The sequence below is a fragment of the Heteronotia binoei genome, chromosome 1 (genome assembly GCF_032191835.1).
Source record: "Heteronotia binoei isolate CCM8104 ecotype False Entrance Well chromosome 1, APGP_CSIRO_Hbin_v1, whole genome shotgun sequence".
Taxonomy (NCBI): domain Eukaryota; kingdom Metazoa; phylum Chordata; class Lepidosauria; order Squamata; family Gekkonidae; genus Heteronotia; species Heteronotia binoei.
In genome coordinates this window covers 212,618,865-212,690,377 of record NC_083223.1, presented here as the reverse complement: position 1 = coordinate 212,690,377, position 71,513 = coordinate 212,618,865, and the positions used below count along the sequence as shown (strand labels likewise).

The window sequence follows — 71,513 nt, the reverse complement described above, 5'->3', positions numbered from 1 at the left end:
CATTTTCTGATTAAAACCCCCAAATGAACTGAGAATATAAGCAGTTTTCCCCTATGTCAGTACAATGTCACAATATCTGATATGTTCTCATTACACCATTACAATAGTACTTTGGCCTGAAGCACTATTAATCAGTTAATCTCTCTCCGCTAATTGCAGTTCAGGACTACACCTTACAAATACCTTCCTTTTTATTGCTTTTTTAAAAAAAACTATTACTAATTTCAGAATCCTTTCTACTATTTGAAACACCAACTGTGTCAAATTTTATCAACATTTTACTTCTGTTCCCTCCACCCCGTCATGGTCATTTACAGTGCTAACTTTCTTGAACCATCTATGGGCTAATGCAAGGCTTTAAAAAAAAAACAGGAACACACAGGAATGCAGTTCTGGCTGCCAGGAGGCGTGGCCTAATATGCAAATGAGTTCCTGCTGGGCTTTTTCTACAAAAAAAAGTCTGGGTTAATGCATTCATCAATACAAGTGCTTCTACCAAATATTGTACCCTTTTGAAAATGATTAGGGGGAAAGATAGTGTTAAGGTCATCTGTTCGGAAAATGTTTACACAATTTTTAAACCAACATTTATAAAGCAGTTTACAATCTAGGGCCAAAACATAAGAACAGCACTAAAACTACTTGCCTGGCAAGGGAGACACCATGATCGGAGAGATGGTTTTCCCAGGGTGAGGCTCATCCCTTGCACTCCAGGTGGGCTGACCCCTGTGATTTCCCCAAATGCAGGAAACTCAACTGCATAATTTCTGCTCTGCACTAGAATAATAACATCTAGTCAACTATATCAACAAGCACAATGCAACAACAAATCAGCACAGGCTCCACAATCAAAGGCCAGACAGGAGTATTTTTACTGTCCTAATAGGCAAATGATGTGGCCACAAAAGGCCTCAGCGGGAGGTCATTCCAAAGTATGAGAGACAGAAAGGCCTGAGGTGGAGGGAGCAGAATAATTTTTTGGGGGGAGAAATCCTCATATGTTTATGAAGGGTTGCCCCTCCCAATTATTCCAATAGGAAAAAAATGGAAATATGGGGAGCACTAGGGAAAAAAATAAAACTCCAATGAAATACGTTCTCCTTTATAACAAGGTGTTACTTACTCAATGTGTAATATGAAGGCTTAGAACAACAATTCCTGTGCGGACTACTGACCTATGGAACACATTTTCAAGGATATGCACACTATTTAAATGTAACCAATCTTGCCCACACTTGGTATGTTATATAGGGGTTTCAAATCCATTTGTTATGAGGATAGGGTTGCCAAGTCCAATTCAAGAAATATCTGGGGACTTTGGGAGTGGAGTCAGGAGACTTTGAAGTGGAGCCAGATGATATTGGGGGGTGCAGCCAGCAACAAGGTTGGGACAAGCATAATTGCACTCCAAAGGGAGTTCTGGCCATCACATTTAAATGCACACCTTTTTGCAGCACAATCCAGAGAGGGGGAGCACAAAGTCTTTTGGGAGCAGAAGAGTTGCTATGTGGGCACAGGAAGAGTGTATGACCAGCGCCGCCACAGTGGAGGGGAGTTATGTGGGTGGGGGACCGCCCAAGCACCGCTCCGCCCGAGGGCACCAGAGCCTAAGGGCTGCACCAGATCACGAGCAGAAGTGAGGCGGAGCGTGGCATTCAGGCAGAGGAGGGGGTAGAGTTGGGGGGCGTGGCTAGGCATAGGTCGCTTCCAGAGCAGTTTGGCCCATGACACGCCCCCCCCAAGAGGCGCAATGTCACACCGGCAAAAATAGTAGCATGTCCCATAGGCACTCGTTGAAACCAAAAATAAAGGTCACCTCCGCCACTGCGGAAGTTCGCAAACCCCTTAGGGCATGATTGCTTCAACAATCCCCTTACGCCTTGGCCTGGCAAGCCCCCTCCCTGGCGCCCAATCGTGGCCCCCCCTCCTAAAAATACTTCTGCTCTGCCTCGCACAATTCAGTTGTTAGGGACAGGTTTGCGTGGAGGGAAGTTCTGCCGGCGAGCTCCCGGCCATACAGACTTAGAGTGAGGGACAGGCAGGCACGTTGGTGACGGGTTTTGCACCACACGATTGTTTGACAGTATTTTTGACTTTGGGGCTAACTGCTTTTGTTTCCAGGTCTCCACAGGTTCTGGGTTCCCGGAGGCTCTGCATGCGAGGGCTGTCACCCACTGCCCCCCCCGGCCTCCCCCTCCCCTTGCTCTCGACCACTTGGTGTGTGAGCGTCTCTGACACTTGAACCAGACAGTGGGCTCTGGCAGGGGGCATTTGCTGACCCTGCTTCCCTGTGCTGCTGCCTGCTTCCTTCCCTTGGTCTGCTCTCTGCCGCGTTCCCAACCCCTGGAAGGGCAGGGTGTGTGTGTGTGTGGCAGCTGCCCCAATGAGGGGAGGTGGGTCAAAGACTGTCCCTTTAAGAGAGCCCTGCCCATGGCAAGACTGCCCAGCGTGCGTCAGGGAGACTGTTGCACTCTGTTCCAGAAAAGTAAAGTCTGAGCTGTGCCCTCTGTTGTCTTTCCTGCTTGGTATCTGCTGCACATTCCCTGGGCAACCCCTTCCCCCCCGTCAGTGGCCTCTCTAAGGGAATGCCTGGGAGGATGGGCAGACCTGGTTTTTTGGGGGGAAATGGTCTATGAGCCGCCATGCTGTGCACATAAATTCCACGAAGCACATTCCAAGCCTCTCTCGCCGGCGGCTTCCCTCTCACATATATCAATTGATCATCCCCCAAACAGAGGATGATGTTTGCGAGAGCCTTCTGCTCCTGGACTATCTCGTTAGCCGTCGGATCAGCGGGGTGGTGGTGGTCAAATATAAACATCCACAGCCCTTCTCTCTTCAGGAAAAATTCCATATGCAGAGACCAAACAGCATAATTCACCAAAGAGAGCTTCTCAACCAAAACAGCCAGTGGTTGAGCCATCTCTCTGCCATCCATAGACACCCGGAATTCCTCCTCCTCCTCGTCACTCACTGACAAGGACAACGACATGGCATCAGCACACTCCTCGGACTCACACTTCACCTCCTGCGCCAGCATGGCTCTTCTCCAAACTCCAACGAACCTCCACAGCCAGGCATAATCTCCAGATCATAATAGCACAGCACACGGTCTGGGCCCATAATCCTGGCGGCAAGAGCGTGTGCAGAGTGTAGGTAGACCAAAATAGGAACTTGCCTTAGCCATAGGAATGTCGATATGAAGAGTCAACACACCAGTTTGGTTTTATAACAAACGGTGTGTTATACAAATATTTACAGTAGTGAAGTTATATACATATGCAGTCCAAAGTAACAAAGTGCTTCGCCAGTAATCCATACACATAGAGAGAGAGAACATTCTGGCACTCTGCTGATTATATAGTACAGCCCACCAATCAGCTAATCTGCTGACTCATAGTGACTCCTCTGGACAGATCCAGATATTACCAGTTATTGCATCAGCCAGGTTGAGTAGTCCTATGACTCTTGTCATGTGACACCTGTCACTTTGACAGTTCTTGATCTACCATGCTTCACAGCAGGCTACATACTACTAACACCCACAGGGCTGTTGTGCGCAGGGCACTAAGGGGGGGGGGGGGCTGATTAAGTGGACTCAGAGTTCTGCGGCTGATGCACTCGCACTCTGAGTTCTGCGGCCCGCAGGGAGGTGTTTCATGCATATGGCAGGGGGCGTCAGGGCAACCCAGGGGGTCTCTGGGTGTGGGGGGGTGTCTGCTGCAGGGCTGCTCACTCCCAGACACACATTCCAGTCACTGTCTATGACAGTGAACTCCTGCACATGGTACTTCCTGCTTGTCTGCCTGCCATTGCCAGAGTCTCTGACAGTGGGAGGGTGTGAGGGGACTGACGGCTTCTCCGTGGTCCCGTGTGGGCCTGTCTCACCCCATCCCCACCCCTGCCTTGCCACCAAGCCAGGCTTCTTGTGTGCATATGCTCAGCCTCACTCCTGTTCCCTCCCCATGTTGGTGGGACGTCTCTCCTTTGCCTTTGATGGTCTGCCCATCATTGTCTCCGTTCTCTGTTTGGGGGTGGGTTGGGGATGGCTCTTTCCTTCCTTCCCCAGGGAACTTGTTGTTCTTGTTAACTTGTCCATTTCACTCCATGTCATAACTTTTACAATTCAATCCCATTTCTCTGGTATTTTTTCTTGCTTTCACAACTGCGCATACAATGTCCTAGCAGCTGAGAGCAAGTACCAGATTAAAGTTCTATCTTCTTTTGGAAATTTTTTCCATTTGTAATCCCAACAGAAAAGTCTCTGTAACTTTGTTAAATTCGTATCCTAAGGTCTTAGAAATCTCTTGTTGAATCATCTGCCAATAATTTTTCGCTCTTTCACAAGTCCATCACATATGGTAGAAAGAACCTTCATGTTTTTTACATTTCCAACATCTGTCTGGCATCTTATTGTACATCTTTGCCAACTTTTTAGGAGTCATATACCATCTGTACATCATCTTAAAACAATTTTCTTTGATACTCTGACATGTTGAGAGTTTCATAGAGTTCTTCCACAAATATTCCCATGTATCCATCTGTATTTCTTTATTTACATTAATTGCCCACTTAATCATTTGAGATTTCACTACTTCATCTTTCGTAGACCATTTTAAAAGTAGCTTATAGATTTTCGAAATTGATTTTTCATTATCTCCAAGCAGAACTTTTTCCATTTCTGTTTGTTCTCGTCTTATTCCTTCAGTTTTAAGATCACTCTCCACCAAACTCTTTATTTGTTGCATTTGAAACCAATCATACTTATAATTCAGCTCCTCAGCAGTTTTCAACTCTATTTTACCGCTTTGTATTTTTAATAGTTGATTGTATGACATCCATTTTTCCTCTCCTGACTCAGCTGTTATTTTTATTACTTCTGCTGGCACTATCCATAGTGGTTTTCTCTCATCACCATATTTCTTATACTTCATCCAAATATTTAACAAATTATTGCTTATATAATGGTGTGAGAGAAAAAACATCTGTCTTTTTCTTCCCATAGTACATGTAAGCGTGCCAGCCGAATTTATTTCCATGACCTTCCAATGTTAGAAGTTTTTTATTCAATAGCATCACCCAGTCTTTTATCCACACTAGACAAACTGCTTCATGATATAGTCTTAAATCTGGTAATTGGAATCCTCCTCTTTCTTTAGCATCTATTAAAACTTTCATTTTAATCCTTGGTTTCCTTCCAGTCCATATAAATTCTGAAATCTTTCTTTGCCATTTATTAAACTGTTTACTGTCTTTCACAATCGGAATAGTTTGGAATAAGTACATCATTCTCGGCAAAATGTTCAACTTAATTGCAGCTATTCTCCCAAGCAATGACAAATTAAGCTTGTTCCACTTTATCATATCTTCATCCATTTTACGCCATAAATTTTCATAATTGTTTTTAAACAAATCAATGTTCTTCATTGTTATTTCCACACCCAAATAAAATATTTTACTTTAGATGTAACTTCACATCCCGTTAGCCTCTGCAATTCCTTTTGTTTATTTACTTGCATGTTTTTGCATAAAAGTTTTGATTTTTCTTTATTAACATAAAGTCCTGCCAATTCTCCAAAATCTTGTATTTTAGCTAACAACAAAGGTGTTACTTGTGTAGGATTTTCATTTATAAACATATCATCTGCAAATGCTCTATATGTAAATCCTTTAATTCTCATTCCTTCTATTTCTTCATCGTCTTGTATTTGCATCAATAAAATTTCAAGAGTCATTATAAACAACAATTGTGAAAGCGGACAACCTTGTCTTGTACCTTTGCTGATTATCATTTCATCTGTAAGATCTGCATTTATACATAACCTTGCACGTTGTTCAGTATAAATTGCCTTTATCATTCTTATAAAATATCCCCCCAACTTTATTTTTCCCATTACTGCAAACATAAAGTCCCAGTTCAAATTATCAAAAGCCTTCTCTGCATCCACAAAAAATAATGCAACTGCCTTCTCTGGATGTCTTTCATAATATTCTACAATATTTACAAGAGTTCTAATATTATCTCTTATTTGCCTTTTAGGGAGAAAACCCGCTTGATCTTCCTTTATAAAGTTTATTAAATATTGTTTAAGCCGTTCTGCCAGGATTCTTGTGTATATCTTATAATCATTATTTAATAATGAAATTCGTCTATAGTTCTTTACATTCGTGACATCTCTTTCTTCATTAGGGTTTGTAGAATCTTTCGGGATCAAGTGCTGTGTTCTACTGGAGAAAGTTTTCCTTCCAGACGTTTCGTTCTCAGCTGCGGAGAACATCCTCAGAGGCGTTGCAGCTGGAGCAGGCGCTCAGACCTTCTTGGCTGCTGTGCATTGAGTGGAGCCAGGGCTGCTGGAGAGCTGCTATTTCTAGGCTGGAGGGGGTGTGATGAAAGGGCAATTGGTTTGTGGATGTGCCCATTGTTTGGTGGGGCTTCCTGGAAGGGTAGTGATAAGGAAACTGGCTGTTGAATGTGACCATTGTTCTGTGTTAATTGCTGGGAAGGTTGGAAGGGGTTTGAAGATAAGGAAGATGGTTGTTGACTGTGCTGATTGTTCTGTGGAATTTGCTGGTTGTTCTGAGACTTCCTGCAATTTATAGTCTGTAGGGTGTTTTGCAGAGCTGGGTACCAAGATTGGTGGATGAAAATGCCTTCTTCCTTTCTGTTAAAATTGTGCTGGTGTTTGTAAATCTCAATAGCTTCTCTGTTCAGGCGGGTATGATAATGTGAGACCGTAGAAAGGACTTCAGTTCTTTCAAAGTGGATGACGTGGTTTCCTTTTCGAAGTGCATGTTCAGCTACAGCTGATTTTTCTGGCTGAAACAAGCGACAGTGTCTCTTGTGTTCGGTGAGACGGGTGTTGATACTGCGTTGGGTAGTGCCAATGTAGACTGCACCACAGGACCAGGGTATTTTGTAGACTCCAGGGGTTGAAAATGGATCTCTCATATCTTTGGCCGAGTGCAGCATGTGGCGGATCTGTTGTGTGGGCTTGAAGACTGTGTCAACATTATGGCGTTTGAGAATTTTGCCAATGCGGTCGGTGACAGATTTTATGTAGGGCAGGAAGGCTGTACCCACATTTGTGTGTGGCTCGGGATTTGGTGTGGATGGTCTCCTGGGATGGAGGGCTCTTCTAATTTCTTGTTGGGAGTATCCATTGGCCTACAGTGACTGTTTGAGGTGGTGTAGTTCCTGTTGGAGTTGGCTTGGTTCACAGATGCGTGATGCACGGTGAATGAGGGTTTTTACAACTGTACGTTTTTGGCGAGGATGATGATTGGAATACTTATTTAGATAGCGATCAGTGTGTGTGGGTTTCCTGAATACAGTGTGGCCGAGTTTTCCGTCATCTTTCCTGGTAATGAGAACGTCAAGAAAGGCAAGTTGACCATTGTTTTCTTTCTCCACGGTGAACTGGATATGAGGATGGACTGAATTCAGATGAAGGAGAAAGTTATTCAAAGCAGCCTCTCCATGACTTCAAACCCCTTCCAACCCTCCCAGCAATTAACACAGAACAATAGTCACATTCAACAGCCAGTTTCCTTATCACTACCCTTCCAGGAAGCCCCACCACACAATGGGCACATCTTTCATCACACCCCCTTTCATCACACCCCCTCCAGCCTAGAAATAGCAGCTCTCCAGCAGCCCTGGTTCCACTCAATACACAGCAGCCAAGAAGGTCTGAGCGCCTGCTCCGGCTGCAACGCCACTGAGGATATTCTCCGCAGCTGAGAACGAAACGTCTGGAAGGAAAACTTTCTCCAGTAGAACACGGCACTTGATCCCGAAAGATTCTACAAACCCTAATGATGTCACCAGCCATGAAAACCTGAAATCTTTGATCTCTTTCTTCCTTTGGAATTAACGAAATTACAGCTTCTTTCCATGTATTTGGTATTTTCCCATTTAATTTTATCGCACTCATCAATTTTTGAAGTTTCGGTACTAATTCTTCTGTAAGCTTTTAAATTTTTTTTGCCGTATATCCATCTGGTCCAGGTGCCTTTCCAATTTTCATTACATTAATCGCTGTTTCAATTTCTATTTTTTCAATTGGATCATTCAAAATTGTTTCCATATATTCAGTTAAGGGTGCTATTTTGATCTTTTGCAAATACGTTTCCATCCTTTCTTTCTTTACTTTAAAACACTTAAATAATTTAGCATAATATTAAAAAAATTCTCTCTTTATTCCTTCTTGATCTACTGTCTCTTTTCCATCAGCCACAATTTTATTAATAATTTTACTTTCTCTCTTTTTCTTTAATTGCTAGGCCAAGTACTTTCCAGGTTTGTTTGATCCCTCAAAAGATTTCTGCTGTAGTTTTTTCAAATTCCATTCAATTTCCTTATTTAACAAATGTCTCATTTGTGTTTGTAGTATTGTAATCTCTCTTATAATTTTCTTTTTCCCTGGTCTTTTTCTTAATTCACCTTCTTTTTTCTTAATTTCATTTTGAATGTCCAATATCTGTTTATCTTTTGCTCTCTTATCTTTATTATTCAATGTTATTAATATTCCTCTCATAACTGCCTTGTAGGCATCCCATACCGTCTGAAATTCTATATCTTCTCTATCATTAACTTTGAAATAAGCTTTTCTTTCATTTTCTAAAGATGTCACTATTTCTTTATTTTGTAGTAAATCTTCATTTAATTTCCATCTTCTCGACTTCTTAGACAATTTTGTAATCCACATTATTGGGTTATGGTCATCTCCTATTTTGGGTAAAATCTCTATCTTCTTTATTATAAGTCCCAAATCTTTGGTACCCCACAACATGTCAATTCTAGAAAAAGAATTATGTCTGGCTGAAAAAAAAGTATAGCCCCGTACTTCAGGATTGAACTTCCTCCATATATCCTCCAAATTCTCTTGTTTAACCAGCTCAAAAAAAGATTTTGGCAATTTCCTTTCTTTATCAATTTTTTTCTTCCCAGTTCTATCTATTGTGTTCTGAATTGTTCCATTAAAATCCCCCATCAACAAAATTTGCTCATAAGTCACTTCATCAAGGTGTTGCATAATATTTTTAAAGAAAATGTCCTTTGCACCATTTGGAGCATAAAGTCCCAACAATAAAGGTTTTTTAGCATTCAATGTAATTTCCACCGCTATATATCTCCCATCTTTATCTTTAAAAAACAATTTCGGGTTTAATTCTTTTTTAATATAAAAAAAAATCACTCCTCTCTTCTTCTGTTCAGCCAATGTATAAAATTCTAGTCCCAATTGCTTATTCTATAAAAATTTATAATCTTTTTGTCTAATGTGCACTTCTTGTAAACAAACTATGTTACAATTTTGTTTTTTTATCCAATGAAATGTTGCCCTTTTTTGTGGTGAATTTAGTCCATTTACATTCCAAGATATCAATTTATAATCCATCATGGTGCAAATTCTTTATTTTCTCCATAGAATCTACGCAGTTCTTGTGTGTTTGTAATTGCAATCCTCTTCCCTTGAAGTTCAAAGCTCAAACCTTCAGGTATTATCCATCTGTATCTTGTTCCATTGTCACGTAATTTTTCTGTTAGTTTTTTATATGCATTCCTGTCAGTTAACACTTGTCTTGGCAACTCTTTCATAATTCTTATTCTACTACCTCCCACTATCAATGTCTTTTCAAAATTTTTATTCATGATTTTCCCCACCATTTCCTTTGTCATAAATCTTATAACCACATCTCTTGGCAGATTATTCTTTTTTGCATAGAGTGAATTCACTCTGTACATATAGTCATACATATTTCTATTCCCTTCAGGATCTTCCTCCAAAAATTCTGCAATTATTTTTATTTTATATTCTTTCAAATCAGATTCTTCATCTTCTGGTACACCTCTCAGATGGATCTGTGTCTCCATCAGCTTGCAGTCATGTATTATCACCTTTTCTTGTAATTTTAACAAGGTGGAATCATGTGTTTTCACTCTCTCTTCCACCTCTTGTACTTTTTTTGTTATTACTACAGTCTCATTTTTGAGATTCTCTATTTCTTTTTTTAATTCTTTTTTTGAGTCCTCAATATCCTTTCTTATTTCTTTTTTAGAGGCAGTTAGCATTTCTTTCACCCCCTTCATTATCCTGGCTTCCATTGCATCTAATTGGCCTTGCATTTTCTCCATTGAAGCAGACCTAGCACGAGTTAGCTTCGGGTCTGACATATAAAAAAGATCGAAAATTTTTCTCTCCCCAAATTAAATTCGGACCATCAGGTTTAATAGAGTGAAGGTTGCCCTTTCCAATACACCCAATTTCACCATCCTCTGAGCCTCCCAGGCTCAGATATTAATGTTTAAAGTTTTTATTTCCCCAAAAATGGCATTCGCAACTTTTGCTTCACTTAAAAAAAAATTCTTCTTTTCCCTTTAACCAATTCAATTTTTTTCACCACTGTCCAATAATCCTTATTTTATAATTGCCAACTCAATTAACTCCACCAATTTTTATTGTCCCAGTCACTTTAAAAACATTGTTAAAATTTTGTCCTCCCAGCAATGGCCGCCGATGTTTCTTGATGATATTGTAATCCTAGAGTAGGCTGTTTACTTCTCTAACTTCCTTCTTCTTCCTCTGGTATTTCCTGCTTTTCCTGCCACCAAGTCTCGTTTCACTGGTAGAGAAATCTCACGATGTCTGACGTACTTCCTGTGTTGACTATGAGTGCTGCAGATCTATGACGATGGGGCTGCCTCCTCAACTGCAGATACACTAAACAATAAATTCCTTTCTCCTTTTAGCACTGTCTTTTAGATTTACAAAGTTCAAATTTAGCCCCTTTTCTTCTCCTCCTTTCAGGTTTCCATTATATCCAACTCCCACCTTTTAATTTTGTTTTGTTTACCTTTAGTTAGTCCTGGAGTGAAAAGATAGCAATCAATACCTTTTCTTTGTAGTTTATCCAGCTCAACACCAGTTTTTTGTAGATTAGATGTTTAAAGTTGTAAAAGAAGATTCAGATCCTGTCGAGCTTATGTCAAATAAATGACTCTGGAAACTTCTGCAGTTGATGAATATGCAACTTCTCTCCGGAGATCCCTCAAAGCCTCAAAGGAGCCCCCTCTGGGACTCCCTTTAAGCCAAGGTAAGTCTCCTCAAAGTATCTGTGCATATCTTGGATGATTCTCTAGCTGAGAAAAGTAGGCAATAGGCATTAATTTGCCTTTTACTACCCCGAACAGAAGTGCCAGCCTGGCCCCGTTAAGGATAGCAGCTCAGCTCGCCATTTTCCGATCCCGGAAGTCTGAGCGGAGTACATCAATATAGGTAGCAATAAAATCACAATAGACTCACAACAAAATCACAATAAAAACCAGTTATAATATTTAGTTAATAGTACAGCAACAATCATGACTTTTTTTGTAGAAAAAGCCCAACAGGAACTCATTTGCATATTAAGCCACACCCTGCCATCACCATTGTTTCACACAAGGCTTTTTTGTAGAACAAGCCCAGCCAGAACTCATTTAGATATTAGGCCACATGTCCTGACACCAAGCCACCTGGAACTGCATTCCCATGCATTCCTGCTTAAAAAAAAAAAAGCCATAGAAACAACCCTGCAATTGGCCCAAGGCATCCAGCAAGTTTTCATGGATGAATGGTGTTTTGAACTCTGGTCTCCAAGATCCTAGTACCACACTATAAACCTCTATACCATGGATGTCAAACATGCAGTCTGGGGGGCTGAATCAAGCCCCCAGAAGGCTCCTATTAGACCCCCAAGCAACTGGCTGTCATCTGCTTCCTTCTCCCTATATCAGTGATGGCAAACCTTTTAGAGACCGAGTGCCCAAACTGCAACCCAAAACCCACTTATTTATCATGAAGTGCCAACACGGCAATTTAACCTGAATACTGAGGTTTTAGTTTAGAAAAAACAACTCATAGTGAAATTAACAAACTGAAAGAACATTTGGTCTGGATAGCATTTGCTTAGGAAACCAAAAAAATAGCAATATGTCAGAATGGGAGAATGATGGTGAGAGTGTCATAAGACAATAAATGGAGGCTGTTCATTGCTCTGTTGCTTGCAGGTCTAGGTTAAACTGAGAACATGCCTTTCCCAGAAGTGTTCTTGTCCACCTAATTTACTTTTGAATATGTAACATACATTATAAACATCATTCTAGTTTGTCATTAGGATAAAAGAATACATTAAAATATAGTGTGTTTAGTAGGAGCTGGTGGTTAGGGTGTCCAAATAAGATCTGGGAGGTCCTGATTCATATGCCCACTCTGCCCTGGCAGCTTGCTGGGAAACCTTGGACCAGTAATATACTCTGAGTTAACCCGCCTTATAGGTTCGTTGTGAGGATAAAAGAGAAGGGGAGAGTGTGTCAAACCGCTTCAGTGTCCTTTTGGGGGAGGAAGGCAGGGGATACATGATGTTAGTTAATAAATTAAGTTGATGAAAGGAGTCTACTTATTTATATGGCTAAATCTGAGTCCAGCAGCACCTTAGAGAACAAGATTTTTGAGAGACAAAGCTAATCGAGAGAGCTCTAATGCTCTCCTAAATTTTGTTGGTCTCTAAGGTGCTCCTGGGAAACTTCAGGGATAGTCTGAATTGTATTAACTAGAAAGTCTGATATGAGAAAGGAGGGCCAGTTTGGTGTAGAGGTTAAGTGCGTGGACTCTTATCAGGGAGAACAGGGTTTGATTCTTCCACTTTCAGCTGCTGGAATGGCCTTGGGTCAGCCATAGCTATCACGGAGCTGTCCTTGAAAGGGCAGCTTCTGGGAGAGCTTCTCTCAGCTCCACCTAGTTCACACGGTGTCTGTTGTGGGGGAGCAGATTGTGAGCTGCTCTGAGATCCTGAGATTCAGAGTGAAGGGCAGGATATTAATCCAATATCATCTTCTTTCTTTAAACTAAAATTGCAATCCTGTGCATGTGTAAAGAGTAGGTGCCATAGTGCTCACTGTAGATTACTTTTGAGTAACCACAGAGAGCAAGTCCAATGAAAAAAGGCTAAGGGACTTGAGGATATTCAGTCTGGAGAAGAGGAGGTTGAGGGAGGGAGACATGATTACTCTTTAAGTAGCGGCTGGACAAACGCTTGTCAGGGATGCTCTGAGAAACCAGAACAGCAGTGCAACAGTTCAAAAACAGCTTATCAACAATTTGCACTATGGTCCCTGTAGCCTAAAAGAGCTCTGTTCAGATAGTGCTATCAGAAGCATCGTATTTGAAAGCAAGGAAGCCTGCAGTTCCTCCCTTTCCACTCCTAAAGCAGAGGTGATTCTGGCCACTGTTTCTGCCAGATTAGTGGGATCCAACATTTCCTGTAATAATCCCACATCCCTTCCAAAAAACATGCTTGATTCAAGGTCCTGATATCTCCTCCTCCCCCCATCCCAACACACCCATGCTCTTCTTCCCTTTTGCTTGGACCGTGCCAGAGCAGATTTGAAATATGAAACACAACCAGATCTTGGCCACATGAAAACGTGAAGCTGCCTTATGCCCATTCTCTAGTGCAGGGGTGGCCAAACTGTGGCTCTTTCACACACATTGTGTGGCTCTTGAAGACCCCACCAGAGAAGGCATTTGTCTCTTTAAACCACTTCTTCAAGCCAAGCCAGCCAGTGGCTTGGATAATGCATTTAAAGTTCAAGTTGCTTTCTTTCCACCTCTATCCCTCCCCACCTATTTTCTTTCTTTCTTTCTTTCCTTCCTTCCTTCCTTCCTTCCTCCCTTCCTTCCTTCTCTCAAACATCTGACATTCGTATCTGGTGGCTCTCACACATCTGACATTTATTCTATGTGGCTCTTGTGTTAAGCAAGTTTGGCCACCCCTGTCCTAATGGTCCCATCCAACCCCCTCCCTAAAACTGTAGGAACACCTTCAAGAATTTGTGTGTTTTGCTTGGGGGCTGCATTGTGGTTGCACCCCGCCCCCTCCACGTCAGAATTCCAAAGGTGCCCATGAGCTCAAAAAAGTTGGAGTGCCCTGTTTCTCTCTGAAGCAGGCCCAGTTAGGGTGGCCAGGTATGGTTTGGGAAATACCTGGAGATTTGGGGGAAGGAACCTGAGTTTGGGGAGAGGAGGAGCTTCAATGAGATATGACTCCAGAGTCTCGTGCGAGGGGTGGGGGGTCAGGTGGAGCGCGGGTGCCCACAGAGAGGGCTCCAAGTGCCACCTCTGGCACCCGTGCCATAGGTTTGCCACCACTGCCCTATATCTTGCTTCCTTCTGCATAACATTTTGCTTTGCAAGGCTTTCTCAATTGCACAGGAGCTACAGAGCAAAACCTCTATTTTCTCCATTGGCTGAGGCTCCTCCCTTGGGGAGGAAGAGCTTATTTTTCCAGGCTCTCTTAATTACACAGCGAAGCTACTGAGCCAAGCTTCTCTTCCTTCTATTGGCTGAGACTCTTCCCCCCCAGTTCCCTGGGGATGGAAGGAAAGAGCCACAGCTTACTTTGCCCAGTTCCCTGGATCCAATGAGAAAAATACAAAGAAAGCACCTTTAAGACCAATGAATGCTAACGTTTTAAGTATGTTTTAAGTTTTTAAATATATATATACACACATGGCCCAGCCTGACATGGCCTAACCCAACAAGGTCTCAATTATGTCAGATCCAGCCCTCAAAACAAATGAGTTTGACACCCCTGCTCTATACTATACAAGCTCACCACACTACATTCTGTGACACCCATTTAAGTACATTCTAGACAGTGCTGTAAAACCTCAATAATCCCACACCTGGGAAAAGAAACGCATTTTCTCTGTAATATTATAGTGTAGCTTGAGAGTTAGGAAAACATATTATTTCCAAAATGGAAGTACTTCCTTGAGGCAAAATATCCTCTGTGAGAAAATAACAATAACTGGTCTTTGTAGTGTTATAAAATGAATTACCTAGAGGACTTCAATGTTCTAAGGGATATAAGCCATCTCTTGTATAGTCCATTTTGCTGTCTACTATTCCAAAGGTTCAAGAAATGGAATTTTACAACTTCTAGATCCCTGAAGTCCTTAAACATGAGTCAGGTTTCTTGATCCTGCATCACAGAACCACAAATAGTTTATTAGCAGCCAAAAGAGAGATTTGATGGATTTGTCTCATGGTAAAATTCAAAGCTAGGACACAGAGGCAACTAGTCCACAATGTTTAAATTGGTTCAAGCAGCAGGATACACTGCTGCACTAAGGTCACGCATTTCTCATTCTGCAGTGGACAACACTTCCATTTTCATTCATATTGTTTGTTCGTTCAATTTTAATATGGTCAACAACCAGCACAAATCAGAAAAAAATTATAAAAGCTAAAAAATAAAGCTAAAATACTTACAAAATATTCAAATATTGCATAAGATAACAGCAGGAAATAGGGTATATAAAAAGCAATTAAAACTTGGCTTCAGAACATAATATAGCATTCATATTTTTTTTTCTCTTCTCCACCCCCCAGCTTTCATCTTGATACTGGGACCAGTTCTCTCTGCATGTCACATATGGACAATAAGAGTTTACAACCACTACCAAGACAAGATATAACATAATACCTAATGCAATCATATTACCTGTAATTGACATGGCTTTTTTAGCTGGACATGAATTGACATGGCTGGGCCTCCCATGCCCAGTGTCTGGTCATAAGATCATTAATAAAGGCTGCTTAGCAATATATGTACCTTTAGCCACATAAAGTACCTGTTGCATTACCATTTCTGAAAAGATCTCTCACCTCAGTTTATACTATTTGTGTGTGTTTGTGTGTGTTAAATTATGTGAAGTCATAATTTTTTTAATACACAAATTTTTGTGAAGTTGCTTCCAACCTATGGCACTCCTATGAATTAATGTCCTCCAAACCCTCCTATCATTAACAAATCTTCCTATTGCTCAGGTCTTGCAAATCGAGGGCTGTGGTTTCCTTTATGGCATCAGTACATCTCATGTTGGATTTTTCGCTTTTCCTGCTGCCTTCAACTTTTCCTTGCATTACTGCCTTTTTTGGTGACTCATATCTTCTCATGTGACCAAAGTACAATAGCCTCAGTTTAGTTAGTTATTTTAGCTTCTAGGGACAGTTCAGGCTTGATTTGATCTAGAACCCACTTATTTTTGGTGATCCACAATATCTGTAAAACTCTCCTCCAACATCACATTTCAGATGAATTCCCCTTCCTCCTGGCCACTTTCTTCACTGTCCAACTTTCAAATGCATATACAGTAATAGGGAATACTATTGCATGAATTAACTTGATCTTGGTTGCCAGCAACACAACTTTACAGTTCAGAATCTTTTTTAGCTTTTTTATGGCTGCCCTTCCCAGTCTCAACCTCCTTCTGATTTCTTGGTTGCAGTCTTCCTTTTAGTTAATGATGGAGCAAAGGAATGGAAAATCTTGAACGATTTCTTCATTCTCAGTCTTAATATTCAGCCTTTCTAGTTTACTGCTAAACACACTTTACCAGTTAGCTCCAGAGACTCCAAAACCTCACTCAGCCAAATACACATAACCGCTGTTTGGAAATATTCCCAGGATTGTGAGCCATTACCTTTAACCAGGCAGGTAGCAAACCTGGACAACTTGCCTCTATGCTTCTTTCCAGTTGTTTGACTGTCCTGTAACTGGGGCCAGAACCTATCCCTTTTTGTCCAGCTACAAATCACCCAGTGATGGTAATACCTGTGGACACATGAAACATGTTCCTGCTTCTTTCCTTCTTTGAGCTCTTTTAGATTATCTATGAATTTCTGGTAGTCATTTGAAGGCTTGCTAGTCATTTGCCTGATCAGCATGATCATCCAGCTACATGAAGACCAGCGAGGCCAAGTCAGACACTGCAACAATCTCTCTGAGCCCTTCCCAATAGGCACAGATGTAAAGCAAGGCTGTGTTCTCGCGCCAACTCTCTTTACGATCTTCTTTAGTATGATGCTTCAAAGAGCCACAGTAGATTTAGATGATGACGATGGTGTCTACATCCACTATCGTACTGATGGCAGCCTGTTCAACCTGAGGCAACTAAAGGCCCACTCCAAGACAATGGAAAAACTTATCCGAGAGCTACTGTTTGCTGATGATGCTGCACTCGTCTCCCACTCGGTATCAGTTCTGCAGCATACGACGTCCTGCTTTGCAGAGGCTGCCAAGCTATTTGGCCTAGAAGTTAGTCTGAAGAAGACAGAAGTTCTCCACCAGCCTGCACCCCAGGAAGATTATCACCCTCCTTGCATCACTGTGGGTGAATCAGTTTTGAAGACAGTCCAGCAGTTCAGCTACCTGGGGTGCATCATCTCCTCAGACGCCAAGATCGACAAGGAGATTGACAATAGGCTGGCAAAGGCAAACCGTGCATTTGGCCGACTGCATAAAAGAGTGTGGAGCAACAAGCATCTGAAAAAAGGCACAAAGATCAATGTTTACAAAGCGGTTGTGATGACAACCCTCATCTACGGCTCCGAATCGTGGGTTTTATACCGTCATCACCTGCGACTCCTTGAGCGCTTTCATCAGCGCTGCCTTCGCACCATCCTCAACATCCACTGGAGTGACTTTGTGACCAACACTGAAGTCCTCAAGTGGGCGGAGGTTACAAGCATCGAGGCACTGCTGTTGAAGACGCAGCTGCGCTGGGCAGGGCATATTTCTAGGATGGAAAACCACCGCCTTCCCAAGTTTGCCCTGTATGGCGAACTTTCCACCGGCCATCGAAATAGAGGGGCACCAAAGAAGAGGTACAAGGACTCCTTGAAGAAATCCCTTGGTACCTGTCACATCAACCATCACCAGTGGTCTGACCTAGCCTCAGATTGCAAAGCATGGAGGCACACCATCCACCAGGCTGTCTCTTCCTTTGACAACGCACGCATAGCTGGTCTTGAGGACAAAAGGAGATTGAGGAAGAATCGCACTGCTACAGCACCAACCCCAAATCAGACTTTTCCCTGCAGCCACTGTGGCTGGACCTGCCTGTCCCGCATTGGTCTTGTCAGCTACCAGCGAGCCTGCAGCAGACGTGGACTACTGCACCTTTCTTAAAACTTCGTTCGCGAAGTCAAGCCGAGAGAGAGAGTCATTTGCCTGCTTGACTTTGCTAATTCCTCAACTCAGATATTTGTATTATTCCCCTAAATGAACTTTATTTCTGTTTTCACTCTATTTGTATGCTCAGTATTTCTCCAAAGATTGTTGAGCTGTCTCAGCACATTATCAAAGGACCTCTACAGCAAATGTCTGGTCTGCAGTTCAGATTGGGGTGTTTTGTAAAGGGTACAGAACATAAGCCAGCAGGTCCTCAGGAGCAAGGTGCCAGAATGAGGATTTCTTTCTAATACTTAAGGTATTCTGCATGAATTTGGTTTCAGTGGACAACATTTACAGTGACCTATTTTTAATCCACACACTTCAGAGAGGCTGAGAGAGAGCAGAGCAACTCTGAGGTAAGCTGAGACAGCTGGGGAAGTTGCTGAGAATTCCTGAATTTGGTGACTGCTGAAAATTCTTAAGTTGTGGTTGCTGGGGAACTGCTGTGTGTGTGGTTGAGTGGGCTGAAGGTGAAGGTGAAGGTGATTGGTGCTGATTGATTAGGAGTGGCTGTGTTCCCCACCCTCTTTGTATTGTTAAGCTGCGCCTTGCCAGAGAGCTGAAAGGCTCTTGGCCTGTGGCTCTTAGCCTGGGGGCTCTGTAAGGACCAAGAACCCAGATCCCTAATTTCCTTGTGCTCCCAATAAGTTAAGTTGACCCTCCAGAAGGGGAGCCACTTAAACAAACAGGATTTAATAGGGACTGTATATTTTTGAAAAAAAGCTATCATGAAGGTAGAATGCCAGCAGGGGGATGGGGGCTTTCCAGTGTTTTGCACTGAGTGTCACATGTATGACTATCTGCTCACAGGATAGAAGTCTTGGGTGTGTGCTCAATGCAAGAAGCTCCTGGTCCGCAGGGAACGAGTTCGTACCCTTGAGGCCAAGGTGAGTGACCTGAAGAAGCAGAGGCAGTCAGTTAGGCACTCGGGGAAGACTCTCAGAGACGTACTAGATGAGCCATGCTCTGAACGTGGCAGCCCCATTGCTGCCAGGGAGCATGAAGGTCGAGAGGAAACAGGGCACCGTGCTGCGGATAAGGGGAATGCGCCCTCAGAAGGGACCTCTTCTTCAGTTGGTGAGCGGGTATCCTTTCGCACCAAGGAACCATCCCTTGGCGGGGAGAGAGGAGGGGTCTTGGTAGTTGGTGAGGCAAGTAGACAGCTGGGTGCCAAAACCGCGTATTGAACGTATGGTGACTTGCCTGCCTGGTGCGAAGGTAGCGGATATTACGCTTGTAGTAGATAGGCTGATAACAACAACAACAACACATTTTATTTGTATCCCGCCCTCCCCGCCGGAGCAGGCTCAGGGCGGCTAACAACATGGTTCAGAGTTAAATTATACAAGTAAATAAAACTACATTAAACATTATCAGCATTTAGTTAAAATCTGGTTAAGCTTTAAAATTAAATTAGTTAATTTTTAAAAGTGCTAGTGCTATGTTTACTTTTTCTGATGGCGGTTTCCTTCGCAATTTCCATTTTCATCAGGGAAGGCCAGTCTGAAGAGGAAGGTCTTGCAGGCCCTGCGGAACTGTTCTAGGTCCCGCAGGGCCCGCATTTCCTCTAGAAGTTGGTTCCATAGGCTCGGGGCTATAGAGGAGAAGGCCCGGTTATGGGTGCTTTGCAGCTTCACCTCTCTCGGTCCGGGGATAGTCAGCAGGTTTTTCCCGGCTGACCTCAGTGCTCTCTGGGGTTCATATGAGGAGAGACGGTCCCTAAGGTAGACAGGTCCTCGACCATATAGGGCTTTAAAGGTAATGACCAGCACTTTGTAACGAACCCGGTATGTAACTGGCAGCCAGTGCAGTTCGCGCAGCCCAGGCTGTATGTGCTCCCATTTAGGGAGTCCCAGCAACAGTCTAGCCGCTGCGTTCTGCACCAGCTGCAGCTTCCGGGTTCGGCACAGAGGCAGCCCCATGTAGAGGGCATTACAGTAATCCAGTCTCGAGGTGACCGTTGCATGAAGCACCATTGCCAGATCTTGGCACTCTAGGAAGGGAGCCAACTGCTTTGCCCGCCTTAGATGGAAAAAGGCTGACTTGGCAGTGGCTGCAATCTGGGCCTCCATTGATAATGCAGGCTCCAGTAAAACTCCCAGGCTCTTAACTCGGTGCGCCGCTTTCAACGGCGCCCCGTCGAAGACCGGGAGAGGTATTTCCCCTCCCCGAGCGCCCCGACCCAGACAAAGGACTTCTGTCTTCGCTGGATTCAGTTTCAGCCCGCTCTTCCTCAACCAGGTTGCCAAATCCTGCAGGGCCCGGTCTAAATTCTCTGGGACGCAGTCAGGCCGGCCGTCCATTAGCAGATAGAGTTGGGTGTCATCTGCATATTGATGGCACCCAAGTCCATGTCTCCTGGCAATCTGGGCAAGGGGGCGCATGTAGATATTAAATAGCATTGGTGAGAGAACTGCCCCCTGAGGCACTCCACAATCCAGTGTGCGCCTCTGGGACAGCTCGCCCCCAATTGCCACCCTTTGTCCCCGATCCTCGAGGAAGGAGGCAAGCCATTGTAAGGCAGACCCCCTCACCCCTACATCGGCGAGGCGGCGGGTCAGTAGCCGATGGTCGACCGTGTCGAACGCAGCCGACAGGTCCAACAACATCAGCACCGCCACACCGCCCCGATCCAGGTACCATTGGAGATCATCTACCAGGGCGACCAGTACTGTCTCCGTCCTGTAACCCGGGCGAAAGCCGGACTGGCAAGGGTCTAGGATGGAAGCTGTTGGTGTAATGAATCTATCTGCACCCAGTCTGACAGCTATGTTTTGACAGCTGGTGATCTAGCAGGCATGCTAGGTCACAATGACCTTATCAGCAGGCCGGTTTGAGCCGGCAGAAGCCAAGAGAAGAAACCTGCTGAGTCAGCATGACGGTGCACAGCCTTGATTGGCTAGTAGGACTATAAGTAGACTGTGTGTGGACCACACAGGTCTCTCTCCGAGAGTTGGTGTGTAGGCGGAGCATTTTGTCTGTTGAAGTAAGGTATTGGACTGCACTAGTGAGCACTTATTGTATGTATCTGTAAATACACTATTTTGGCACTAGTTGCAGGTGTCTGGCTGATTTCTTTCCTGGAGCCCTGTGTTGGGCAGGTCACCAAGCTCACTCTGCTCACTCCCGCTCCGACATTGTAAGGCAGACCCCCTCACCCCTACATCGGCGAGGTGGCGGGTCAGTAGCCGATGGTCGACCGTGTCGAACGCAGCCGACAGGTCCAACAACATCAGCACCGCCACACCGCCCCAATCCAGGTACCATTGGAGATCATCTACCAGGGCGACCAGTACTGTCTCCGTCCTGTAACCCGGGCGAAAGCCGGACTGGCAAGGGTCTAGGATGGAAGCGTCATCCAGAAAGCTCTGCAACTGTGACGCCACTGCCCTCTCTATAATTTTACCTAAAAATGGTAAATTAGAGACCGGTCGGTAGTTTGCCAATTCGGCCGGATCCGCTGTACTTTTTTTCAAGAGGGGACGGACCAAAGCCTCTTTTAGAGATTATGGAAAGCACCCCTCCGAGAGGGATCTATTTATGATGTCCCGTAAAGGACATTCAAGCTCCCTCAGGCAGGATTTAATTAGCCAGGAGGGGCATGGGTCCAAATCGCAAGTTGTAGGGCGTGCAGAGGAGAGAATTCCGTCAACTTCCTCCAGGCTGAGCGGGCTGAAGTGATCCAGGATTAAATCCGAAGACAGGCACGGGGCCTCGGGCTCACATACTGTATCCAAGGTGATGGGCAGGTCCTGGCAGAGCGACGTGATTTTGTCTGCAAAAAATTTCGCAAAAGCCTCACAGCCTATTTCCAATTCTCTAACGTTTGGTCTGCCTTGGGGCAGTGTGGTTAACTATACAATTATTTTAAACAATTGTGCTGGGCGCGAATTTGCAGATGCAATCTTGGCCGCGAAGTACTTCTTCTTCGCGGCCTTGACTGCCACCTCATAAGACCTCATAAACGTTCTATAGGATGTTCTCGCCGCTTCGTCACGAGTGCGCCGCCACTGCCTCTCTAGTCGTCGGAGTCCTTGTTTCAACCGGCGTAGCTCCAAGGTATACCAAGGAGCCAGCCTTGAACGAGGGCGCAGAGGACGTCGAGGTGCGATCTCGTTGATTGCCCCGGATAGCCGATCTTGCCAGGCATCAACCAGGGCATCAAGGGAATCGCCAGGGGGCCAAGGATCCCGAAGAGCCATTTGGAACCGTTCCGGGTCCATCAGGCTCTGCGGGCGAGCCAAAATAGGCTCTCCGCCCTTACAGGGTTGTGGTAGCGTCTCCATACGAGCCTTGAGGGCTAAGTGATCCGACCATGGTATCGTCTCCGTTGCGATTTCGTTCACTTGAATCCCGGTCGCAAAGATCAGATCTAATGTGTGCCCAGCCTGATGCGTGGGAGTCGTAACAAATTGGGAGAGTCCCAGTGTCGCCATGGAAGACACTAGGTCCATCGCCTGAGTAGAGGCCGCGTCATCGGCATGGACATTGAAGTCGCCCAGGACCAGAAGCCCTGGGTACTCCAGCGCCCAGCCGGACACCGCCTCCATCAGGGATGGTAAGGCGCTGGCCGGTGCGTTAGGCGGACGGTACACCAGCCAGATCGCCAACCTCTCCCCGACATCCCACGCAAGGCCAACACACTCAATACCGTCGATCTTTGGGGCCGGGAGAGCCCGGAAGGAGTAACCCTCCTGTATGAGTACCGCCACCCCGCCCCCCCCGCCCGCTAATCCGGGACTGGTGAAAGACCGAGTAACCTGGGGGGGTCATCTGGGAGAGTGCCGTCGTCTCCCCCTCTTGTACCCAGGTCTCGGTCACGCAAGCCAGGTCTGCGTCCTGTCGAAGCAGGAAGTCCCTAATGGTTTCGGTCTTATTATTTATAGACCTGGCGTTGCATAACACCAGTGTCGGACGCGGGCAATTTCTCTTGGTCCCACTACTTGTCACCGTCGGGATGGGAAGTAGACTAGAAGGGGGCCGAGCACTGTTTTGTCTCAGCCTCCTTCTCTCACATCTCCGTCTATTCCCACCGTCATATCTTCCCCTCCTCAGGAGCACTGGGATCCCCTGACCGGACATCCCGACCTATTCTCCCAATGATAGTATTCCACTGACTAGTTGGTATTGATACACAGCATAGATCTCCTGCCCACCTTCGTCCTCTGTTCCCAGTTATCTAGTTCACCATAATCTTCCAATTTGATTAGTAAATAATAATTCCTACTTAGCACTATAATAAAGTCCAATTCCTAACTAATCTAAAGTGCTAACGTGAATAAATAATCAATTGAATTAATTAATTCTATATGCATTTAAAAACATAAATACATAATAAATCCAGTTTCTAATCAATTTAATAAATCCAGTTTCTAATCAATTTAAATCTAATTCATTCTTAATAATAATTCTAGTGGTGATCTATAGTCCGTGGGCAGTGGGGATAAAAGTTGGAGGTGAGGTAGGGTTTAGTTCTTAAAGTGCTGGTGGTTGGTATAAGTATTCAAAATCGAATGTCCAGGTTTTAGGCATCTTTGGTGCTTCGTGGCGGCTCTTAAAGTGCAGGTGCTGTTTTCTAGTATAGGGACCGTTTTAAGCACAGTTCTTAATATAGTTCTCAGAGGCATGGGTGAGAGAGCTTCTCGGTTGATGACCTTGTCGCGGGTGGGGGGGCGGGGGGGGTGTGGGAGCGTGAAGGAGGCGAGGGGGGAAAGCCAGAAGAAAAAGGGGAGAAGGGGGGGGCGAAGGCAGAGACCAGGGTGTCCACCGGGACCTACGTCCCGGGGCCAGTCCACTCCTCCGCTCACTCGCACCCCTCAACTTCGTCTCCCTCCGCAGCTGCCCCTCTCCCTCCTCGTTGTATCAGTCCACGCCCCAGTCCTTTGCAAAAGACCTGCTCCTGCCGTTTGCCTATGGCCGCGCCCGATCCTTCTTAGTCTCAGCGTCGGCTGGCGATGTTTCTCGGCAGCAGCGCTCCCCCGCGGCTTGAATTCAGCCGAAGCCCCGCTGCGGCCCCAGTTGGCTCCACGCTCCGTTCTCCCCGCACCTCTGCGACCTCTTCCCCGGCACCGGCTCGATTTCTCCCGGCCTCTGCCTGACGCCAGCCCGCGGCTGCGTCTCGGCCCTGTTTCGAATGCTCGATGGACCCCTGCCGCCCAACGCTCGCACCTCAGCTTTGCCGGCAGCCGCCGCCTCGTTCTCAGTTTTGTTGATGGTTTGTTATTATCTCCGATTGTTCTTCCAGTTCGCTCGCTGATGCTACTGATTGCTGTAGTATCGTAGTTGTTATTGCTATTAATTGTTATCAGCCAGCGGGAGCCCTAGCACTGGGCTTCTACCGCCGCCGCCATCTTCGATTCATGATAGACAGTGCTGGGGAGGAGCCAGTGGTCATGGTACATGTTGGCACCAACGATGTAAGGAAATGCAATCGTGAGGTCCTGGAGGAAAAATTTAGGCTGCTAGGTGGGAGACTTAAGGCCAGGACCTCCAAGGTAGCCTTCTCAGAAGTGCTACCTGTTCCACATGCAGGGCTGGAGAGAAAAGCACAAATTAGAAGTCTCAATGTATGGATGAGACGATGGTGCAAGGAAGAAGGGTTTAAGTTTGTTAGGCACTGGGATGCTTTCTGGAACAAGCCGGAGCTGTACAAAAGAGACAGTCTCCACTTGTCCCCGGATGGAAACAGGCTACTGGCGCTTAAAATCAAAAAGGTGGCAGAGCAGTTTTTAAAGTATATCTTGGGGGGAAAGCCGACAGGAGATGAAATGTCTCTGATTTGGGAGGACTCATCTCAAAGAGATGAAGGGTTAGCTGTTACTTTTCTACCGCGTAATGGAACAAAGTTGTCCACTGAGATGGTGACAAACGGTATGGACTGTATACCAAAGTCTCGAGGTGGCAGGAGGAAGGTTGCGGGCCTAGCTTGCCTGGAAAATTATAGATGTTTGTATGCAAATGCAAGAAGTGTTCGAAGTAAAATTGGTGAGTTGGAATGTTTAGTGTTGGGAGAAAACATAGACATTGTGGGAATTACAGAAACTTGGTGGAATGAGGAGAATCAATGGGACACGGTGATACCTGGATATATCGGAAGGATAGGGAGGGAAGGGTTGGAGGTGGGGTGGCTCTGTATGTCAGAGAGGGTATACAGTCCAGCAAGACTGAGGTAAGAGAATTAGAATCCCTTTTAGAAATGCTTTGGGTTGAAATAGAGGGCCCAAAAAGAAATTTGACTATGGGAGTTTGTTATCGCCCACCAAATCAAAAGAGAGAGGACGATTATAATATGATGGAAGGCTTAAAGATAGCGGCTAAACGTAAAAACTGTGTTGTAATAGGTGATTTTAACTACCCGCAAATTGATTGGGTCAATATGTGTTCTGGTCGAGAGAAAGAGATTGAGTTTCTTGATGCTCTCAATGACTGTGCTATGGAGCAGATGGTCTCAGAACCTACAAGGGGTGGGGCGATCCTGGATTTGGTCCTAAGTAATGCCCAAGACTTGGTGAGAGATGTAAAAGTGATTGCGCTGCTTGGGAGCAGTGACCATAATGTTATTGATTTCACCATTTGTATAAATAGGGAGTTGCCCAAAAAGACCACCACAACCACGTTTAACTTTAAAACGGGTAAATTCTCTGAGATGAGGAGGCACGTGAGGAGGAAACTGAAAAGAAAGGTACATACCCTTGGGGAAGCTTGGAGACCATTTAAAACTATAATCCTAGAAGCTCAGATAAAATACATACCACAAGTTAGGAAAGGCATAAACAGGCATAAGAAAAGGCCTGCATGGTTAACAAACAAAGTAATGGAAGCTGTAAAAGGTAAGAAGGACTCCTTTAAGCGGTGGAAAACCAGTCCAAGTGAGATTAGTTAAAGGGAACACAGGCTGTGGCAAATCAAATGCAAGACTGTGATCAGGCAGGCAAAAAGGGACTATGAGGAGCATATTGCAAAAAACATAAAGACCAACAATAAAAATTTCTTCAAATATATTAGAAGCAGGAAACCAGCCAGGGAGGCATTGGGGCCCTTGGATGACCATGGGGTAAAAGGATTACTGAAGGAGGATAGGGAAATGGCTGAGAAGCTGAATGAATTTTCTGCCTCCGTCTTCACTGTGGAAGATGAGAAGTTTTTGCCCACTCCAGAACCACTAATTTTGGAAGGGGTGTTGATAGACCTGAGTCAGATTGAGGTGACAAAAGAGGAGGTCCTACAACTGATAGACAAATTAAAAACTAATAAGTCACCAGGTCCGGATGGCATACATCCGAGAGTTCTGAAAGAACTCAAAGTTGAACTTGTGGATCTTCTAACAAAAATCTGTAATCTTTCATTGAAATCTGCCTCCATTCCTGAGGACTGGAAGGTAGCAAATGTCACCCCCATCTTTAAAAAGGGTTCCAGTGGAGATCCGGGAAATTACAGGCCAGTCAGTCTGACTTCAATACCCGGAAAGTTGGTAGGAAGCATTATCAAGGACAGAATGAGTAGGCACATTGATGAACACGGGTTATTGAGGAAGACTCAGCATGGGTTCTGTAAGGGAAGATCTTGCCTCACTAACTTGTTACATTTCTTTGAGGGGGTGAACAAACATGTGGACAAAGGAGACCCGATAGATGCTGTTTACCTTGACTTCCAGAAAGCTTTTGATAAAGTTCCTCATCAAAGGCTCCTTAGAAAGCTCAAGAGTCATGAGTAAAAGGACGGGTCCTCTTGTGGATCAAAAACTGGCTGAGTAATAGGAAGCAGAGAGTGAGTATAATGGAGTGGAGGACGGTAAGCAGTGGGGTGCCGTAGGGCTCAGTACTGGGTCCCATGCTCTTTAACTTGTTCATAAATGATTTAGAGTTGGGAGTGAGCAGTGAAGTGGCCAAGTTTGTGGATGACACTAAATTGTTCACGGTGGTGAGAACCAGAGAGGATTGTGAGGAACTCCAAAGGGATCTGTTGAGGCTGGGTGAGTGGGCGTCAACGTGGCAGATGAGGTTCAATGTGGCCAAGTGCAAAGTAATGCACATTGGGGCCAAGAATCCCAGCTACAAATACAAGTTGATGGGGTGTGAACCGGCAGAGACTGACCAAGAGAGATATCTTGGGGTCATGGTAGATAACTCACTGAAAATGTCAAGACAGTGTGCGATTGCAATAAAAAAAGGCCAATGCCATGCTGGGAATTATTAGGAAGGGAATTGAAAACAAATCAGCCAGTATCATAATGCCCTTGTATAAATCGATGGTGCCGTCTCATTTGGAATACTGTGTGCAATTCTGGTCACTGCACCTCAAAAAGGATATTATAGCATTGGAAAAAGTGCAGAAAAGGGCAAGTAGAATGATTAAAGGGTTGGAACACTTTCCCTGTGAAGAAAGGTTAAACGCTTGGGGCTCTTTAGCTTGGAGAAACGTCGACTGCGGGGTGACATGATAGAGGTTTACAAGATAATGCATGGGATGGAGAAAGTAGAGAAAGTACTTTTCTCCCTTTCTCACAATACAAGAACTCGTGGGCATTCGATGAAATTGCTGAGCAATCAGGTTAAAACGGATAAAAGGAAGTACTTCTTCACCCAAAGGGTGATTAACATGTGGAATTCACTGCCACAGGAGGTGGTGGCGGCTACAAGCATAGACAGCTTCAAGAGGGGGTTAGATAAAATATGGAGCAGAGGTCCATCAGTGGATATTAGCCACAGTGTGTATATTTTTTTTGGCCACTGTGTGGCACAGAGTGTTGGACTGGATGGGCCATTGGCCTGATCCAACATGGCTTTGCTTATTATAAGCGGAATTTCTGTATCTATAGACCCAACACCCAGTTCCCAAGAAGGTGCAGCCAGGGATAAACATATGGGGGAGAGGTCCATCAGTGGGTCTTAGCCACAAGGTCTAGGTGGAGCTCTCCGTCTGGGGCAGTGATGCTCTGTATTCTTGGTGCTTGGGGAGGACAACAGTGGGAGGCCTTCTTGTGTCCTGGTCCCACTGATGGACCTCCTGATGGCACCTGGGTTTTTTGGCCACTGTGATACAGAGTGTTGGACTCGATGGGCCATTGGCCTGATCCAACATGGCTTCTCTTATGTTCTTATGTAATGCCCTTTTATAGATCTACGGTGCATCTTCTTTCAGAATATGGTGTACAGTTTGGATTGCCATATATCAAAAAGAATACCAACATTTTTCAGTTTAGAAAAAAAAAGTGACTGACGGAGATATAATAAATACTTATAAATTATGCATCGACTGGCACAAGTGGATAAAGAGAACTCAGCAGCACACAATGAAGTTTAGGACTGATAAAAGGAAATGCCACTTTATTCAAGGAGGAATTACGGAATTCTCTGCCAGTGAATGCAAATATGGCCATGAGCACTGATGGTTTTAAAAGGAAATCAGACATATTATTGTAGGATAGGTGTATCAATGACTACTAATTAAGTTGACTAAAGTTTAACCTCCATATCCAGATGCAATACGGCAGTATCAGGGGAAGGCCTTGGCCTCCTTGTCCTGCTTGTTGGCAAATGTGTGAAACAGGACTAGATGGACCACTAGTCTGATTCAGCAGGTCTGATTCATCTTTCCTATTTCAGAGACTAATGCATCGGAATGAAAGATGGGGGGTATGTCAATACCTATGTTTCATATCTGAACCATAGACTCAAGTCTTTCACACTTTCAAGTGAGTCAGCAAATTTGTCAAAAGCAATCTCTCTGTTTGACATTAACATCAGAAAGTGTTAGGATTTACAAGTTGACAGCATATCAGGTATAGTGCGGGTGAAGTACTGTTTGGTTATTGGTTAGTTTGAGGATGCTAATTTGCATATCTGAGCATTCTCCACACACACACCCCCGTGAACTAATAGACCTTCTGTTATACTGGAAGGTCGAGGGGCATTTACATTTTTCAGGGGGCACTGATGCCCCGCCCAGTGCCCCAAACGACCTTCCCTCTAGTGGCTCCCTCCCTGCCTGCCTCTCTCTCTTGCCACTGCCCTCACCTCCCCCGCAACAAACTGGCTTCCGGGCTGGGGGCTGCTTCTGCCCCCAGCCCCCTACATGAGTTAAAGGGCCCGTGGATCAGATGTTTCGTGGGCCCTTTAACTTGTGTGAGGGCCGCGGACTGCTGGTGCTGCTGGCCCATGTAGGCTTATCAATTCCCAGGTCCCAGCAGAGTTTCTCCCGCTTTTCATGGCTCCTTCTCGCTCCCAGTTAGCTGGCCAGGGGGGGGGAAGCCTCGCCCACAAAGCCACCATGTGTCTTTCCACATCCAGAGGCTTCCTCATGGGATGGTGTCTCTGTGTCTTTAAGGCTGAATGGGGGTGGGGAGAGCAGGAAAACAACAGGGCTGCTCCCAGTGGTTGTGAAAACAGCCCAGACCCTCCATGGGTTGCACAATGTTTTCAGAGGTTGTTTTCATAGGAAAGATAAACTTGAACCTTTGGTTGTTCTGTATTACTTTGAAGAAGTTGGTAGTTCAGCAACTCATGAGTAGAGATGCCAATCCCCTGCTTCAGAGTCATCAGAAACGGGGGGGGGGGGAGGGGAATGTCTGCTAGGCACTTCATTATTCGCTATGGAGATCGATTCTCATAGGGTATAGTGGATAACTGATCTGGGGGTCTGGAGGGGCTGTTCTTTGAGGTAAAGGGACCAAATTTTCAGCATAACATTTATTGACTCTCCTCAAAATGCTCGCGAAGTTTCAAAAAGTTTGGACTGGAGGGGGCGATTCTATGAACCCTGAAAGAAGGTGCCCCTATCCTTCATTATTTCTAAAGCAGGAGAGGCATTTAAAAGGTGTGTGGTTCCTTTAAATGTGATGGCCAGAACTCCCTTTGGAGTTCAGTTGTGCTTGTCACAACTTTACTTATGGCTCCACCCCCAATGCCTCCTGGCTACACCCCAAAGTCCCCAGATATTTCATGAATTGGACTTGGCAACCCTAGGCCCATGCGCCGTTTTTGTGGCAGGGAAGGGAGGACTGCGGCGAGCTCACAACCACCCTCGCTTCTACATCAGTAAAACAACGCGCAGGCCGTCAGCAGAAACAGGCTCCTGGGAGAGTAAAGGGCCCGTGAAACAGCTGATCCATGGGACCTTTAAGTTGGGGTGGGGGCTGCTTCTGATGCCAGGAGCTCTAGGGCGAATAGGTCCTAGGCAAGCGACCCACCTGTGCTCCCCCGCCACTGCAGCACTCCCCCCACTCGCCGCTCCTCCTCTCCCCGCTTGCCATAACTGCTGCCAGCCCACACGCTATTTTAGTGGCAGGGAAGGGAGGGCTGCGGCGAGCTCACCACCACCCTCTCTTCCCACCAGTAAAATAACATGTGGGCCGGCAGCAGAAGCAGACCCCCCCACCGCCGCACAACTTAAGGGCCTGCAAAAAAGCTGATCCAAGGGCCCTTTAAGTAGTGGGGGGGGGGTCTAGGGGCTGCTTCTGCTGCCAGGAGCAGCTCTAGGGTGAATAGGCTCACCGCCACCCTCCTTTCCCACCAGTAAAATAACATGTGGGACCGGCAACAGATGCAGACTCCCCCCCCCCCCCCGCACAACTTAAGGGCCTGCGAAAAAGCTGATCCAAGGGCCCTTTAAGTAGTGGGGAGGGGGGTCTGGGGGCTGCTTCTGCTGCCAGGAGCAGCTTTAGGGTGAATAGGCTCACCGCCACCCTCTCTTCCCACCAGTAAAATAACGTGTGGGACCGGCAGGAGAAGCAGACCCCCCCACCACCACGCACAACTTAAGGGCCTGCGAAATAGCTGATCCAACGGCCCTTTAAGTAGTGTGGGGGGGTGTCTGGGGGCTGCTTCTGCTGCCAGGAGCAGCTCTAGGGTGAATAGGCTCACCGCCACCCTCTCTTCCCACCAGTAAAATAACATGTGGGCCGGCAGCAGAAGCAGACCCCCACCCCCCGCAGAACTTAAGGGCCTGTAAAACCACTAATCCAAGGGCCCTTTAAGTAGTGGGGGGGGGGGTCTAGGGCTGCTTCTGCTGCCAGGAGCAGCTCTAGGGTGAATACGCTCATCGCCACCCTCTCTTCCCACCAGTAAAATAACATGTGGGCCGGCAGCAGAAGCAGACCCCCCCCCCCGTACAACTTAAGGACCTGCGAAATAGCTGATCCAAGGGCCCTTTAAGTTGGGGTGGGGGCTGCTTGTGCTGCCAGGAGCTCTAGGGCAAATAGGTCCTAGGCAAGCGACCCACCTGTGCTCCCCCGCCACAGTAGCGCTCCCCCCACTCGCCGCTCCTCCTCTCCCCGCTTGCCACAACTGCTGCCAGCCCACACGCTATTTTAGTGGCAGGGAAGGGAGGGCTGCGGCGAGCTCACCACCACCCTCTCTTCCCCACCAGTAAAATAACATGTGGGCCGGCAGCAGAAGCAGACCTCCCCCCCGCACAACTTAAGGGCCTGCGAAAAAACTGATTCAAGGGCCCTTTAAGCAGTGTGTGTGGGGGGGTCTGGGTGCTGCTTCTGCTGCCAGGAGCAGCTCTAGGGTGAATACGCTCACCGCCACCCTCTCTTCCCACCAGTAAAATAACATGTGGGCCGGCAGCAGAAGCAGACCCCCCCCCCCCCGCACAACTTAAGGGCCTGCGAAACAGCTGATCCAAGGGCCCATTAAGTAGTGGGGAGGGGGGCTGGGGGCTGCTTCTGCTGCCGGGAGCAGCTCTAGGGTAGCGCCTTGCAGCAGAAGCAGCCCCCAGCCCAGTAAAATAACGTGCGGGACCGGCAGCAGAAGCAGCCCTCACGCTAGTTACAGGGCCTGCGGATCAGTGGGGGGGGGGGGTCCGGGGGTTGCTTCTGCTGCCAGGAGCAGCTCTAGGGTGAATAGGAGGGCGGTGGTGAGCTCACAGCAGCCCTCTATTCCCTGCCACTAAAACAATGCGTGGGGCAGTAGCCCCCAGCCCCTGCTCAAGGTAAAGGGGGTAAAGCAGAAGCAGACCCCCCCCCCCGCACAACTTAAGGGCCTGCGAAAAAGCTGATCCATGGGCCCTTTAAATAGTGTGGGGGGGTTCTAGGGGCTGCTTCTGCTGCCAGGAGCAGCTCTAGGGTGAATAGGCTCACCACCACCCTCCTTTCCCACCAGTAAAATAACATGTGGGCCAGCAGCAGAAGCAGACCCCCCCCCCCCCCGCACAACTTATGGGCCTGCGAAACAGCTGATCCAAGGGCCCATTAAGTAGTGGGGGGGGGGGGTCCGGGGGCTGCTTCTGCTGCCAGGAGCAGCTCTAGGGTGAATAGGAGGGCGGTGGTGAGCTCGCAGCAGCCCTCTATTCCCTGCCACTAAAACAATGCGTGGGGCAGTAGCCCCCAGCCCCTGCTCAAGGTAAAGGGCCTTGAAACAGCTGATCCATCAGCCCTTTAAATTGGGGTGGGGGCTGCTTCTGATGCCAGGAGATCTAGGGCGAATAGGTACTAGGCCAGCGACCCCACCTGTGCTCCCCAGCCACTGCAGCGCTCCCCCCCACTTGCCGCTCCTCCTCTCCCCGCTTACCACAACTGCTGCCAACCCACAGGCTATTTTAGTGGCAGGGAAGGGAGGGCTGTGGTGAGCTCACCACCACCCTCTCTTCCCCACCAGTAAAATAACATGTGGGCCGGCAGCAGAAGCAGACCCCCCCCCCCCGCACAACTTAAGGACCTGCGAAAAAGCTGATCCAAGGGCCCTTTAAGCAGTGGGGGGGGGGGTCTAGGGGCTGCTTCTGCTGCCAAGAGCAGCTGTAGGGTGAATAGGCTCACCACCACCCTCCTTTCCCACCAGTAAAATAACATGTGGGCCGGCAGAAGAAGCAGACCCCCCCCCCCTTCGCACAACTTAATGGCCTGCGAAACATCTGATCCAAGGGCCCTTTAAGTAGTGGGGGGGGCTGGGGGCTGCTTCTGCTGCCAGGAGCAGCTCTAGGGTAGCGCCTTGCAGCAGAAGCAGCCCCCAGCCCAGTAAAATAACGTGCGGGACCGGCAGCAGAAGCAGCCCTCACGCCAGTTACAGGGCCTGCGGATCAGTAGTTTTGCAGGCCCTTAACTTGTGCGGGGCTGGGGGCTGCTTCTGCTGCTGAACCGCATGTTATTTTAGTGGTGGGGAGAAGAGAGCGGTGGTGAGCTTGCCGTAGCCCTCTATTCTCTGCCACTAAAACAATGCGTGGGGCAGCAGCAGAAGCAGCCCCCAGCCCCTGCTCAAGTTAAAGGGGCCGCGAAACAGCTGATCCATGGGCCCTTTAAATTGGGGTGGGGGCTGCTTCTGATGCCAGGAGCTCTAGGGCGAATAGGTCCTAGGCAAGCGACCCACCTGTGCTCCCCCGCCACTGCAGCTCTCCCCCCACTCGCCGATCCTCCTCGCCCTGCTTGCCATAACTGCTGCCTGCCCACACACTATTTTAGTGGCAGGGAAGGGAGGGCTACGGCGAGCTCACCACCACCCTCTCTTCCCCACCAGTAAAATAACGTGCGGGACCGGCAGCAGAAGCAGCCCTCGCGCCAGTTAAAGGCCCTGCGGATCAGCAGCTTTGCGGGCCCTTAACTTGTGCAGGGCTGGGGGCTGCTTCTGCTGCTGAACCACATGTTATTTTAGTGGTGGGGAAAAGAGGGCGGTGGTGAGCTCGCCGCAGCCCTCTATTCCCTGCCACTAAAACAATGCGTGGGGCAGCAGTCCCCAGCCCCTGCTCAAGTTAAAGGACCGCGAAACAGCTGATCCAAGGGCCCTTTAAGTTGGGGTGGGGGCTGCTTCTGATGCCAGGAGCTCTAGGGCGAATAGGTCCTAGGCAAGCGACCCACCTGTGCTCCCCCGCCACTGCAGCACTCCCCCCACTCGCCGTTCCTCCTCTCCCCGCTTGCCACAACTGCTGCCAGCCCACACGCTATTTTAGTGGCAGGGAAGGGAGGGCTGCGGCGAGCTCACCACCACCCTCTCTTCCCCACCAGTAAAATAACATGTGGGCCGGCAGCAGATCAGACGCCCCCAGACAACTTAAGGGCCTGCGAAACAGCTGATCCAAGGGCCCTTTAAGTAGTGGGGGGGGGGTCTGGGGGCTGCTTCTGCTGCCAGGAGCAGCTCTAGGGTGAATAGGCTCACCGCCACCCTCTCTTCCCACCAGTAAAATAACATGTGAGCCAGCAGCAGAAGCAGAACCCCCTCCCCCCGCACAACTTAAGGGCCTGCGAAACAGCTAATCCAAGGGCCCTTTAAGTAGTGGGGAGGGGGGTCTGGGGGCTGCTTCTGCTGCCAGGAGTAGCTCTAGGGTGAATACGCTCCCCGCCACCCTCTCTACCCTACCAGTAAAATAACGTGCGGGACCGGCAGCAGACGCAGCCCTCGCGCCAGTTAAAGGCCCTGCGGATCAGCAGTTTTGCGGGCCCTTAACTTGTGCGGAGCTGGGGGCTGCTTCTGCTGCTGAACCGCATGTTATTTTAGTGGTGGGGAAAAGAGGGCAGTGGTGAGCTCGCCGCAGCCCTCTATTCCCTGCCACTAAAACAATGCGTGGGGCAGCAGCCCCCAGCCCCTGCTCAAGTTTAAGGGGCCACGATACCACCGCTGATCAGCAGGTCCTTTAACTCAGGCTGGAAGTTGGGACTGCTTATGCCCCCTGGCCCAGAAGCCACCTCACCCCTACACTGGAGCCATGGCAGAGGCCCCAGGGGCTGGTTGGGGCCCCACAGAAAGGGGGCCTCTTCCAGAATTTGGGGGTCTGTGCTCCCACAGGCCCCCTCATAGCTATGAGCCTGCTGCACCATGCACTATATTAGTTATCGCTCTGTAAAATAGTTTTCAGTAAAGTTTAATTTGTCATTTTATATAAAGTGTTGGGTGATCTGTATAATATGCTTCCAAGAATATAATAATTATCCAACAGAAAGAAAGGGTGTTTTTAATGTTCAGGACATATCAGCACACTGCACTCTCAACTCAAAAACCCCGCACCTATTTACATACAGGAAGAGTTAAGTCTCTCACTGTGTGCATTATAACCTTGCTTACTTTTATTTGCATTATTTCCAGGGTAGTCTCAATTTTTCTGCTTTCTCCTACTTTAATGTGGTCCTGCCATTCCATCGCTATCCTACTACCATTCTTACTGACCTTCCGGCCGAGCAAGCCAGCGCCAAGGCTTCTCTGTCCTGACAACCGTTGCCAGGTGTTCCTTCTCATCGGTGATTGGTCCATTTCATGTCCTTCGATTCCGTACAGAATTAGGGAAGCAAAGAACAAATGCGCGTGCGCGAAGCTCTATTGAGCTTTCGGACTGTCTTAGTCTTGCCTGATTCAAAACTTTATTTCTTTTGAAGCTGTGAAAGAACTGTCTGCTATGAGATGTGAAGCATGTTAATTTCATAGGTTCTCTGTAGGGTCAATTAGGGGCTGCGGTCTTTTTTTTTTTGTAGATGAAATTCTCATGCAGATAGGCAAACCTGCTTCCGTACTAAGGTCCTAGAAAGCGGTGGACACACAAAAAGGTCCTTTTATAGAGTCGTCGCAGGCGCGTGTCTGTCTGCTTGGCAGTGTAGGAGGAGGACCGGCGCGTGTAGCCCTGGGGAGCTGTTCCCGCATACCGCCATGTATTATAAATTCAGTAGCTTCACACAGAGGCTGGTTGGGGCCGGCGCTTCTTCTGCTTATATTCCGCAGGTAAGGGGTAACCCTCCATGCTTTCTTGCCCATTATTGGGGACTTGACCTTCAGTGTCTTACACCAAATCAGGAGTTTTGTTTGTTTGTTACGGTCCTCACGAGGCCCTTTTTTCGCAAACGGGATAAATAACGAGGAGAACTTGGAAATATAGATTTTAGCGTGGGGACTAGAGGATATCAAGGAGAGCACGTGGCCTTCGGGGAGGGCACCTGCTCTGTCTGGGAATCTGCTTAATGTTAAGGAGGTTAGAGTGAGGAGACCTGGATTCAGATCCCAGGTCAGCCGCGAAGCTTACTGGGTGACCTTGGGTCAGTCAAGTATCATCACGTGGTTAAATAAAATAAAATGAAAAATAAACATGCGGCGTACACTTCCCTAAGCTTCTTGGAAGGACTGGAAAAATGTAAATGGTAAGAAGTGCAGCAACTGGAAGCACGAGAAGACACAGAGGACGATTTGTATGGGCTTGGGTGACCTTCAAAGCTGTAAACTTGTAGCCTGAAGAAAGGCCAGGTCAGAAATCTCATTGGGCTTTGCTGATGAGTCATGAAATGTCTTGATTGGCCCCTTTCTCCCTCCACCCATCGCTTTTCACAAAAAGGGAAGAAACTGCACTGGGAGCTAAACTGATTTTGTGCTGGGGTTCTTTTGGTGTGTTTAGCTTTTGATTTTGCTATGTTAGCTTGGTTTTGGGGGAAAGAGGGCGGTGGTGAGCTCGCCGCAGCCCTCTATTCCCTGCCACTAAAACAATGCGTGGAGCAGCAGCAGAAGCAGCCCCCAGCCCCTGCTCAAGTTAAAGGGGCCGTGAAACAGCTGATCCATGGGCCCTTTAAGTTGGGGTGGGGGCTGCTTCTGATGCCAGGAGCTCTAGGGCGAATAGGTCCTAGGCAAGCGACCCCACCTGTGCTCCCCCTCCACTGCAGCTCTCCCCCACTCGCCACTCCTCCTCTCCCCGCTTGCCACAACTGCTGCCAGCCCACATGCTATTTTAGTGGCAGGGAAAGGAGGGCTGCGGCGAGCTCACCACCACCCTCTCTTCCCCACCAGTAAAATAACATGTGGGCCGGCAGCAGAAGCAGACCCCCCCAGACAACTTAAGGGCCTGCAAAATAGCTGATCCAAGGGCCCTTTAAGTAGAGTGTGTGTGGGGGGGGGGGCGTCTGGGGGCTGCCTCTGCTGCCAGGAGCAGCTCTAGGGTGAATAGGCTCACTGCCACCCTCCTTTCCCACCAGTAAAATAACATGTGGGCCGGCAGCAGAAGCAGACCCCCACCCCCCGCAGAACTTAAGGGCCTGCGAAACAGCTGATCCAAGGGCCCTTTAAGTAGTGGGTGGGGTGGTCTGGGGGCTGCTACTGCTGCCAGGATCAGCTCTAGGGTGAATAGGCTCACCACCGCCCTCCTTTCCCACCAGTAAAATAACATGTGGGCCGGCAGCAGAAGCAGACCCCCCCACACACACAATTTAAGGGCCTGCGAAACAGCTGATCCAGGGGCCCTTTAAGTAGTGTGGGGGGGGGGTGGGTCTGGGGGCTGCTTCTGCTGCCAGGAGTAGCTCTAGGGTGAATAGGCTCACCGCCACCCTCTCTTCCCACCAGTAAAATAATATGTGGGCCGGCAGCAGAAGCAGACCGCCCCCCCCCCCCCGCAGAACTTAAGGGCCTGCGAAACAGCTGATCCAAGGGCCCTTTAAGTAGTGGGGGGGTGGTCTGGGGGCTGCTTCTGCTGCCAGGAGCAGCTCTAGGGTGAATAGGCTCACCGCCACCCTCTCTTCCCACCAGTAAAATAACGTGCGGGACCGGCAGCAGAAGCAGCCCTCGCGCCAGTTAAAGGGCCTGCGGATCAGCAGTTTTGCGGGCCCTTAACTTGTGCGGGGCTGGGGGCTGCTTCTGCTGCTGAACCGCATGTTATTTTAGTGGTGGGGAAAAGAGGGCGGTGGTGATCTCGCCGCAGCCCTCTATTCCCTGCCACTAAAACAATGCATGGGGCAGCAGCAGAAGCAGCCCCCAGCCCCTGCTCAAGTTAAAGGGGCCGCAAAACAGCTGATCCATGGGCCCTTTAAATTGGGGTGGGGGCTGCTTCTGATGCCAGGAGCTCGAGGGCGAATAGGTCCTAGGCAAGCGACCCACCTGTGCTCCCCCGCCACTGCAGCACTCCCCCCACTCGCCGCTCCTCCTCTCCCCGCTTGCCACAACTGCTGCCAGCCCACACGCTATTTTAGTGGCAGGGAAGGGAGGGCTGCAGTGAGCTCACCACCACCCTCTCTTCCCCACCAGTAGAATAACATGTGGGCCGGCAGCAGAAGCAGACCCCCCCCTTCGCACAACTTAAGGGCCTGCGAAACAGCTGATCCAAGGGCCCTTTAAGTAGTGGGGGGGAGCTGGGGGCTGCTTCTGCTGCCAGGAGCAGCTCTAGGGAGAATAGGGCCTAGGCAAGCGACCCCACCTGTGCTCCCCAGCCACTGCAGTGCTCCCCCCCACTCGCCGCTCCTCCTCTCCCCGCTTGCCACAACTGCTGCCAGCCCACAGGGTATTTTAGTGGCAGGGAAGGGAGGGCTGTGGCGAGCTCACCACCACCCTCTCTTCCCCACCAGTAAAATAACGTGCGGGACCGGCAGCAGACGCAGCCCTCGCGCCAGTTAAAGGCCCTGCGGATCAGCAGTTTTGCAGGCCCTTATCTTGTGCGGGGCTGGGGGCTGCTTCTGCTGCTGAACCGCATGTTATTTTAGTGGTGGGGAAAAGTGGGCGGTGGTGAGCTCGCCACAGCCCTCTATTCCCTGCCACTAAAACAATGCGTGGGGCAGCAGCTCCCAGCCCCTCCTCAAGTTTAAGGGGCCACGAAACCACAGCTGATCAGCAGGCCCTTTAACTCAGGCTGGAAGTTCGGACTGCTTATGCCCCCTGGCCCAGAAGCCACCTCACCCCTACACTGGAGCCATGGCAGAGGCCCCAGGGGCTGGTTGGGGCCCCACAGAAAGGGGGCCTCTTCCAGAATTCGGGGGTCTGTGCTCCCACAGGCCCCCTTATAGCTATTAGCCTGCTGTACCATGCACTATTTTAGTTATCGCTCTGTAAAATAGTTTCCAGTAAAGTTTAATTTGTCATTTTATATAAAGTGTTGGGTGATCTGTATAATATGCTTCCAAGAATATAATAATTATCCAACAGAAAGAAAGGGTGTTTTTAATGTTCAGGACATATCAGCACACTGCACTCTCAACTCAAAAACCCCGCACCTATTTACATACAGGAAGAGTTAAGTCTCTCACTGTGTGCATTATTACCTTGCTTACTTTTATTTGCATTATTTCCAGGGTATTCTCAATTTTTCTGCTTTCTCCTACTTTAATGTGGTCCTGCCATTCTATCGCTATCCTACTACCTTTCTTACTGACCTTCCGGCCGAGCAAGCCAGCGCCAAGGCTTCTCTGTCCTGACAACCGTTGCCAGGTGTTCCTTCTCATCGGTGATTGGTCCATTTCATGTCCTTTGATTCCGTACAGAATTAGGGAAGCAAAGAACAAATGCGCGTGCACAAAGCCCTATTGAGCTTTCGGACTGTCTTAGTCTTGCCTGATTCAAAACTTTATTTCTTTTGAAGCTGGAAAAGAACTTTCTGCTACGAGATATGAAGCATGTTAATTTCATAGGTTTTCTGTAGGGTCAATTAGGGGCTGCGGGGTTTTTTTTGTAGACGAAATGCTCATGCAGATAGGCAAACCTGCTTCCGTACTAAGGTCCTAGAAAGCGGTGGACACACAAAAAGGTCCTTTTATAGAGTCGTTGCAGGCGCGTGTCTATCTGGTTAGCGGTGTAGGAGGAGGACCAGCGCATGTAGCCCTGGGGAGCCGTTCCCGCGTACCGCTATGTATTATAAATTCAGTAGCTTCACACAGAGGCTGGTTGGGGCCGGCGCTTCTTCTGCTTATATTCCGCAGGTAAGGGGTAACCCTCCATGCTTTCTTGCCCATTATTGGGGACTTGACCTTCAGTGTCTTACACCAAATCAGGAGTTTTGTTTGTTTGTTACGGTTCTCACGAGGCCCTTTTTTCGCAAACGGGATAAATAACGAGGAGAACTTGGAAATATAGATTTTAGCGTGGGGACTAGTGGATATCAAGGAGAGCACGTGGCCTTCGGGGAGGGCACCTGCTCTGTCTGTGAATCTGCTTAATGTTAAGGAGGTTAGAGTGAGGAGACCTGGATTCAGATCCCAGGTCAGCCGCGAAGCTTACTGGGTGACCTTGGGTCAGTCAAGTATCATCACGTGGTTAAATAAAATAAAATGAGAAATAAACATGCGGCGTACACTTCCCTAAGCTTCTTGGAAGGACTGGGAAAATGTAAATGGTAAGAAGTGCAGCAACTGGAAGCACGAGAAGACACAGAGGACGATTTGTATGGGCTTGGGTGACCTTCAAAGCTTTAAACTTTTAGCCTGAAGAAAGGCCAGGTCAGAAATCTCATTGGGCTTTGCTGATAAGTCATGAAATGTCTTGATTGGCCCCTTTCTCCCTCCACCCACCCCTTTTCACAAACAGGGAAGAAACTGCACTGGGAGCTAAACTGATTTGTGCTGGGTTGTTTTTGGTGTGTTTAGCTTTTGATTTTGTTATGTTAGCAGGAACTCATTTGCATATCGGGCCATACCCCCTGACATTGTTTCAGACAGGGCTTTTTGTAGAAAAAGCCTAGGAGGAACTTATTTGTGTATTAGGCCACACACCCCTGACACCAAGCCAGCTGGAACTGCATCCCTGTGCATTCCTGCTCAAAAAAAGCCCTGGTTTTGAGTGCCTTTGTTGAGAGAAATGCTTACATGTGTATTTAAAAGAAAACGTATCTTATTTCTTTGTATGTTCTGTGCTTAAATGATACATTTATATGTTGTCTCAGGTGAAGGCTCCTGGAAATATCCTATTTTAAGCCATATGCTCTACTTTAGGGGTGACCAAAATTGCTTATTATAAGAGCCACGTAGAATAAATGTCAGATGTTTGAGAGCCACAAGATATGAACAAATACTATGCACATGTCTTTATTAAAACTCTTAAGCTTTTATTTGCACAGGAAGATAAAATACATATGTATGCATTTTATAACACAACCACACGAGGAGACTTTTAAAATTTGTTTTATTGTAAGCCTTATTGAGATAAAAACTGGGAAACAAAAACTGGGAATAACAGTCCCCAAAAGGCCAGCATAGGGAATTAATTTTTGGCACCAGTGGGAGAAAGAAACGCACATGTATCACATAAATCACAGATTACCATTTGCATACTTATGCATCACTCTTTGTCTTGATGCCAAAGTTGGTAAATACAGCTCTTACAAAAGTTATGAAACTTAGAGGGGACCCTGCACTGACCCTCCTTCCAGTGGCTCCCTTAGTTCGTGTGCTCTCTTTCCCCACTCTAGGTCTCCAAGCGACCTTTGTGGTGGAGGAAAAGAACTTGCAAGCCTATTTCCACTTACTTCCCCACTTCACACATGATGGAAGTAGTTGCTTACCTATGGGTCAGCGCTCAGAGGCTGGCTGGGGTCCCAATGCTAAGCATGCTTACTTAAGAGTAAGCCCGCATTAAGTTTATCCTCTGGGAGCCACAGAACACATGTGAAAGAACCCATGTGGCTCCTGAGCCACAGTTTGGCCACCCCTGTGCTAATGTTTCAAAGATCAAACTAATGTTTCATACATAGAAAAGTCCTTTTCACACAAAGTATTCTTGTATATTATGACAATACACGCAGGCACACCATCCACAATACATTGCAGAAGGCTCTACCTGCAGTTCTGAACATTTGGTATATTATTTTGCACATTCCTCTTTTGCCTTTCCTGCAAGGAATTTGGAGCAATGTATGTTATTCTCCTATCCTGGTTTCATTTTCATGGAGGTGGCTCTATGTGACTTCAGGCTGTCTTGAAGGAGATAGATTATCTAGATCAATTTTAATTGGGAATCATGCCTTTGTTGGGATCAAAACAGCACTGTTTGCATTGACTTTGCTGGGAGAGCAGCAGGGGAACAAATGTTTTGTTCATTCTCCTGGACCTTTCAGTGGTTTTCAGTTCCATCATCATGGTATCCTTCTGGAGAGGCAGGATGGGTCAGGAGCAAGGGACACTGTGTTTCAGTGGTTCCAACCTGATTTGACTGATTTCAGAAGATGGTGCTTGAAGACTCTTAATAATGTCAAAGGATTTTATAGAGGCTGCTTCCCCATGGTGTTTAACAAAACATTTGTTCCCCCGCTGCTCTCCCAGCAAAGTCAATGCAAACAGTGCATTTTAAGCTGCCCCTTGCCAAAGGCTGAGCACATCTCACAGAGGTCTGAGAGGAGCAGAACAGAGCAGAGCAGCTCTGATTGCTGAGACAGCTGGAGAAGTTGCTGAGAATTTCTGAGTTTTGAAAGACTTCATTCTGAGGTTTATGGGACTGCCTAAAATTCTGAGTTGTGATAGCTGGGGAACTGCTGTTTGTTTGGTTGAGTGGGCTAAAGGTGAAAGTGATTGAGAGTGATTGCTGCTGATTGCTTAGGAGTGCCTCTGCACCACCCTCCTTGCATTTTAAGCTGCACCTTGCCAGAGAGCTAAAGGGCTCTTGGCCTATGGCTCTTCGCCTAGGGGCTCTCTAAGGACCAGGAACCCAGATCCCTAATTTCCTTGTTCTCCAAATAAGATAAGTTGACCCTCCAGAAGGGGAGCCACTTAAACAAACAGCATTTAAAGAGGACCGTATATTTTAAAATCTATCTATCTATCTATCTATCTATCTATCTATCTATCTATCTATCTATCTATCTATCTATCTATCTATCTATCTATCTATCTATCTATCTATCTATCTATCTATCTATCTCATGAAGATAGAATGCCAGCAGGAGGGTGGGGGCTTTCCAGTGTTTTGCACTGAGTGTCACATGTATGACTATCTGCCCAAAGGACAGAAGTCTTGGGTGTGTGCTCGATGCAAGTAGCTCCTGGTCCTTAGGGAACGAGTTCGTACCCTTGAGGCCGAGGTGACTGCCCTGGAGAAGCAGAGACGGTCAGTTAGGCACTTGGGGAAGACTCTCGGGGGCATATTAGATGAGCCCTGCTCTAAACGTAGCAGCCCCGTTGCTGCCAGAGAGCGTGAGGGTCGAGAGGGAACAGGGCACCGTGCTGAGGATAAGGGGAATGCGCCCTCAGAAGGGACCTCTTCTTCGGTTGTTAGCGGGAATCCTTTCACAACAAGGAACCATCCTTGGGCAGGGGGAGAGGGAGGGTCTTGGTAGTTGGTGATTCGATCCTTAGGCAAGTAGGCAGCTGGGTGGTGAAACCGCGTACTGACCGTATGGTGACTGGCCTGCCTGGTGTGAAGGTAGCGGACATTACGCGTGTAGTAGATAGGCTGATAGTGCTGGGGAGGAGCCTGTGATCGTGGTGCATGTTGGCACCAACGATGTGGGGAAATGCAGTTGTGAGGTCCTGGAGGAAAAATTTAGGCTGCTAGGTGGGAGACTTAAGGCCAGGACCTCCAAGGTGGCCTTCTCAGAAGTGCTACCTGTTCTACGTGCAGGGCAGGAGAGACAGGCACAAATTAGAAGTCTCAATGTGTGGATGAGACGATGGTGTAAGGAGGAAGGGTTTGTTAGGCACTGGGATGCTTTCTGGAACAAGCGGGAGCTGTATGAAAGAGACGGTCTCCACTTGTCCCCGGATGGAACCAGGCTGCTGGCGCTTAAAATCAAAAAGGTGGCAGAGGGGTTTTTAAACTAAATCTTGGGGGAAAGCGGACAGGAGATGAAATGTCTCTGGTTCAGGAGGACTCGTCTCAAAGAGATGAAGGGTTGGCTGCTATTTTTCTACTGGGTAATGGATCAGAATTGTCCACTGTGATGGTGACAAACAGTATGGACTGTCTGCCAGAGTCTCGAGGCGGCAGGAGGAAGGTGGCGGGCCTAGCTTGCCTAGGAAATTATAGATGTTTGTATGCAAATGCTAGAAGTGTTCGACGTAAAATTGGTGAATTGGAATGTTTAGTGTTGGGAGAAAACATAGACATTGTGGGAATTACAGAAACTTGGTGGAATGAGGAGAATCAGTGGGACACGGTGATTCCTGGATATATCGGAAAGATAGGGAGGGAAGGGTTGGAGGTGGGGTGGCTCTGTATGTCAGAGAGGATATACGGTCCAGTAAGACTGAGGTCAGAGAATTAGATTCCCTTCTAGAAATGCTTTGGGTTGAAATAGAGGGCCCAAAAGGAAATGTAACTATGGGAGTTTGTTATCGCCTACCAAATCGAAAGAGAGAGGACGATTATAATATGATGGAAGGCTTAAAGATAGCGGCTAAACGTAAAAACTGTGTCATAATAGGTGATTTTAACTACCCGCAGATTGATTGGGTCAATATGTGTTCTGGTCGAGAGAAAGAGATTGAGTTTCTTGATGCTCTCAATGACTGTGCTGTGGAGCAGATGGTCTCAGAACCTACCAGGGGTGGAGCGATCCTGGATTTGGTCCTAAGTAATGCCCAAGACTTGGTGAGAGATGTAAAAGTGATTGCGCTGCTTGGGAGCAGTGACCATAATGTTATTGATTTCACCGTTTGTATAAATAGGGAGTTGCCCAAAAAGACCGCCACAACCACGTTTAACTTTAAAAGGGGTAAATTCTCTGAGATGAGGAGGCATGTGAGGAGGAAACTGAAAAGAAAGGTAGATACGGTCAAAACCCTTGGGGAAGCTTGGAGACTATTTAAAACTATAATCCTAGAAGCTCAGATAAAATACATACCACAAGTTAGGAAAGGCATAAACAGGCATAAGAAAAGGCCTGCATGGTTAACAAACAAAGTAATGGAAGCTGTAAAAGGTAAGAAGGACTCCTTTAAGCGGTGAAAAACCAGTCCAAGTGAGATTAGTTAAAGGGAACACAGGCTGTGGCAAATCACATGCAAGACTGTGATCAGGCAGGCAAAAAGGGACTATGAGAAGCATATTGCAAAAAACATAAAGACCAACAATAAAAAAATTCTTCAAATATATTAGAAGCAGTAAACCAGCCAGGGAGGCAGTGGGGCCCTTGGATGACCAAGGGGTAAAAGGATTACTGAAGGAGGACAGGGAAATGGTTGAGAAGCTGAATGCATTTTTGCCTCCGTCTTCACTGTGGAAGATGAGAAGTGTTTGCCTGCTCCAGAACCACTAATTTTGGAAGGGGTGTTGATAGACCTGAGTCAGATTGAGGTGACAAAAGAGGAGGTCCTATAACTGATAGACAAATTAAAAACTAATAAGTCACCAGGTCCGGATGGCATACATCCGAGAGTTCTGAAAGAACTCAAAGTTGAACTTGTGGATCTTCTAACAAAAATCTGTAATCTTTCATTGAAATCTGCCTCCGTTCCTGAGGACTGGAAGGTAGCAAATGTCACCCCCATCTTTAAAAAGGGTTCCAGTGGAGATCCGGGAAATTACAGGCCAGTCAGTCTGACTTCAATACCGGGAAAGTTGGTAGGAAGCATTATCAAGGACAGAATGAGTAATAATAATAATAATAATAATAACAGATTTTATTTATATCCCGCCCTCCCCGCCTAGGCGGCTCAGGGCGGCTAACAACATTTCACACGATTGACATAAATAGATAAAACTTTAAATTTAACAATTAAAAAGAAATTAAACATAAAAAACAGTTGATTAAGTTAGGATACATAATTCAAATTACATTAAATATATCTGGCAGCAATAAAATTGTTTGGCGCTGGTTCTGCCAGTTTAGATAGTTCCGTGATCGTATTATAGATGGCGGTTCTTTATTCTTAGCAACTCAGCAGTCGATATCAGCATAGGCTTGTCTGAAAAGGGCGGTCTTGCAGGCCCTGCGGAACTGGTCAAGGTTCCGCAGGGCCCGCACTTCCTCCGGAAGTTGGTTCCACAATGCCGGAGCCGCGGCTGAAAAGGCCCGTGTTCTGGTGTTTTGAAGTTTGACCTCTCTCGGCCCAGGGATGGTCACTTTATTTTTACCCATTGACCTCAGTGCCCTCTGGGGTTCATATGGGGAGAGACGGTCCCTTAGGTAGGCTGGTCCTCGGCCATATAGGGCTTTAAAGGTAATAACCAACACTTTGTACTGGACTCGGTAGGTAATTGGCAGCCAGTGCAGTTCGCGCAGCCCCGGCCGTATGTGCTCCCATTTCGAGAGCCCCAATAGTAGCCTGGCCGACGCGTTCTGCACCAACTGCAACTTCCGGGTCCGGCACAGAGGTAGCCCCAAGTAGAGGGCATTACAGTAGTCCAATCTTGAGGTGACAATCTTGAGTAGGCACATTAATGAACACGGGTTATTGAGGAAGACTCAGCATGGGTTCTGTAAGGGAAGATCTTGCCTCACTAACCTGTTACATTTCTTTGAGGGGGTGAACAAACATGTGGACAAAGGAGACCCGATAGATGTTGTTTACCTTGACTTCCAGAAAGCTTTTGATAAAGTTCCTCATCAAAGGATCCTTAGAAAGCTTGAGAGTCATGAGTAAAAGGACAGGTCCTCTTGTGGATCAAAAACTGGCTGAGTAATAGGAAGCAGAGAGTGAGTATAAATGGAGTGGAGGACGGTAAGCAGTGGGGTGCCGCAGGGCTCGGTACTGGGTCCCATGCTCTTTAACTTGTTCATAAATGATTTAGAGTTGGGAGTGAGCACTGAAGTGGCCAAGTTTGCGGATGACACTAAATTGTTCACGGTGGTGAGAACCAGAGAGGATTGTGAGGAACTCCAAAGGGATCTGTTGAGGCTGGGCGAGTGGGCGTCAACGTGGCCAAGTGCAAAGTAATGCACATTGGGGCCAAGAATCCCAGCTACAAATACAAGTTGATGGGGTGTGAACTGGCAGAGACTGACCAAGAGAGAGATCTTGGGGTCATGGTAGATAACTCACTGAAAAAGTCAAGACAGTGTGCGTTTGCAATAAAAAAGGCCAACGCCATGCTGAAAATTATTAGTAAGGGAATTGAAAACAGATCAGCCAGTATCATTATCCCCCTGTATAAATCGATGGTGCAGTCTCATTTGGAGTACTGTGTGCAGTTCTGGTCGCCGCACCTCAAAAAGGATACAGCATTGGAGAAAGTCCAGAAAAGGGCAACTAGAATGATTAAAGGGCTGGAACACTTTCCCTATGTAGAAAGGTTGAAACGCTTGGGACTCTTTAGAAGATGAAGAAGATATTGGATTTATATTCCGCCCTCCACTCCGAAGAGTCTCAGAGCGGCTCACAATCTCCTTTACCTTCCTCCCCCACAACAGACACCCTATGAGGTGGGTGGGGCTGGAGAGGGCTCTCACAGTAGCTGCCCTTTCAAGGACAACCTGTACCAGAGCTATGGCTGACCCAAGGCCATTCTAGCAGGTGCAAGTGGAGGAGTGGGGAATCAAACCCGGTTCTCCCAGATAAGAGTCCGCATACTTAACCACTACACCAAACTGGCTCTTTTTAGCTTGGAGAAACATCAACTGCGGGGTGACATGATAGAGGTTTACAAGATAATGCATGGGATGGAGAATGTAGAGAAAGAAGTACTTTTCTCCGTTTCTCACAATACAAGAACTTGTGGGCATTCGATGAAATTGCCGAGCAGACAAGTTAAAACGGATAAAAGGAAGTACTTCTTCGCCCAAAGGGTGATTAACATGTGGAATTCACTGCCACAGGAGGTGGTGGCGGCCACAAGCATAGCCACCTTCAAGAGCGGTTTAGATAGAAATATGGAGCAGAGGTCCATCAGTGGCTGTTAGCCACAGTGTGTGTGTGTGTGTGTGTGTTTGTGTATATATTTGGCCACTGTGTGACACAGAGTGTTGGACTGGATGGGCCATTGGCCTGATCTAACATGGCTTCTCTTATGTTCTTATGTTCTGATCTTCAGGGAGCCGCTCGGAGAGACCGTCTGGGGATTTTGTCATGAAATGCCACCCATATTTTTCCTTAACAGCTGAGTCTGGTGGGACTGTGGAAGGCTTTTATAAGTGCCTAGAGCAGGGGTAGGGAACGTTGGCTCTCCATATGTTTTTTCCTACAACTCCCATCAGCCCCAGCCAGTATGGCCAATGGCTGGGGCTGATGGAAGTTGTAGGCAAAAAAACATATGGAGAGCCAACGTTCCCTATCCCTGACCTAGAGAAAGTAATGGAAAGGATGGGGGCCTGGAGATTGAAGTACTGAGGTACTGTTGGACAATTAAAAAACTGTTTGAGGGCATCCCCTGCCATTGTACATTACCATTTCCTCATCCAGCATCTTAGAATTAGGCACAAACATTGCTTTTGGTGTCCCATCTGCTCTTTATCCTTTTTATTCTCTGGTGCGTCTTGAATCTTTGTGAAAATGGAGCCTGGCCTTTTCACTCTGGTGGTCTTTGGCTGCAATGTAGGGCTTGTTGTGTCCTTTTCACTATAGGTGATGGATATCCCCCTCTCCTCAAGAAGATAGTATCAGGTGGGTAGCCGTTTTGGTCTGCAGTAGGAAAGCAACATTTAAGCCCAGTAACACTGTATCCTGACCTGTGTCACCCCTGACTAGACCAATCTTGTCATATCTCGGAAGCTAAGCAGGGAGACCTCCAAGGAATACCAGGGTTGTGATTCAGAGACAGACAGTGGCAAACCACCTCTGAACATCTCTTGCCTTGAAAATCCTATGGGATCACTATAAATTAGCTGTGACTTAATGGCAACAACAAGATGACCCTACTCAGAGGCGTGAAACTGTTGTGGCAGAGCATAGATAGCTATAAATGGCTTTGCATGAGATGATCAATATATGTGTCTCTCTTTCTCTCTGCTAGGTTATAAAAATAATGAATTTATATCTCCACAATCCCACCTTTCTGCCTCACAAAGGCAGCTTACAAATTAAAGCATTTTCAAATCACTCTCCACACAAAAACATATGTCATAAAAACAAAGCTAAAATAAATACTCAAAAACATACATCCAGTCAGGGCAGGAAGTAGGAATCACTGTGGGAATGTCAGATGAAACAAGTTTCACCTGCTGCAGAAACTGACAACTTTGATACCTATGGTTTCTCCTTAATAAGTGGTTTGCTTCTGCTTAGATCCTGTTGGACCTCTAAGTAGTTATTCATAATGTGGATTATTTTTCGCCAACATTTGGAAAAATATGGACAGGGTATTGGAAATCATTTTACAGGAAATTTGTTTTTTGCATGAATATGTCCATCTGTGTCTACTGGTGATGCTGACTTAATCCCATGCAGATTTATGAAGTTTTGAAAGATTTGATGCTGGTGAAGCTATTGGACTTCTGTATGAAGTTACTGAGTGTAACTATTTGGAGCCTTAGGATTGGTTGTTATCAAAACATAGCTAGCTCTATATTTCATTATTAGTAACAAGAAGCTATTGTTTCTGTCCTAAATACATGTTTGAAGGATGTGGTGAAATGGATTAGGTCAAAGTTATATCCAGGCAATATTGATATTATGCTTGCAGGATAATTTCAGATTGTGGAGGAATTTATTGTTAATGAAGTAGTGGTATCTCCATTGGATCAGACTGGGGGTCTTCAGGTAGTTCTTGTTGAGAAATCAGATGCAGCTATGGTTAGAATTACTTGCAATTTACAGCCACTGCATACACTCTGTCCATTCTGGATTAAGAACACTTTATGTTGATCAATGCTTTTATAATTTCAAGATGTAATTACTACAAGATGTAATTACTCCTCTTAATGAGTTCTTAGAAGCACCCTGTAAATGCTTTAGATTGAATAGATGTGTGAAGTTCAGCCCCATTGGCCTGGGCTACAGCCCATGTGTCCCCACAGCTTCATTGCCCTTTCCTTTTTTCTGGCATCCTGTATCACTCCTGTTCCAGTGCTGCATGGAATTTTGTTTTTGCTTCAGCATTGTCTTCTTTAATTACTCCATTGTTTAACTCTGCCTTTTCCTAACGTGTTTTTGCTTAGGTATCCTATGTATCCTTTTTCTCAAGTCATTGTTTATCAATGTACTTGTCTATTATGCTCCTTTTTCTTAAAGGTATCCTGTTTCTGGGCTCTGTCTGTGTCATGATCAAACCAGATTTAGTGTACAAGACCCATCTAAGAAAGATATTTCTTAAGGATGTATTGGGTTTTCTACACTTTTAAAAAGGCTAATTTGCAACCTCTACCCCCAGCTACTTAAAAGATCAGGGAAAGAGGGTGCTCAGCCCTTTCCTTTCCATGCCTCTTCCACAATTCAAAAAGCCTCTCTAAAGCTGCCATTGGCTTTCATGGGGGAATATGTGAAATCAGGCACCTGACCCCATGCATTTTCCTATTAGAGCTAATTGCACCTTCGGAGAGGCATTTTAAATCAAGGAACAGATACAGAAGGAAATTGCTTAACACCCTTTCTCCTACTGTGACCCTACCTGGTTTTCCAAAGCAGCTATCTGTAGTTGGAAAACAGCATTTTCAAAAACCTGCAGAAGACACCAATATTGAGTCTTTATGTCAAGTACACAGGTGCAGTATACCTTTGTAGAGCCCATGTGCCCCTTTCCCATCCAAACTGACACTGTACTTATCAGCATTCCGCTGCAGTCTCTTCTCAGTTACATGTTCACAAATACTGCTCAGTTCATGGGTGGTGTGGTTTGGCCTGTTGTGTGTGCAGGTATAAAAGGTATCTGCTGTTCGTTTATTTAAATATTTATACCATACATTTGTTCCCAGTGCGGACTCAAGAGTACCTTACAATATCATATTTTCTTCATCCATTTTACCTTTGCAACAACAACTGTGAGGTAGGCTAGGTTAAGCGTGTGACCGGCTCAAGGTCACAGCAGATAGCTTTGCTGGGAATTCAGATCTGTGTTTTTTCCCCAGTTCCTGGTCTACCATTCTTAACTGCTACACCATTCTGGTATATAGCTGCTGAATTTCAACCACAGAGGTTCTTACTACATGATTTTTAAAATTAACTAGTATCAAATAGTTACCCTGACACTTGAAAAATGTATTTTAAAATTGCCTTGATTGACAGACATTTGATAGGTGAACAAACAAAAACTAATTAATAGACTTCATTCCAAGCATGCACTCATTAGCCTTGTTAAAATGCAAATTTAATATCAAGCATATTGTGTTCATACTGGCTGTCTGGAATACTAAGGAAGAGAATTAATGTGCTGCTAATTGTGATGGCAGTCTGTAGCCACTTTCCTTCACTGTAGACTTACTAAATTCACTGGAGCTGCTCCTGTGTAAATGAGTTATGAATTGCTTGGGTGTACACAGTAAAGCCATTCAGAATTAACAGCATCTCAGCTTTTCATCAGCAAAACTGGAATGGATAAATGAAGATATGCTGGGTTGTGAAGGCGGCACATTCAGCTCTTAATTGAAGAATTTTTTCTAGGGATGTTCACTAATGTGTTCAAACCTCATGGGGAATAAAGGCCAAATGACTCACTAGCTGTATGTGAAATTTCCTGGACCAGGTTCCTTTGATCTATATTGAAGAGTTAAGTTCTGGTTCTGTTAAGATCATCCAGCTTGGAAGACAAAGAAGCAGCGGACAGGTTCACAGAGAAGCCCTCCTTTCCCTTTCTCCACCCACTGCTCCTTCCTTTTCTTCTACTAAAAGTACCCTGACCATTTGTACTGAACTAGTAAACAGTGACTAACTATTACAAGGTTGTTTTTATCAGCACTAATAAATGGGAAACTGGAAGGTATGTTGAGATGTTTTTAGAAAATACTTCTCTTACAATCTTGAGCACAAGCAAGTAATCTTCACGCCCAAGTTTTCTGCCCAAACCTAGTTTCAGCTGCATAATTTCAGTCGAATTTCATCTAGTGCTTAACTTCCCTTAGCATGTCTTAGTTGAACCATATCTATCTGTAGATCAGACTTTTATTAATAGTTTTAAATAGCTGTATAATCCTTACAACAGTCATACTCAGATGGTTTGGGAGCCACATGTGGCTCTTCTGATCACCCTTCCCCAGTGTGGCACCCATTCAATGTTCCAGGAAACTACTTGTCCGGGGGAGGGGCTTATGGTTGGCAGGTGGTTACCACCTTGAAATGCTAGAGAGACTGGAGGACAGGTAAGCTGCAAGCCTCCCCAAGCTTTGGACCTCATTCTGGGGATGCAAGAAAAATACTCAACCTCTCCAACAGCCCTACCCAGTTCGCTTTCGCTGCTGCCTCAGCAGTGTCATTCCATCACTAATGTGGCTGTCAGGAGGAGAGCAAGCTAATGGCTGAGAAGAGAAAGTAAAGCTATCACTATGGCAGCCTCCCAGGAAAAGAGCAGTTTGGCCACTGTGGGGGTGGGGATGGTTTTATTCCCCTTTCTCCAAGGCTAGCTGCTCTTCTGGGTGCTTTACAAACAACTAAACACTGTGATATGCTGGCTAATGTATTAGTAAAACTTTTATTAAAAGTGTTTTTATCACAAAGCTATTTGTCACATTAGAAGGAAGTACAATATAACAAAAAAGTCCATTCAATGAGCGCCTGGTTTAGACTCATTTCATCAAATTCTTTCTCATGGATATTCCTGTACATATCAAGGTTATCAGCTTCCTGTTATATTTTGTGTATGTATTAAGAGCAAATCAGTCCTTAACTACTACTTAAAACAGATGCAAAAGCTTTCTGGATTGACTGGTAAATGCTCTCTACAACCTCTTTGTTTCTTTCAAAATTATCATCCTGGAATAAACCATGGTAGTTATAACAAGATACAACGCAAAGCTGAATGGGAGTAACTTTTTAAATTTTAATTTAGAACTGGTAACTTTCCTATGTGCTGTTAGCCTATGTAACTCCATATTGTAACCAAACACTAACCCATGCAACCTTGCTCCAGCAACTAACTAACATTTCTGTGCATTTCAAACAAACTGTGATCACTGAAGGGTGACAGATAGCCTCTGGTCAACATCTGCAGGTGGCTCTTTGAAGCCGAGCCGGTCAGGCTCTCTCAGCAGGACTCCATCCTCCCATACTGATAACAGACCCTGGGAAACAGACTGTTGTCTCTAGCCGTGTGAAAGATTGCTTTATTGTTGTCACCAGAACCACATAAAGTGTATCCAATGCTAACTTTCGATATCAGTGTTATCCTGTACCTTCAGCTCTGTAGTTCTCAATAAACGCCTATACTTTGCAACAAGTCCTGGGCCTCGTTTGGAGTTCTTCCAGTTCTGACACTTAGGTGCTTAAATTTATATGGAGCAAGCTAGTCCTGAACCTAATCTGTTGCAAAAGATCAAAGCAATCAATCAAAAGCCTTCAGAATTTAGGTTGCACTATGCTTTTTTTTCTGGCTAGCAAATATGCTCATTTTTAACACAAGACAGTTCTAGAATGATTCTTTAGCAGATACAAAAGTCTTCTAATTATTACTGGCAAAATGCTCTCTACAATAGGCTTAAATACTAATTCAAGGAAACCACTCTAGGTAGCTCCATGCAACTGTGTGTTGAGTATTTCTTAAAGGTACAGAACACCATGTCGCACTGATCAAGTTATTAGTGGCTGAAAACTATGTATAGTATTTCCTCTCAAATGCTTTTTAAATATGTGTATTTATTCTTCAGGAATTAACTGGGCTCTATTTCTTACATTTACTGCAAAAACTACCCATCAATACTATATGAATGTTTTTAAACATTCTAAAATCATACCAGAATTTAATTACTCCCCATTCTAATGGAACACCATTTATGAATCTTTATTATAGGTAGAACTTTACTAACTTCATTGATTTCTTAATTTGTTACTATGATCAAGGAACTGATCCTTATTGGAAACTTACTTCTAACAAGGTTATTCCATAGAAATATAATACGGAGTTCCAGAAGATATGATTTGATTTAGGGAGGGATGGTGGCTCAGTGATAGAGCATCTGCTTGGTAAGCAGAAGGTCCCAGGTTCAGTCCCTGGCATCTGCAACTAAAAAGTGTCCAGGCAGATAGGCATGAAAAACCTCAGCTCGAGACCCTGCAGAACTGCTGCCAGTCTGAGTAGACAATACTGGCTTTGATGGACAGAGAGTCTGATTCAGTATGAGGCAACTTCATATGATAATTACCAACATTAATGGGGTGGTGTACACAATGTCGCTACATGTGTCCTTTCAAATTACTACAGATAGGCCTGGTTCAAATACAACTTTATAATTAATTCATGTGTTCCTACATACATAGTGCAATATCCCCACTCCAAGCAGAAAAAACAACAACATGGGAGCCTAGGCAGACTCACTCTTGCCTAAGTTACTGTGTGCCATGCTGGGAAGAGAGTGAGAAGGTAGAAAAGAAAGCCTTTCCAGATACACAAGAATTAGCTAAACATTAATGTGGGGATGGACAACTCTACATGCTCAGAGGTACTCTAGTAATAAAAAGATTATTGATTCATTTATGCTATTGTATGTGTGTTTGGTGAAGTGGTGCACAGCAGTTTTATGGCTTAGTTTGTTGATGCTAAATGCTAACGCAACTCTCTGGTATTTTATCAATTTCATAGATTAACAGACTTTAATTTCTTTATTTATTCAGGGGCTCAAACCAGTGGTAGCCGTTGAATCAGCACCTCTGGTTTTTGCAACACCAACTAAACTCGCCTCCGATGCCTCACCAGCTGTTGAGTATATGGGTAAAAACAAGGTTCCAGAACTGCAAAAGTTGTTTCAGGTGAGAAGAAACATTTTATTTTACTGAAAGTATAATTAATTTTCTTAGAATTGTGTCCCTGACAAGCCAGTAATAGGGGCCGTGAATGTGTACTATACTCAATCTCTTGTGCAGTAATGCTGGCCCTTGATGTTTGTTGTTGTACTATCAATTTCCTGTATATGTTAGTCTATAGTTCTGCCTTAAGAAAATTTGAAGCACATTGTATTACATCAGATTTATTTGTAATCTAATCAAATTTGGATTAGAGCTATTGGATTAGAGTGGTAATGATTTTACCACTCCTCCTTTTCTCCTGTTAGATCTTGTATGCTAGTTTCCATAAGTGCTTATGGAAGACCATCTCTGGTCTTTGGAGCCTTCCCCAGACAGACTTGTTCTGTTTCAGGGCTGTGTGCCACTCATGACTACAGAGTTGCATTTCTTAGAATTCTGTCCTCAATACCAGTTTCTGGACTTCACAAAAAAATGAACAAACACGCAGCCTCAAGAAACACAGGGACTACTCATAAAACAGCAAAAAGCCCACCTTGAAGGTGAACAGATTAATTGTTGGCATAACCTTTCAAATCTAATTTGTTATGGGCATGAGAAGTTTATCTATAGTTGTCAGATATAATTAATTGTTGGGAGAGGAAGGAAAGGATTAGCTAAAATTAGGCTAGTAGCCCCCTGCATTGTAATAAAAGTTAAGCATTACTATGCACTGCATGTGCACATCTGCAAGCAGATTACATTTCATGCATTTATCTTTATATGTAGTTTGGTTCTAATTGTGGTGGCATTTAAGAGACTGTCTCATTCTTGTCAAGCTATTCATGCAGTCTTTATGTGTGGCCTTATGTTAAGAGTAGTTGAGACTTCAGGAAGCATTGTAGTGGATACATGTGATGAGGCTGTTTTGGATCAATATTGGCTTATTTTGCATAATATCTTCCTCTTATCATGGAGAATGTTAGGGAGAACACCTTCTTACAACAGAGAATTCTTTGCTTTCTCTTTGGCTATTAACACTGGGTTTGTGAACCATAGTGTACTTTTCTGGGGGGAAATTGAGCCTCCTGAACTTTACTTGTTTATGTCTGCAAGGAACACATGGCTCAGATTTTAAGACTTATAGCAGAAGTGAATCAACAGAGGTCCATGAATATGTAGAGCAAGTGTGGGGTTGGGAATGATTTGGGTTGACTCTACCACTGTTAGGATAGCCATCTCGTCTCTTGCCCCTCTCTTATTCTTCTGGGGTAAAAGGAGCTGCTACTTGACCCACAGGGGAAAGAATACGAGTATCTGTGTGATGTCTTTGTAGCTTTTCCTTACAGGTCAAATAGCAGCTGAAGGGAGACCTCCATTAAGAAAGCAGCATGAAAGAACTGGGTAACAGACACAGTTATTTGTACTATAGTTATATATATATATATTAACTGGTGGGAAGTCTCTTTGCTAATCTCTTACCATTGTCTCTAGTTTGGCTTTTAGAAAAAGTGTCTTTATCATTCAAGAAAATGATGTAAGCCTCTTCAGGTCCATATTACGGAGAAAGACGGGGTATAAATGAAATAAATCCAGCTTCGACTATTGGGTTGTTGCATATCAGTTTTCTTGTTTGTTTTCATTTAATCTTTGAGGCTTTCACATTTACCTTCAGTAGTAGGAATGGTAACATACATGCATTGACTCATACCTTGTTTTTTTATTTCTGACAGAAACCTGATGGTCTGCCAGTACATCTGAAACGTGGAGTTCCTGACAAACTCCTTTACCGGACCACTATGGCACTAACAATAGGAGGGACCATTTATTGTCTGATAGCACTCTATATGGCTGCACAACCACAAAGACAGAAGTGAATGATCCCAGTTGAACGGGCATAGATAGAAACTCTGTGGCAAGAAGACTTACCTTTAACTCCCTACCATTACAATATGATCAATGCAAATTCTTGGGAATTCAGTCTGATGTTAAGAGAAGTGATTAGGGAATGGTTATATTTTTATGCTTAGTATTGTTAAGGATAAAGTTAATACTGGATGATTCAGATTTGCAGATTACTCTTCACACCCTTCACTGAACCAGACCTAAAACCATCAGCCTGTGTATACTTCTAGCAACAAGGTCGTGTTTTAAGTTTGGTGGCAGAAGCTGGAAAGGAAGCCGTGTATACCCATGCTTTACCACCACCTGCCCTGGGAGGAGGGCATAAAGAGATGCTAAAAATATACTTGATCTGTGGAAGTTTGAAAACAATAGAGTTAAATACCGGTTTACTCCCAAGTTGGCAAATTGATCATTTTTAATAACAATTTGAACTGGAACCTACCTTTTCAAACTCAGTTGAAAGGCCTAATTATGTAAATGTGTGCTTCTCATTGAGTAATATTTGGCAAAGTGCCATAGTGCTCCAGCAAGTTTGCAAGCATTCTGTTCTAAAGGTCTCTCTGCTTTAATGGCCCCACCTTTGTGAGCATATCTCTCGGGTGTGGTGTTGCACTTATGATGGGTTCTGTCTTAGCAATGCAATTTCATCATGTGATTTCCCCGAGATCTCTCTCTAAAATAAAGTTCTACTTGTTTATTGGTGGAATAAATACAGCAGTATGAATACTGGATCCTTTTAGATGTTTTTTGCTGCAGTGGGTAACATGAAATGGGGTTAAAAATGTTACACTTTTTTCATTTTCATCAGAAACACACAGAATGAGTGATTTCTTGAACATGGCAGGTGACTTTTGTCCAGGCTTTTGATAGCTGAAACACACTGCCGTATTAAAATGGAAGGCGAAGTTCAGTTGCACACAGCAAACATTTATTTTTGCTGTAGGTAGGTGTGATCAGCTCTCAGGTGAGTCAGCTACTTTTGATTCTGCTGGTATCACTGATCTGGGCAAGCTAGCAACATAGAGAGGTATGTTTGTAACATACCTCTCACCCCCTTCCTGTTGTTTGCAGCTTTTAGTCTTCCTAATAGTTGAACTCTTAATACCTCTGACAAGATGAGCATTGACTCATGGAGCTTATGCTGGAATAATTTTTTTCACCCTCTGTTGTGCTTTTGAAAGTAGGTAATTCTGCTGAACTTCAGTTGTAGTGATCAACTGGGCTGAATACATGAAGTTGTTTGTTTGTTTTTTAGAGAGTTACATCTCTCCTAGTATCACCTGCTCTAGCAGCAGTTCTATGTTCTGAGGCAGAGGACTTTTTCAGCCCTGCTACCTGCATTCCATAGATGCCAAAGATTGAACATGAAACATGTGTGAAAAGCGTGTGCTGTATTCCTGGCCCTTCCTGTTACAACTGATGCACTATAGCAGAACAACATCCTGCGTGCTGAGACGTTAATTAGAATGAAATGAAGTCAGATTTGTTGATTATACAAGGGAAAAGCAAGCAGCCTCTTTGGATGAATATTTGGGGATCATACATGGTTATTGATTTCCCATAGTACATCATTATGTCCCCATATGGAATTTAAGAATTACTGAAGTATCATTCATAACGTGTTTGTAGTTGAACATGTACCATTCTTACTCAAAATAACCCTTGTGTATCAATAGTGGCCTTTGCCATGAAATGACAGTTAAGTTACAGCTGCTTTTAGCTATCCATCTGGAATTATCATTGTGTTTCTGTAGCAGAAAAATAAAACTAGTTCAGTGGCACCTTAAAGTATTTTAGTATGAGCTTTTTTGAGCCAAGAGCTCATCCATCAGGTGCCTGAAATATTCAATACATCCATACTAAATGCTGTGAACAACAGAAAGGTACAACAGGAAAGATGTAACAAAGAGGACAGTTTAATGTGTTTATAGTTCATATTTATTATTGAAACTGAAGTTCACAGAATTACAAGACAATACTGCAAAAACTATATAATCCATATGATTAAATGTCTAAATTTTTTGCAATCACAAAACTGCTCTCCTGAACAATTTTTTGTAACACACACCCCACCCCTTTCTGTTGTTTGCAGCTTTTGGTCTTCCTAATATAAATTTAATAAACTCAAACTAATAGTTGAACTAATATCTCTTAACAAATGAGCACTGACTCATGAAGTTTATGCTGGAATAATTTTTTTCAGCCTCTGTTGTGCCTCTGGACTCCTATTTTAATTTATTTTTTAGATTTATATCCTGCCCTATCCCACAAGCAGGCTCAGGGTGGCTTACAACAATAAACAACAAAGTTAAAATAATATAATAAAAACAGACATTACAAATCAGGAGCAGCACAGTAAACAGTCTTACAGACATAGGCAGTAAATAGCATGCGGCTGATAGCTAACAGCATAGCATAACACCATAATGGTGAAATGCTGGGGGAAGTGGGGGAAGAGCTCCGTCTTACAGGCCTTGCAAAACCTTGATAAGTCTCGCAGGGCCCGGATCGCCAGCAGGAGCTCATTCCACCAGGTAGGGGCCCGAACCAAAAAGGCCCTGGCCCTTGTTGAAGCCAGCCAGGCGTCCTTAGGACCAGGGACTATGAGGAGATGTTGAGCAACAGACCTCAGAGCCCATGGGAGGTTCATATGGGGAGAGGCTGTCCCAAAGATTTGTATAAATAGGGAGTTGCCCAAAAAGACCGCCAAAACCATGTTTAACTTTAAAAGGGGTAAATTCTCTGAGATGAGGAGGCATGTGAGGAGGAAACTGAAAGGAAAGGTAAATACAGTCAAAACCCTGGGGGAAGCTTGGAGACTATTTAAAACTATAATCCTAGAAGCTCAGATAAAATAACACAAGTTAGGAAAGGCACAAACAGGTATAAGAAAAGGCCTGCATAAACAAACAAAGTAATGGAAGCTGTAAAAGGTAAGAAGAACTCCTTTAAGCAGTGGAAAACCAGTCCAAGTGAGATTAATAAAAGGGAACACAGGCTGTGGCAAATCAAATGCAAGACTGTGATCAGGCAGGCAAAAAGGAACTATGAGGAGCATATTGCAAAAAACATAAAGACCAACAATAAAAATTTCTTCAAATATATTAGAAGCAGGAAACCAGCCAGGGAGGCAGTGGGGCCCTTGGATGACCATGGGATAAAAGGATTACTGAAGGAGGATAGGGAAATGGCTGAGAAGCTGAATGCATTTTTTGCCTCTGTCTTCACTGTGGAAGATGAGAACTTTTTGCCCACCCCAGAACCACTAATTTTGGAAGGGGTGTTGAAAGACCTGAATCAGATTGGGGTGACAAAAGAGGAGGTCCTACAACTGATGGACGAATTAAAAACTAATAAGTCACCAAGTCTGGATGGCATACATTCGAGAGATCTGAAAGAACTCAAAGTTGAACTTGTGGATCTTCTAGCAAAAATCTATAATATTTCACTGAAGTCTGCCTCCTTTCCTGAGGACTGGAAGGTAGCAAATGTCACCCCCATCTTTAAAAAGGGTTCCAGAGGAGATCCGGGAAATTACAGGCCAGTCAGTCTGACTTCAATACCGGGAAAGTTGGTAGAAACCATTATCAAGGACAGAATGAGTAGGCACATTGATGAACACGGGTTGTTGAGGAAGACTCAGCATGGGTTCTGTAGGGGAAGATTTTGCCTCACTAACCTGTTACATTTCTTTGAGGGGTGTGAACAAACATGTGGACAAAGGAAACCCGATAGATGTTGTTTACCTTGACTTCCAGAAAGCTTTTGATAAAGTTCCTCATCAAAGGCTCCTTAGAAAGCTTGAGAGTCATGGAGTAAAAGGACAGGTCCTCTTATGGATCAAAAACTGGCTGAGTAATAGGAAGCAGAGAGTGAGTATAAATGGGCAGTCTTCGCAGTGGAGGACGGTAAGCAGTAGGGTGCTGCAGGGCTCAGTACTGGGTCCCATGCTCTTTAACTTGTTCATAAATTATTTGGAGTTGGGAGTGAGCACTGAAGTGGCCAAGTTTGTGGATGACACTAAATTGTTCAGAGTGGTGAGAACCAGAGAGGATTGTGAGGAACTCCAAAGGGATCTATTGTGGCTGGGTGAGTGGGCGTCCACATGGCAGATGCGGTTCAATGTGGCCAAGTGCAAAGTAATGCACATTGAGGCCAAGAATCCCAGCTACAAATACAAGTTGATGGGGTGTGAACTGGCAGAGACTGACCAAGAGAGAGATCTTGGGGTCATGGTAGATAACTCCCTGAAAAAGTCAAGACAGTGTGCGTTTGCAATAAAAAAGGCCAATGCCATGCTGGGAATTATTAGTAAGGGAATTGAAAACAAATCAGCCAGTATCATTATCCCCCTGTATAAATCGATGGTGCAGTCTCATTTGGAGTACTGTGTGCAGTTCTGGTCTCCGCACCTCAAAAAGGATACAGTATTGGAGAAAGTCCAGAAAAGGGCAACTAGAATGATTAAAGGGCTGGAACACTTTCCCTATGTAGAAAGGTTGAAACGCTTGGGGCTCTTTAGCTTGGAGAAACGTCGACTGCAGGGTGACATGATAGAGGTTTACAAGACAATGCATGGGATGGAGAAAGTAGAGAAAGAAGTACTTTTCTCCCTTTCTCACAATACAAGAACTCATGGGCATTTGATGAAATTGCTGAGCAGACAGGTTAAAACGGATAAAAGGAAGTACTTCTTCACCCAAAGAGTGATTAACATGTGGAATTCACTGCCACAGGAGGTGGTGGCGGCCACAAGCATAGCCACCTTCAAGAGGGGGTTAGATAAAAATATGGAGCAGAGGTCCATCAGTGGCTATTAGCCACAGTGTGTGTGTTTGTGTGTGTGTATATATATATATATATATATATATATATATATATATATATATATATATTTGGCCACTGTGTGACACAGAGTGTTGGACTGGATGGGCCATTGGCCTGATCTAACATGGCTTCTGTTATTTTCTTATGTTAAGATATGCAGGCGCCTGACCATAAAATGCCTTAAAGGTAAGGACCAACACCTTGAACTTGATCTGGTGCTCAAGAGGTAGCCAGTGAAGTTTGTGCAGCACCGGATGCATCCGTGCCCACGTAGGCCTCGATGCCATCAATTGGGCTGCTGTGTTCTGCGCCTGATGGAGTTTCCGGAGCAGGGTCAAGCGAAGGCCCAAGTAGAGAGAGTTGCAGTAGTCTAATCTGGAAGTGACCATTGCATGAATCACTGTGGCTAGATCATAGGAGGTAAGGTAGGGGACCAACTGCCAGGCCCTCCTCAGGTAGAAAAAGCTCTTGCAGTGATGATGACCTGTGCCTCCATAGATAAAGAGGCATCCAGGAACAACCCCCGGGCTCTTCACCTCTGTCAATGGTGTCAATTGGGTGCCATTGAAGGTGGGAGCCTGATCCCACTCCCCACCCTCTTCTGACCCAAACACAGGACTTCCATTTGTGATGGATTCAGTTTCAGTCGGCTCTGATGCAACCAACCAGCCACGCCCTGCAATACCTCTCAGCCAGTTCTTCAGGGGCAGAGTTCAGGTGGCCATCCATAAGCAGATAGAAGTGAGTGTCATCAGCATATTGGTGACAACACGGCCCATATCTTCAGACCATCTGGGTGAGCGGGTGCATATAGATAGTAAATAGCATTAGGGAAAGGATTGCCCCCTGCAGCACTCCACATTCTAGTGGGTGTTGCTGGGACAATTCCCCCCCCCCCACACACACCGATAGCCATCCTGTCCCTGCCCATGAAGAAAGGAGATCAGCCACTGTAAGGCTAATCCCCAAATCCCTGTGTTGGTGAGGCAGTGGGCCGACACTTCATGGTCGACTGTATCGAATGCTACTGACAGATCTAACAGTATCAGCAGCGCTGAACTGCCACAATCCAGATGCCTCCGGAGGTCATCTACTAAGGCAACCAGCACCATCTGTGTCCCATGGGCGGGGTGAAAGCCAGACTGGAAGGGGTGTAGGACATCGGTTTCCTCCAAGAAACCTGGAGCTGCGTTGCCACCGCCTTCACTGCCTAGCCCAGGAATGGTAAATTCGTTACTGGGTGGTAGTTAGTAAGGACCATAGGGTCCAAAAATGGTTTCTTCAGGAGAGGGCAAACCACTGCCACCTTCAAAGCTCCCGGGGAATGTCCCTGGTAACAGGGAAGCATTGATAATTTCCCCCAGGGGAGAATTTTATTTAATTTCCTCTGGTGCTTGCTGTTTTCCAGTGCAGTGGTAATAATTAAAATGTTGCATATGCAAGTTAACAAGAAAGTGTTATGCAGAACTGGAAAAAGTAAAGTGAATTTATACAAATGGGTGACAGTAAAGGAAAAACAAAACTTTTCATTTCTATGATGTCCTAAGGGCTGTGTTCTTGGAACTAAAAGTACTCTAAGTATTGACCATGGCTTTACAAAATGAGGGCCTTGAGTAATAGATTAGCTCAATGTGTAGAACTGATGGGTAGTGCTGAGAATAGCTGGAATTCTGTTACTATATGAACTCAATTACTTTCTTCTTACATCCAGCAATCTTGAACCTGAAAAAGGCAAGTATGTTTCTTGGGAAAAACAAAAAAGACTGTTATAATTGAACTTTTAAAATATAACTTGTGCCCACACAAAGGGAATCAAATGTTGTGATTGAAAGTCTTTGAATCAGGCTATTCATATGCGGTAAGAATTGCTGCATATGATGACCTGTTTGGGACATTTTAAAATTGAAAAATGTTGTAATTTTTTCATCCTGATGCACTAAGGTGGCTTGCTTTGGATTCAGTGTGCATGAACATACAAGAATATTTGCAGTCTAACTTTGGGATTTACTTTTTTAAAAGAACATTTTTTCCAGATTGCTTCTCCAAAACTTGAGGTAGTTAACAAACATCAAAGTCATATAACTATTACACATTGTAAAGAAGAACACTAGAGGAAAACACAATACAGGACATCTTGATGATTGCTGCCTAAATGATGTGCCAAAAAGAAATGAATAAGACAGACTAAGGGAAGGCTCAGTGAAGATGGCCTTTGATTGCCTGCTTGGAAGAAATCCTGTATACCTCCTCTGGAAAATAGTCCTAAGGATTGGGGACATTATGAAAAAGCAGGAGTGAGCAGCAGAGTATGTGCAATTCTGACACAGCGATTAGTCTTGCTGTAAAGAGCACAACTCATGCAGAGGTCATGCTAGGCCCAGTGATCCTTCAACCAAGTGGTTCCCAAATCATGAAAAACTTAAAAGGTAAGAACTGGCATCTTGAATCTAGAAACAAGATTGTCAGTGGAACTGCTTCAGAATTGCCATTATATCAGCTCAACTTAGTTAAAAAGTGAGCAGCAGCTACATTTTGTGCTAGCTGAAGTTTCCAAGTTGTTTTAAAGGGCAGCCCTATGAAGCATATGCTGTGAAAATCCATTCTGAATGTTATAGATGCATCAGTCATCGTGGCAAAGTCAGCGGTTCCTATAAGAAATAATTCTTGAATTGGGCACAGAAGGAGGTTAAGTGCACTTGGCCACCACTTCATCCTCCTGATTTCCAAAGCACTCATGCTTTCTAGAGTTAAGTCTTGCTCAGTCTAGTGCTGGCAAATCAGTCTCATCTAGAATGACTGCTTTTCACAACAGGACTGCTGCTGTCTTGTTGGATTCAATGTCAACATTCTTGCTCATCCACTCGCACCATCCAAGCACTAGTTCAGAATGCAGACAATGGCTTGGAACCAGACAAGCATTTCACCAGGCACGACTTTTGAACACGTGGCATGATTTTCCTGTTTTCTCCTACTGACAGAGGGGTGTCTTTCGTCCACCAGGAAAAGGATTAGGGTGGGATTTCTGTCTGCTCTGGGAGTGGCAGGCAAGAAAAGTGCTCTGTGGGTGAAATAGAAACTTAGAACTGGAAGGGGCCCCAAATGTCATCAAGTCCAACTTGCACAATGCAGGAAATACACAGCTCCCTCTCTCCCCATCCCCCCAAGTAACCCCTGCTCAATGCCCAGAGGAAGGCAAAAAACCTTCCAGGATCTCTTAAATCAATTCCTTCCTGATCCAAAAGGTATTATAGGTATTACCCTGGACATATAAGAACATCTTATATATGTTCAAAGTAATGTCAATTGCCACTTTGGGGGTCAGGAATGAAGTTTCCCCCAGGCTATACGACCCAGGGAGGAAATCTCAACACCCACAGAAATGCTACTCCACCTCTAAGCCTGTGGTCTGTGGTGACTAAGTAATATATGCATTCACAGGCATCTGGTGTCAGCAAATTGATGACATTGTTGCTGTGGCTGATCTCATTAAGAGGCCTAATAAAAACTAATAAAGAGCGGAGCATAAACAAAGCCTTGATGCTTTCTATACTTCAGGATCTGCTGGCAACTCTTTGCAACTGATTGTACAAAAAAGGTGAATTAATTAAGGAGCAGTTTGCCTTACTCCAACTAGCTTTTCCAAGCGCTCCAGTGAGGTCAAGTTATCTACTGTGCCAGAGGATGCAGAGACTTCCAAAGGGATCAATAGAGATACATTTCCCTTATCTGGTACTAATGCAGATCATCCATCAAAGTGACTAAGGTTGTCTCCATAGAAAGCCAGGTATAAAATGTGATTGAAATGGGTCAAGGGCAAAAGTGTCATTCAGTTACAGCTAAAGATGCATTGCTGCCATTGGTTCAGTCACTTTGCCTATGAAGTGAAGGTTGCAAATGGCTGTAGCAGAGTGGTTCTGCTCTGGCCTGCAGGCCCTGTTCCAGCCTGCCCTCCAAGGTTTTTGCAGCTCCTGGAGAGGCTTCTCCCTCTCTCTAGTAACCAACTGCCACCATCTGACCTTTGTAGGAATTGCCCGCTGGGAGAGTCAAGACCCCAGCTTCCCTTCCATGTTCTGAGGCCTTGCCTCTGTGTCTCCTGCTGCCCAGCGCTTTGTCACCATGGAGACAGTTTACAGTCTTGTGTGCCTATGGAGAAATAATTACTTGCCAACTGCATGTCTAAGGAGTTTTGTGGCGCAGAGTGGTAAGCTGCAGTACTGCAGTCCAAGCTTTGCTCATGACCTGAGTTCGATCCTGGCAGAAGCTGGGTTCAGGTAACTGGCTCAAGGTTGACTCAGCCTTCCATCCTTCCAAGGTTGGTAAAATGAGTACCCAGCTTGCTGGGGATGAAGTGTAGATGACTGGGGGAGGCAATGACAAACCACCCCGTAAAAAGTCTGCCATGAAAACGTCATGATGCGATGTCACCCCAGAGTCAGAAACAGCTGGTGCTTGCACAGGGGACTACCTTTACCTTTAACTGCATGCCTTCCCCCTGGTGCCCCTTATAGCAGGTCCAAAATAGTGGAGGTCTTTGTGATACAGAGAACCACTATCAGCATCAAAACTTATATTTATTAAAAAGAAAATACTCCCAATCATAATTTTAGCACAGCACCAGACTGAGCAATGGATTCAAAAGGAATGAGTAAAACACAATTCCTCTGTCTTTCTTTCTATACATGCCCTATCAGATGTTAAAATCAGGGCAGGCTGCTAAACTTGGGAAGTTACAGACCTCTTCAATACCTTGCAGCTTTCCCCAGCATATGGTCAATGGTTGTCTCCTCAGCTGAGAGTTTTGTCTGCTCTCAGGGACTCAGCACCCAAAGAAAGAGACTTTCCTTCTCGCTCCCCTGAGCTTTATCCCTTCTCTTTGCCCTACCCACTGACCAGGTGAGGCTGGTTAGAGAAGCTTTACCTGACTATTCTAGATATTTCCTTTCTGGAGTCTGTCTAGTATTTACTTCCTCCAAATCTTTGTCCCCTGCTTGAAGGAGGGACTTGACCATCCTATTGTCTATTACAGTGTGAAGAAATGCATTTTTTCCTTTGGAGGCTTGAAATTAGCAATACCTTCACTCTGAGTTTTAAAAGTTCTTTTTCCCTCTTGGCTGAGAAAGACTGAGAAAAAGCAGGAAGGGGAGAAGTCAGTTCAGTTGCTTTCCAGACTTACCTCCACCCATCTTCATATAAATACTTGGCCTAAGGGCCTATCAGGGTACAGTATGAGCCTAGATGTTGATTGGCTACTTATGTTTCAATCCTTCCCCTGATTGGGCACGCTTAGGCCTTCTCTGGAACCCTGGTGTGGAGTACAAGCTTGGCTTGTTCAGCTTCCCTCCAAAAGTAACAGTTCCCTCCAAAAGTAACAGTTCTTCATTTGAACCTAGGACACAACAGTAATGGGGGACATTTTTCACTTCTACAACTACCGAAACATAGGCTTTCAATTCTGTCTGATTTGGTGGAAGTTTTCCATCGAAAAAGATCTAGTTGTCTTCCCCAAAGTCTCTAGTTAACCAGAGGAAAGGGTAGCATCTCAATGGAGGGACAAGGTGACAGTATTATGTTCATGTTCCCAGGATGAACTATGGATTGAGCCCAAGAACCTATGAAAAGAAGGACAATAGTGTGCAATATATTAAAAATTTGCACAAGAGTACACTAATATGTAGGTTCTATAGCAGTTCTCTTGATTCTGCTTGGCACAGCAAGTGATTCAAGCCCCCTTCCACTAACTGAAGAATATCTTTAGATTCAGTTTCGTTTCCCCATCTTTCTAGCACATTTTTATCCAATCTTTCTTTCAAGGAACACTCAGCATGGTATCTTTGATTCTTCCTTCCTCCATTTTATCTCAGGCAGAGAGAGTAGCTGGCTCAAGATTACCCAGTGAGTTTTAATATCTGCATGGAGATCTAAAAAATCAAGTTCTAGTCAGACACTGCAGCACATTGACTCTTGTACATGCTCCACTGTGAAGTGTAAAACAGTACTTCTGTGAGCATAGATGCTTTCTATGAGCACCTTTGGACCCAATCCTATGTGAATTTTACAAAAAAAGAAAAGAAAAGAAAATCACCAGCACACTAAATATAGAAAATCTTTTTTGAAAGCTGTGTTAGCTGCCCACACTGAAGGGAAAGTAGTTGTCAAAGGAAAAGCAAATATCTCCAATGAAAAGCACTTGGCAAAAGTCTAGATGAGAAAAAAAAATCCATGACAGCAGATTTTTAAAATATTTTTTAAAAAAGAAAACTAGGAACAATAACAAAGAAAAATACCTTAAAATCCTGCATCTAAGTAACATTTTAAAAGAAAAAAAAGATCTACACATAATTTCCCAGAAAATATAAACAATGGACTATAATATTCAGAATTCCATTTCATGTTTTGTATTAGTTCCAGAGTCTGGAGTTGTTCAGCCCGTGTTTTACTGATAGCTCTGGGCAAGCTGCCCTATAGGAATGTGGTAAAGGTTTTTTGTGTCCAGGCTTGATTAACTTTGAATTGTGTGAGCTTCAACCTTGTAGACCAGTGGTCCCCAACCTTTTTGACACCAGGGACTGGTTTTGTGGAAGACAATTTTTCCACGGACTTGGAGGGGGGGCATGATTTCGGGATGATACAATTGTGCACTTTATTTTGGTGTGCTGGTTATGTCATAAGCCCTGATGAGGAGGAGCTGGAAAGGTTAACAGACCTGGAAGAGTTGCCAGCCAGTTCCTCAGCTGAACAAACAGCAGCTAGCCCATCAATCACTCTCCAGGCACCAGTGTCAGCTGTTGATGATCAATCTCCTCCAAGCTCTCCTCCTCCCATCTCAAGAGTTCGAAGCAGGCTCTGGAAAGAACTTTCAGAGCGAAGACATGAGGCACGCCAATGCTTCAGATCTCTCAGCCCTGAGTTCTAGCAAAGTCACTGCCACCCAGGGAGCAGGCTGATTGAGATTCCCATATCGCTCCCACCCAGCATCTGGTAACCTTGTGGAAGCAACAAGTCTATTCTCTGGCTTGCATCCATGTTCCTTCCTGATCCTGACCTGCTTGATTTCCTTGGCACCCTGACCTTTTGGCTTTTGGACACTGACTTCTGATTCCGGTTTGTGATTCTGTATTGGTTGACTTCCTGGACTTTGACCTTGGACTGGCTTTGGATTCCTGCCTGCCTGCACCCTGAGAACGTGACAGGTTAAGTGTGTAGACTCTTATCTGGGAGAACTGGGTTTGATCTGGGAGAACTGGGGCAGCCTGAGGCCTCACCCTCTTTGCATTATTAAGCTGCACCTTGCCAGAGGTGAGAGCTAAAGGGCTCTTGGCCTGTGGTTCTTAGCCTGGGGGCTGTGAAAGGACCAGGAACCCGGATCCTTATTTTCCTTGTGTTCCCAATAAGGTAAGTTGACCCTCCAGAAGGAGAGCCACATAAACACAATAGGATTTAAAAAGGGACTGTATATTTTAAAAAGCTATCATGAAGGTAGAATGCCAGCAGTGGGGTGAGGGCTTTCCAGTGTTTTGCACTGAGTGTCACATGTATGACTATCGGCCCACAGGACAGAAGTCTTGGGTGTGTGCTTGATGCAAGGAGCTCCTAGTCCTCAGGGAATGAGTTCGTACCCTTGAGGCCGAGGTGGCTGACCTGGAGATGCAGAGACAGTCAGGCACTCGGAGAAGACTCTCGGGGACGTGTTAGATGAGCCCCACTCTGAACATGGCAGCCCAGTAGTTACCAGGGAGCATGAGGGTCGAGAGGGAACAGGGCACCGTGCTGAGGATAAGAGGAATGCGCCCTCAGAAGGGACCTCTTCAGTTGGTGAACAGGTATCCTTTCACGCCAAGGAACCATTCCTGAGCAGGGATGGGGGGGGGGGTCTTGGTAGCTGGTGATTCGATCCTTAGGCAAGTAGACAGCTGGGTGGCAACACCGCATACTGACTGTATGGTGACTTGCCTGCCTGGTGCGAAGGTAGCGGACATTACGCATGTTGTAGATAGGCTGATAGACAGTGCTGGGGAGGAGCCAGTGGTTGTGGTGCATGTTGGCACCAACGATGTGGGGGAAATGCAGTCGTGAGGTCCTGGAGGAAAACTTTAGGCTGCTAGGTGGGAGACTTAAGGCCAGGACCTCCAAGGTAGCCTTCTCAGAAGTGCTACCTGTTCCACATGCAGGGCTGGAGAGACAAGCACAAATTAGAAGTCTCAATGTGTGGATGAGATGATGGTGTAGGGAGGAAGGGTTTAAGTTTGTTAGGCACTGGGATGCTTTCTGGAACAAGCGGGAGCTATACAAAAGAGATTGTTTCCACTTGTACCCAGAAGGAACCAGGCTGCTGGCGCTTAAAATCAAAAAGGTGGCAAAACAGTTTTTAAACTAAATCTTGGGGGAAAGCTGACAGGAATGAAATGTCTCTGGTTCGGGAGGACTCATCTCAAAGAGATGAAGGGTTAGCTGTTACTTTTCTACTGTGTAATGGATCAGAGTTGTCCACTGAGATGGTGAAAAACATTATGGACTGTCTGCCAAAGTCTCGAGGCAGCAGGAGGAAAGTTGCAGGCCTAACTTGCCTGGGAAATTATAGATATTTGTATACAAATGCTAGAAGTGTTCGAAGTAAAAATTGGGAAGTTGGAATGTTTAGTGTTGGGGGAAAACATAGACACTGTGGAAATTTCAGAAACTTGGTGGGATGAGGAGAATCAATAGGACACGATGATTCCTTGATATAAGTTATATCGGAAGGATAGAGAGAGAAGGGTTGGAGGTGGGGTGGCACTATATGTCAGAGAGGGTATAGAGTCCAGTAAGACTGAGGTCAGAGAATTAGATTCCCTTCTAGAAATGCTTTGGGTCGAAATAGAGGGCCCAAAAGGAAATTTAACTATGGGAGTTTGTTATCGCCCACCAAATCAAAAGATACAGGACGATTATAATATGATTGAAGGATTAAAGATAGTGGCTAAATGTAAAAACTGTGTCATAATAGGTGATTTTAACTACCCACAGATTGATTGGGTCAATATGTGTTCTGGTCGAGAGAAAGAGATTGAGTTTCTAGACTTTCTCAATGACTGTGCTATGAAGCAAATGGTCACAGAACCTACCAGGGGTGGGGCGATCCTGGATTTGGTCCTAAGTAATGCGCAAGATCTGGTGAGAGATATAAAAGTGCACCGCTTGGGAGCAGTGACCATAACGTTATTGATTTCACCATTTGTATAAATAGGGAGTTGCGCCAAAAAGACCAGCACAACCACTTTTAACTTTAAAAGGGGTAAATTCTCTGAGATGAGGAGGCAGGTGAAGAGGAAACTGAAAGGAAAGGTAAATACAGTCAAAACCCCTGGGGAAGCTTAGAGGCTATTTAAAACTACAATCCTAGAAGCTCAGATAAAATATATGCCACAAGTTAAGAAAGGCACAAACATGTATAAGAAAAGGCCTGCATGGTTAATAAACAAAGTTATGGAAGCTGTAAGAAGGATTCCTTTAAGTGGTGGAAAGCTAGTCCAAGTGAGATTAATAAAAGGGAACACAGGCTGTGGCAAATCAAATGAAAGACTATGATCAGGCAGGCAAAAAGGGACTATAAGGAGCATATTGCAAAAAACATAAAGACCAACAACAAAAATTTATTCAAATATATTAGAAGCAGGAAACCAGCCAGGGAGGCAGTGAGGCCCTTGGATGACCAAGGGGTAAAAGGATTACTGAAGGAGGACAGGGAAATGGTTGAGAAGCTGAATGCATATCTTGCCTCCGTCTTCACTGTGGAAGATGAAAAGTGTTTGCCTGCTCCAGAACGACTAATTTTGGAAGGGGTGTTGAAAGACCTGAGTCAGATTGAGCTGACAAGAGAAGAGGTCCTAAAAGTGATAGACAAATTAAAAACTAATAAGTCACCAGGTCCAGATGGCATACATCCAGGAGTTCTGAAAGAACTCAAAGTTGAACTTGTGGATCTCCTGACAAAAATATATAATCTTTCATTGAAATCTGCCTCAGCAAATGTCACCCCCATCGTTAAAAAGGGTTCCAGAGGAGATCCGGAAAATTACAGGCTAGTCAGTCTGTCTTCAATACCAGGAAAGTTGGTAGAAACCATTATCAAGGACAGAATGAGTAGGCACATTGATGAACACAAGTTGTTGAAGAAGACTCAGCATGGGTTCTGTAAGGGAAGATCTTGCTTCACTAACCTGTTACATTTCTTTGAGGGGCTGCACAAACATGTGGACAAAGGGGACCCAATAGATGTTGGTTACCTTGACTTCCAGAAAGCTTTTGATAAAGTTCCTCATCAAAGGCTCCTTAGAAAGCTTGAGAGTCATGGAGTAAAAGGACAGGTCCTCTTGTGGATCAAAAACTGGCTGAGTAATAGGAAGCAGAGAGTGAGTATAAATGGGCA

General features: G+C 45.4%; 1 protein-coding gene and 1 non-coding gene across 4 annotated transcripts; both read left to right on the top strand.

Annotated features, from left to right (window-relative positions):
• The first annotated feature begins 638 nt into the window (after positions 1-638).
• LOC132589087 (U1 spliceosomal RNA) lies at positions 639-798 on the top strand. Its single transcript, XR_009556540.1, has one exon. It is a non-coding gene; the product is annotated as a U1 spliceosomal RNA (small nuclear RNA).
• A 34,396-nt stretch (positions 799-35,194) lies between these two features.
• LOC132577714 (cytochrome c oxidase subunit 7A-related protein, mitochondrial) lies at positions 35,195-57,012 on the top strand. 3 transcript variants are annotated; one of them, XM_060247478.1, is made up of 3 exons: positions 35,195-35,693; positions 54,269-54,403; positions 56,110-57,012. In XM_060247478.1, the coding sequence occupies exons 1-3, from the start codon at positions 35,622-35,624 to the stop codon at positions 56,251-56,253; spliced, it is 351 nt and encodes a 116-aa protein (XP_060103461.1). In that variant the 5' UTR covers positions 35,195-35,621; the 3' UTR covers positions 56,254-57,012. The 3 variants fall into 3 exon arrangements, with proteins under 3 accessions (XP_060103461.1, XP_060103460.1, XP_060103462.1); XM_060247477.1 differs by lacking the exon at positions 35,195-35,693 and adding an exon at positions 39,408-39,631; XM_060247479.1 differs by lacking the exons at positions 35,195-35,693; positions 54,269-54,403 and adding an exon at positions 39,485-39,631.
• Positions 57,013-71,513: the final 14,501 nt, after the last annotated feature.

What these genes read in the sequence shown, in the direction of transcription:
- LOC132577714 (XM_060247478.1), top strand. Translation starts at nt 35,622, where the DNA reads ATGTATTATAAATTCAGTAGCTTCACACAGAGGCTGGTTGGGGCCGGC. An exon ending in CTTCTGCTTATATTCCGCAG is followed by an intron (nt 35,694 to 54,268) that starts GTAAGGGGTAAC and finishes TTATTTATTCAG; the next exon opens with GGGCTCAAACCAGTGGTAGC. An exon ending in AACTGCAAAAGTTGTTTCAG is followed by an intron (nt 54,404 to 56,109) that starts GTGAGAAGAAAC and finishes TATTTCTGACAG; the next exon opens with AAACCTGATGGTCTGCCAGT.